The sequence below is a fragment of the Copadichromis virginalis genome, linkage group LG11 (assembly GCF_057382275.1).
Source record: "Copadichromis virginalis isolate Kocher_CV1m ecotype Utaka linkage group LG11, C_Virginalis_male_GT1.1, whole genome shotgun sequence".
NCBI classification, from domain to species: domain Eukaryota; kingdom Metazoa; phylum Chordata; class Actinopteri; order Cichliformes; family Cichlidae; genus Copadichromis; species Copadichromis virginalis.
The window spans coordinates 37,797,073-37,856,786 of NC_140628.1; the positions used below are offsets into that span (position 1 = coordinate 37,797,073).

Sequence of the window (59,714 nt, forward strand, 5' to 3'; positions counted from 1 at the left end):
CTTCTATGCTGCTTAAGTACTTTCTATTTAAACATTCACACAAATTGATTCTCTGATGGATGCAACTTGCCCAAGAAAATTTAGCATGCGGACTGTGAAAGCCAGAGATTGAACCACCAACTTTCTGATAAGTAAGCGACCTGCTCTGCCTCCTGAGCTACAGCCATCACCACCGTCAGAGCTGTCTGAACGGTGAGTCTGGAGGTGTGGGAGCAGCAGCTTCTGGTCCAGTTTATTCTTCCTCAGGACTTGGAAGTGCAGCCGCTCCTGGGCTGTTCCAAAACAGGGAGGAGACAAAGTAGACTGAGTCATCAACTGAGATGTTATTATAATGTGTTTGGTCAGTGAATAAATCTTTAGCTTTGAAATCAGCACAAATGAGTTTCAGTGTTATAAACTACATTTAAAGTAGCCTACACAGATACATAAGAAGACACACGTGCGATAAAACACATACAGTTAAAACCAGATATTTACATACAAAAAGACACGAATACCTTTTTTTCTCTTTTTCGTCAAACATCAAATCAGAGTAAACTTTTTGGTTTTAGATCAATAAATATTAACATATTTTTTGTATTTGTGAAACACTTTCATCAAAGTCAGAAGTATACATACACTAAGTTTATTGTGTCTTTAAACAAAAAGAAACCTTCATACGATTTTATGCTGAGCCTAAGAAGCTTCTTATAGGTTAATTGAGTCCATTTGAGTTAATTGGTGGCACACCTGTGAATGCTAATAAAGGCACACCCCAAACACAGAGACTCTTTCTACACTCCACATTAGTTGGTGGCGGTAATGCACCAATTTGTTGTTTGCCAACTGCCAATAAACAATATGAAGAAGGAGGAGGAGGAGGGGGGCCTCTTTCTTTGACATCATGAGAAAATCAAAAGAAATCAATGAAGGCATCAGGAAAAGAATTGTGGACCTACACAAGTGTGGCTCATCCTTAGGTGCAATTTCCAGATGCCTGAAGGTCCCACATTCAGACAACAATATGCAAGTATAAAAAACATGGGGATGTGCAACCATCATGCCGCTCAGGAAGGAGACAGATCCCCAGAGAGGAATGTTTTTTGGTGTAAAATGTGTAAATCAACCAACAAGGACAACAGCATAAGATCTTGTGAAGATTCTGGTAAGACAGTGTGACTATTCACAGTAAAAATGAGTCCTGTAGCACCATGACCTCACAGGGTACTCTGGAGGAGAAAGCCATTACTTTAAAACCTCAATAAGCTGGACTACAGTTTACAACTGCACATGGGGACAAAAATCTCTATTTCTGGAGACATGTCGTGTGGTCTGACGAAACAACTGAACTGTTGGGCCATGATAAACTGTATATTTGGAGGAAAAAGGTGGAAGCTTTGAAGCCTCAGAACACCATCCCAACTGTGAAGTATGGGGGTAACAGCATCATGTTGTGGGGCTGTTTTACCGCAGGAGGGACTGATGCACTTCACAAAATAGATGACATCATGAGAAAAGAAAATTATGTGGATATATTGAAGCAGCATCTGAAGGCATCAGCCAGGAAATTGAAGCTTGGGCCCAAATGGCTCTTCCAAATGATCAATGACCCAAGCATTCCTCCAAATTATTTACAAAGTGGCTTAAATACAACAAAGTCAAGGTATTGGAGTGATCTCAATCACAAAGGCCTGATCTCAATCTGATAGAAAACATGTGGGTGGCACTAAAAGGTGAGTGGGAGCAAAAAGGCCTGCAAGCCTGACCCAGGTACACCAGTTCTGTCAAGAGGACTGGTCCGTGATGCCCATCAACTACTGTAGAAAGCTGGTGGAAGGATACCTGAAACATTTGGCCCAAGTGAAACAGTGTCGGGGCAATTCTACCAAATACTAAGGAAGTGTATGTATGCTTCTGACTTTAATAAAAGCCATAAAAATACGTAACAGTTCTCTCTTTACTCTGACATTTCACAAATAGCCTACAAAAAATATGTTAATATTTATTGATCTAAAAGAAAGGTTTACTCTGATTTGATGTTTAATGGTAAGAATTTTTTGTTGTTTTTAAAGTGTAATATCTGGTTTTAACTGTGTCAGTATTTATCTTTATTTTTATTCTTTTCTAACTTTTTTAATATTGTCATCATACATTGTGGAATGGCAAAGAAAATAACCCCATATTTCACAAGAATAAACACATTTTTACCAACAAACATAATTGAGTTTAAGGCACTTTTCTCAACTTAAATTTTAATCATTAGCACAACAATGAAATTATCAATCGATTCAATTTAGTATAATGTCTTCCTTTCAAGAAGCACTTAGGAAGACAAAGTCTTAATTAGTATAAATCATCAATACATCAAGTTAGTTGTAGGTCATAAAGGAACATGATTCCTGGTGACTGATAGAACAAAGACATTTAGGCTACAGCCTGTGCAGTGACTTCCTCCAGCAGTGGTTTGGTCAACTCTGAGTCATCAGTGCTCTACAAGAAGAAGAAAGAAATGGGAAAGTACGTGAAATGTGCTGACGATTACACAAAACTGAATGAACTGTGCTTTTGTGCTTCGTGCGGGGAGTTTTAGTCTGCGCTTCTGTAACCACTCTTTTCTTTTCGGGTAAATTATGAGCCTCAACACTGTCAGACTTTGCATCAACAAAAGTTCAAAAGCATCCTTCTTTCTGTTATACTGAGCCACGGTGCAGTCCCTCAGTTCATTCCCTGTCTGAACTGGCTGTTTTAGCCTCTTATCATTAAAGACAAATTTAATTTGATTTAATTGAATCTGATTGACTGAATTGAACTCAGTTAAGTTAAATTCAATTGAATGCCTGTTATAAGCAGACGATTTGAACAGCATGTGGGTGGGTCCAGTGTTCTTAGACTAAGCTGTTTTCCTGGGACAACTTAGGTCACTAAGGGTATCCTCTCCATGACATTACAAATAGCCAAGAGTTGAAAAATAAACTGTATGAAACAAAAGGTTTAGAGCCGTTTGCAGACCTATTGACCAACAGGGATTACTTTAACAACAGCAAACATTATATGAATCTCTGTTTGAAATTATGAGATTTGTTTTAAAACCATGTCTAATATGAACATGGGGACATGGAGACAGACACTATCTCTACTTTTAAGATTAGACTTAAAACTTTCCTTTTTGCTAAAGCATATAGTTAGGGCTGGACCAGGTGACCCTGAATCCTCCCTTAGTTATGCTGCAATAGACGTAGGCTGCCGTGGGATTCCCATGATGCATTGAGTTTTTCCTTTCCAGTCACCTTTCTCACTCACTATGTGTTAACAGACCTCTCTGCATTGAATCATATCTGTTATTAACCTCTGTCTCTCTTCCACAGCATGTCTTTATCCTGTCTTCCTTCTCTCACCCCAACCAGCAGATGGCCGCCCCTCCCTGAGCCTGGTTCTGTCGGAGGTTTCTTCCTGTTAAAAGGGAGTTTTTCCTTCCCACTGTCGCCAAAGTGCTTGCTCATAGGGGGTCATATGATTGTTGGGTTTTTCTCTGTATCTATGAAGCGCTTCGAGGCGACTTTTGTTGTGATTTGGCGCTACATAAATAAAGTTGAATTGAATTGAATTGAACATCCACCATCAGAGTTGGATGTATATAACACAAAGGGGAAACACAACATTTTCAAGAAAAAAAAAGAGAGAGAGATTTAAATTGACGATTTGAGAAGAAAAGAAAAAAAAGAAAAGAAAAGAAAACCTTTATGTTACCAGACAAATGTTTGGACACCACTACTCATTACATGAAGACAGAATCAAAACTATGACACATTCTTAAAAGTAATCTTTTAAGAACTCATATAAAACTACTGTCTACTCAACATTTACAGATTAATTAAGATGTTTGTCAGACTGTGTTAGTTCATACTATATATCTTGTACCTCATTTTTTCCCTTGTCCTTCCTCCTCAGAGATTTGATCCCCAGGATGGAAGAGCCGATGGTGATGCAGAGCTCGAGGACTGACAGGACAATCAGGACAACACTGATGCTTCTCAAGAGCATCTGGTGAGACAAACATCAATGCTGCATTTCAAAACAACAATGTCACCTCAAAAACTTCTGAAAATAGTTTATCTTTGTATCGATTTAATGAAGAATTTGTTCTTCATGATTTAAATTGTCTTCTTAGATGTCATATTTACACGTTTTTTGTTTGCTTATTTGGTCCAACCAAATAGTTCATTTGGTTATTAAGTTCAAATTCATCTTCTTTGCTATAACGAATGACTCCCTGCTTGTTTTGTCCAACCAACAGTTGGAAAAAAAACCTTTTAACTGTTGGCCTTTTTCAAACTTACCTTCACCACTGCTTGGCCCTCTAAGCATCTTTCCTTAATGATCATCTCCTCAGGAGATGGAACAACTGCGGTTGTTGTACGCATCCGGTACCAGTATGGATTGTAGTCATTATCACACTGCGATCCCCACCACAGGTATATGTTTGCTAAATGGATGCTGTAGAGCACAATGGCTGTGATTGCAAAAGCAACCCCGGCAACATTTAGAGTCACAGTGAGGATGAGCTGAAATAGGAAACATATCACTTGATGTACAACCAAAAAAAATATCTCTAAATATAACCTACATACAATACAACTTTACCTTTTCACATTCTGTCACAACAAAACTGACTTTGCAATTTTTCGGCAGCTACAACTGTGTTAGTCTTGTAAGAAATGTTTCAGGCCCATTCTCAGCTGGTGTACATCCCCACTACTTGTTTTGCCGTCAGTCTGGATCCCTGATATTGAAGATTCCACAGGTCCCTCATCCTTTTTATGTAACCCCTTCCACTAGGATTACTTGCATAGTACCTTTCCAACAGCACAGTCCAATCATAATCTGCAGAGTCTGTGAAAAAGGAAGGACAGTATTGGTGATAAACATCTGTGGTGCAGTGATGCTGTACAGTGGACCACTTTGCCTTTTTGCTTTTCTAAATAAACACCTGAAGCGATTACATCCATGAGGAGTGACAGCAATATGAAAAAAAATCACTAATTATTTCATCAGCAGAAATGATTAACTCAAAGTTTAGGTTTAGAGTTCTGAAAAAAATCTAATACGTATATTAATGTATTAGTAATTATATGGAAACTATCTGTTCTATCTTTGATCTATCTTCTATCTTTGAATGTTGTAGCTCACCCCCAGCACTGTCTGAGAAGTTCTGTTGAGGCTCCTCAGGCGCTGAGACACAGTGCAGCACACTGGGCTGTAGCAAAGGTTCTTGAGGATCTGGCACAGAGGAGGCCAAGAGCTATCAGGGTCAGAGGTCAAGGTGAATACAGTGACCCCATCAGCCTTGGACACAGTGACAGACATCCTGTCTGTAGACTGAAAGACAGAACAGAATGCATGAAATTAAAATGAAATTCTGGACCCAATCATCCTTTCACATCGAGGGTTAGGTTCATCTAACTAACAGTCTAAGCTAAGCCAACACCACAGTCTTTTGACTGTGAGAGGAAGCCAGAGAGAGAACTCACACAGACAAGGAACATGCAAACTTCACACAGAAAAGCTGCTGTCATATATACACATGCATTAACAAACCAAGCTACTAAGTAATTAATATGATCTTATTCCTGCATTTCTGTATTTATTCCTCATTTCTCCATTTTTCCATCCAGAATTATCCAGTGTGTAGTTACTTCCACATTGTTTCAACAATTCAAATAAATGCAACCTTTGTTGTTTAGGTTACATTTGCTCACCCAGATGTTGACTTCATAGGTCTCAACAGTGTTGGTCAAGCTACTTGAAAAAAGTAATCAGTAGCGCATCTGCGCTGCTATGTGTTTTTGGGGTCTTCTTTTGCGGCTCATTCAGTGAATTTTGGTCAGAATGTGGTGAAACTTGGTGTTTGGAGTCAGTAATAGCTCTGGAAGCTAACCAGCCTGTCTTTAGCCGGTTACATGAAGTTTGAAGAAGTTCTTGTTCCATTTGGTTTGTTTAGCGGTCTTCTGCGCATCTACATAACTGCTTGTTTAACCATGGCTTGTTTTCAGTGTGTTTGGTGGTTGTAGAAATGGTTTATGTGACATTTTAGCTGAGATTCAGAGGGCTTTTTTTTTCCACTGTAAAAAGAAGTTTTCTTCCCACGCAGTGAACAGCGGACGCTAACGTTTTCGTCATTCTTTACAGAATCAAATATATACAATAGTAATAGAACATATAAATACAAATAGTACAAATAAATAGCTGAAGACAGAAAAGGAGACAAAATATGGAGATTTGAACAGATGTGTACAAAAGAGCTACAGCTTATTATGCTGGCTTAATATGTAAGTGCATTCCAAAAAATATGAAAGTTCATTTGTCATGTAATTTATTTGTCATACCCAAGGTTCATGTACATTTAAAATAAACTTTTCACCTTTACCTTTTATTTTCTCACATATCTTTCTGCAAATCACTTTAGCATAAGCGTAGAATATTCATCATAAAATGGACATCATGGTACTAAATCGCTTAATCTGTAGTTACATAATGAATATCTCATATTTAATTAGGCTGTATAAACTGAATCATTTGAAAGTACCTCTCTGAGAAGAAGAAAAACGTAAACAAATCCTCTTGAGAAAAAAATCAGTCTGAATATTGGCTGCGAAGTCGGGAAACAAGCCTTTAGAGGAAGCACGAAGTACAAACAAACCTCTTAGCAAAAGTGCCTCCTCCCATTCAGAGCATACAAAGACCTTTACCCTTTGCTTAACACAGAGTAAACACTGATTAAAAGTGAGCATAAAAAGTCAGGGCAGGATGTTAGCTGGAGAAAAGTGTGTGGCAATATTGTTTAGAAATAAACAATATCTGTTTATTTAGATATTGTTTAGAAATAAATCTGTCCAACACAAATGAAATTCATGCTTCCAAATGTTTATTAAATCGTTTCATATTCACATGTTGCTTGTTTATTAGTCAGTTAATAGTTCTTTCTGTATTCATTTATCCTCCAGTAGGAGGATGTCATTGGATCCATGGGCCCACTTTTATATCAGCAACAGAGAACGGAAACAACTTTGTGTGAAAGTGATCTTTATCATTTATGTTATGTACAGACAGGTTTTGTAATCTCCATTTTATTATTTTACGCCTCTGAATTGAGTATGTGGAAGAGGAGTCACATGACCCATAAAACGCCCCTTTTTATGTGACCGTGAACGGATCCTGGAGCAGAGGGTCGCGCTTCCAACCAGCCCTTTTTCCCTATAGTGAGCCAGCTGAGCCAAAGAAAGCCGGCTGTGTTGAGCTTGGTTCGTAGTGTACCCTTTAGGTCTGGCTCTCGGTATTCTGCCCAGCGCCACGCTCCAGTCTGAGCTACATGTCAGTAACCAAGGATAGGGCAGATTAAATTCCATATAACCACTTTATTTTTTCACTTGAGGATTTCGATTCCTTGAAATTGTTCCAGAGATTATTCAATTTCGCTGCAGAAGTGCCTCCTCCCACTTGGCAGCTACATGTAGGAGGAATGTTTGGAGTTGGACTTGTCTAAATGTGGTCCACAGTCCATGTGAAAGTGGGAGGTTGATTGATTGATTGAGGGAAATTGTTTTAAGGGGCAGGAAATCAGAAGATTTAACCTGAATATTGTGCACAATATGCTTCAGAAGAGTTTAAACATAATTTTGTTTTGGACGATAGTTTTATAAACTGAAACGAATTCATTAAAAGTTTTTGAATGTGATATAGAGGGTTTTTTATTTTATTTTAGGGCAGTTCCACACAGATCCGTGTCTTCTACCCGTTCCTACCTTCTTTTTGGTTCTGATTTCTAAATTCCCCTGATCACACTTAAGATGAGTGAAAGGATGAATATCCGTGCTGCTTGGTGGAGAAATTGTGCAAAAGCATCAAATCCAAACTTCAGTTTTCTTCCTTCTTAACCACTTATCCAGTATACTTACAAACAATAACGCCATGTAACAGCTATAGATGGCATCATTTTTGTTCTACATGTTCCAAAATTAAATTATTTTTAATAAACAAACAAAAAAAACCCTCACTGGTAGCAATAAAGAAGAACACCAACAATGGTGGAAAACTGACTGTGTCAGAATCAGTAAATGCAAGGTTTGAAAAATACAAGCACACAGCAGGAATGCAGTCTTTAAGCAGCACTTCAAGAAGAAAACTTTGTATAACTCAGTGATGTTAAAGGACAGAGGCAACACATTTAGGCTATAAGCTGTGCAGTGACTTTCTCCAGCAGGTCTTTGTAGCGCTGTCGATCATCAGTACTCTGAAAGTGAAAAACAGCATGGGTAAAGTGCATGAAAAGGTGCTGACACATTCAAACCATGAACAACAGCAGTGACCACTGCTCTAACTACTGCGACTACTGCACAGACTGACTAAGTGTGGTGTTTTAAACTGAGCAGACAGTGAGCAGGACAGTCACAGCTGATGCATAGAATCAGAGATCCACCTAATCATTCCTGCTTTTTCCATTTCACAATTTTTGCTGTTAACTATTTAAATATTAAAATAATTATGTGAGTGAAATTTAAATGGTTTCTATCCACTGAATATGAACCTCTCACTATCTCAGTTGACTGACATTGTATGTTTCCATGAATCTTCTAATGAGTTTGAACTTTAAACACAGCATGTAACTTTTAATAAAAAAAGTCCTAAACTAAACCTAAACTCAGACTGGTTGCTTGCTGTGCAGTTTGGAAAACAGAAACCAGGAACTAAATGCAGACCTGTTACAATTAGTTCTTCCTCATATTTGGCAGAAGTGAGAATGTGGTTTGGTCTCCATCTGATTCACGATTACGAAATCTGAATAAACACACAACGCACAACAGCTGAACCTTTCATGTTTTATTCAACATGCCAAGAAATACAATACAATACAACTTTATTTGTATAGCACATTTAAAACCAGAGATACACCAAAGTGCTTCACAAAATCCATTAAAACAGTAGCAAAATACAAAAGCAGATACGCTAGCAAGTGGGAGGCATTGATTAACCAAGTATACAAGTATGCAGATAAGCAAGTAAGACTTAAAAATAAAACTGATAAAACAATATAAGCAAAACAGAGGAAAATGGGGAGGGCAAGGAAGTACACTTAAAGGGCATGCTTTAGGAAGCTGGGAAGGCTAAACTAAAAAGGTGGGATTTCAATCGAGCCTTGAAGGTCTGGATTGAGTCAGATGCGTGAATAGCATGAAGGAGGTTGTTCCAGAGGTTAGGTGCGACTGAAGCGAAAGCATTTACAGCACAGGCTGGGAAAAGTAAATTCTTGAGTTTCTTAACATTTCAAACCTCATTTAAAAGTAAAAACCTCCACCTGACATTCCCTGTTTACACATTAAAAAAGAAAGAAAAGAAAAGAGTTACCAGTTTGTATTTTGACTGAATAAACTTCAGGTTATTGCACAGCGTCTGAGCTCAGGACTCTGACTTATAACAATAATTTTGTTGTTTATCAATCACTTTTTACCAACCCGGTGCTGGGATCTAACTAAATATAAGATATATGTCACTACATTAACACACAGTCATAATTTGTATATTATCAGTTAGCTGTTAGTAAGAATGTGTGTAAATCGCAGACATTTCCAATCACAGAGCCAAGATGTTTATGCCACAGGCTGTGCAGTGACTTCCTCCAGCAGAGGTTTGTGGAGCTCTGGGTCATCAGTGCTCTAAAAGAGAAAAAAATATTTGTGAAGTGTCGACTCCCTCCAATCAAACAACCATGACTGCGCACACTTTGATGACAATTTCATGCAGGAATACAAAATGGAATCAATGTTTAATGAAATATTTAATGTAAGTCAGCATTAAAAATAAAGTGCAATTACAATTTATTTTATTGTTATTAAAACAAACTGTGGTAAGCTGTTGTTGTCCACACTAACAGAAAGTTGGGCACAGCTGTTCAAACTTCCTCTGGTCTATTTTTTTATTAGTCCCAACAGCTCTTCTTCCTCATGGCTCTCTCTCTCTCTCTCTGCAGCAGTTCCACCATGAAGCTCTGATTCACACAGTCTCTCCCTAAAATCTGCAGCCTGAACTCTGGACTTGCTGTCCTGGGCCGGTCCACGTGGGAGCCAGTTTCTACAAAGAGTTTGAAGTTCCACAAATATTCTGGACTGACTGAGCTTCATGTCTTAAAGTCATGATGGGCTGTTGTTTTGTTTTATGTTGTCATCCTGCTCTCTGTCTGTACATCAGATATAAACTTTAACTGACTCACTCAAACTGGTAGAGAGCATGAGAACACTGCACAGACTCACTGTTACCTGGTTTCACTGATATTCAGACAAAACAAACAGAATTCCTGCAAGAACACTTCATGTGTTCAGCCAACATCTTCTACTATTTAACATGTTTATCAGAATGTGTTTGAACCTTTTTGTTGTCCATTATCTACCTTGTTTTGTCCTTTTTCTTTGTTCCTCAGAGCCTTGATTCCCAGGACAGCAGAGCTTATCACAACACAGAGCTCCAGAACAGACAAGGTGATCATCACAGCACTGATGCTTCTCAGGAGCATCTGATGGGACACAAACAACAGCGTTTCATCTACAGTCTCAAAATGTTATATACTGCAGTATATAAGATAGTATCATATAGTGTATATGTGCCATTTTTCTTTCCGCTTTCCCTAACTTACCACCAGCACTGCTCGGCCCTCGTAGCATTTCTCCTGAAGGAGTTTTTCCTCCAAAGATGGAGACCTTATTGTTTCCCTGCCATACCCGTAACCATTGTAACCATTGTAGCCATTGTAGCCATTGTAGTATTCATAACAGTTCCACCAAGAACGAATGTTTCCTAAATTAATGCTGTACAGTGCAATGGCTGTAATGGCAAAAGCAACTCCAGCCAGATTCAGAATCACAGTAAGGATGACCTGAAAAACAAAAATGACCAGTTAATGTACAAGAAAATATCCAAACCATAAATGACACTTAGTGCATTCTTAGACTAAAGTATCATAGCCTCTGTGAGTACGCATGTTTTCATAGTCATGCCTGGATTCTTCATTAATCTAAACGCTGGTTTCTGTCTAGTTGCTGCTTTAGGATATGATGGTTGTTATTTTCATGTTAAGTTTGGGGTTTCTGTTTTTGGTTTGTTAATGTTATTCTTCACTTCAGATTAATGAAGTATCTGATTCTGATGATTCTTCAGATTTGGAATCTCTGTCGTAGATGTCATGGTCCGGAATCTGGTGAGTCCATGCTTATGTTTTGTGTTTATCAATTTTTAGTTTTCTGATTTTTTGTTATTTTCTTCCAGTGTTTAGGTGTTCACTGTGCTCCCTTGTGTTCATGTCTTTTTACTTTGACGGTCCCTTGTCTCATGTCTGTGTCCCTAGCATTGTCTCCCCTTAGGCTACATCCACACTAGCCCGGATAGATTTGAAAATGGCGTTTTCATCTGAAAACTCTCTGCGTCCACACTAGCGCTTTCAGTCATTTTCACAGAATTGTGCGTCCACATTGAAACGGCCCAAAACGCTTACGCTCCAGTCCTGCGCAAAAGCGAGTGAGAATTAAAGAACTTAAATAAAAGCTATCTGGAGCACGTACAAACTGATGTTAATCTTTTTTTAGGGCTGTCAAAATTTATACAGCAATCAAAACAACTGCTGTATAATGCACTCCGCTATCTTTGTTTAATTGGTCACATGACTGCATCACATGACTAAAATGCATCATCGTTTTAGAAAGTCTGCGTTTTCAAACATCCACACTGCAATGGGACAGCTCTGTTTGGAAATATATGCGATTTCGAGAGCGCTTTCAAAACGCTTTGGTGCAGTTGTGGATAGTTGTGGACTTTGCTGTTATTCTTTGTGATTTTTTTTTTCTAATGTTTTTTGATTGTTTTGTTTTTTTGTCTGGCAGCTGACACAGTCTCTCAGAGGATGGGATTTTTCATTTTAAGGGGGGTGACAGGAGGAGAGAAGCTGCAGAGACACATACTAAAACTGCAACTCTGCTTCCTGGTCCCAAGTCTAGATAATCACATTTGTGGAGGAGGGTTCATTAATTTGGCCAGATTTCTAAAAATTTGAGCTTCTTCAACGTGAATTATAATTTTACGGAAGTTACGTTTAAACTTAGGCAGCAGTTTTTTAACCTTAGCCAGCTAATCTGCCTCTTTTTCATTTTCCTCTTCCTTTATTCTTCTTGACATAATGAAATATAGAAACAGAACGAGTTCTGGATCACATCCCCTATTCAGTGTAATGTTCAGGAAATCTATTGTGACTGTTGTCTTCATGCATGCTCAATCATCCAGGCAAGGAAATCCCAGAAAGCTGGTTCAGTGGGAGAAACGTTTGGTCACTCATCCATCCTCTTCAGTCTCATTTGCATACTTACTGAAACTAGCACCACTGATGAACAATGGGCTGTGAGGTCAGTTTCTTGACCATTAGTATGCAAATTGTCACGACCGCTGATCTACAACTACTGATCAAAGACCATTGATCAGTGGCCATGAGTACCATTGAATATGAAAAGTTGCAGGTTAGCCTTCTTAGACTGTAAGATTTCCATCAGTAACGAGAGACATTTAAATGTTGATGTGTACCGTAAAACCACGCATACAGATCAGTATTTAAGGTTTGACTCTCACCATCCAGTGGAGCACAATCTGGGTATCACCAGTGCGCTACAACACAGAATGAACACCATCCCCACAGACAAAGTGGTCAGGGAAGCAGAAGAACATCACATCAAGAAGGCCCTGAGTTAATGTGGTTATCCCAGCTGGATGTTTGTCAAAGCTGGGAAGGCTCCTAAAGAAAGCTCCAACTGATCCAGGAGAGAAGGACAAGTGCTGCCTAAGTGAAAACCCTTTGTGATCCTGTATGTGTCATGAGCATCGGAACAATTAAGACTCATTTTTTCTAAACACCGTGTCTCTGTGGCTTTTAAAACCCTGAACATGTGCCATCCGGCGCAACACAGAAGAGCTACCTCATCCGGTCAGGACTAATCACACCTACAGGCCAGTGGACAATCTTTCCATGATGAGGATGTAACATCCTGATTGTTGTTTGTAATATAAACTGTTTCAAGATGCAGTGCGAAAAGTTGGAGGTGGGGTCAGGAGTGGGAAATAATTTTTATCAAAGTATTTTATTTGCTAAAAATAATTTAGCAATTATATGTAGACTAGAGGGGTGTTAAGTCCTCCTTCAGCAAACTTCCCTCCAGTATTTATGCAAGTGTGTGTATGCTGTAGGACATACTGTACATGTTTAGTATATTTATCATGAATGCAAATAAGAATAAGACATGACAACAAAAAGTCCTTTAGAGATCATATGAAAATGTTTTACAGCTGAAATACTCACCAAACATGGACTTGGATACTTCTCAGACAAAACGCACACAGTGCCGAACATGATGAACTAGACAAAAGACAAAATAAATAAATACATAAATAAAGTTCACGTCCATCTTTTTACTGAGTGCAACAGAGAAAACAGAGGGGTCTTTATGGACATTTTATCCCCTCTTCTTGCAGGATATGTTGTAAATAAAACTTTTCATCATGAGAGAGCAATTGTTTGTTTGTGTGAACTGCTATTTTGAACTATAGCTAATTTTTAATGTAACCTAGCAAAACTATGAATCTGTGTTTGTAAATGTGCACTGGTGTCATCACACTTAAAAAGATCTTGGACAAAACTTGGCAATTAAGCTTTCTGTCACATATTTAACTGTGGAAAGATATGTTTGACCCCCAAAATGATCTTCTCGTAAAGATTACTCAGTTGATTCCTATTCCATTACTGTGACAGGTTTGGTTTACATGGCTCTTTTTTGGCATTTCATTTCTCATCTTGTGTATCCAGTATGACCTGATGTGAAATGGAAAAACAAATCTGGTCATCTTTTTTTCGTAACCAAATCTCACTAACAAGGGAGCAACACAGGTGACCAATTTATGACAAACAGACAACCACACACTCTCATTTCCACTCCTAAGGACAATTTAGAATTACAAGTTAACATGAAACACATCTTTGGGCTGTGGAGGAAACCGGATCACCCAGAAATAACTCGCACACAACTGACACCCAGTCCAGAACCTTGTTGCTATCAGGCAACAATAACAACCACTGTGCTGCTTATTAGACAATGTGTATATATATCTATCTATATATATATATATATATATATATATATATATATATATATATATATATATATATCTCTATATATATATATATATATATATATATATATATATATATATATATCTATATATATATATATATATATATATATATATATATATATATATATATATATATATATATATATATATATATATATATATATATATATATATATATATATATATATAGATTATAGATATATATATCTATATATATCTATATCTCCATCATTATTTACTTACCAATGCACCCAACCAAAATGGAAAGCCTAAGTAGTTTAAGTAAAGGGAGTTCCAAGTGCTATAGAGTATAAGTCCCAATCCAATGTTGAGAAGCCCGATCATTATCTGCAGCGTCTGTGAAAAATGAAGTACAGTATGAACAGTGAACATTGTGCACTTTAAGAAAAAACTACAAATTAAAAAATAGGCATAATATAAAATGTGATGTGTAGATGGTTGTAGCTCACCCCCAGCACTGTCTGAGAAGCTCTGTTGAGACTTCTCAGGTGCTGAGACACAGTGCAGCACACTGGGCTGTAGCAAAGGTTCTTGAGGATCTGGCACAGAGGAGGCCAAGGACTTTGGGGGTCAGTGGTCAGAGTGAGTACAGTGACCCCATCAGCCTTGGACACAGTCACTGACATCCTGTCTTGAGATCCTGGAGACTGAGAGACAAGAAAAAACTGAAATAAGAATCAGATTAAAGTCTTAGCAGCAAAAACAATTTGATCCACACACCTCACTTCCCTTCACTTTCCACCAAAGGAGCTTTAAACAGAATTTTAAAAGTAATTTGTTAATTTAATTAAACCGACTTGATGCTGGGACGCTGTAACATCACTGCACGCTCTCAAGTTGGCTTTAACAGGTGACACGGGTTCTTCATATGGATAACACTGTGCTGATACTAGTTTACAAGAATGTTTTACATGGAAAGGCAACCTCCAGGTGCTGAAAATGGAATCCCGCAGTGATGTACCCAGTCCCTTTACTGTGTCGGCTACAACAGCAGGTCACTGTATGTTGTATGTTTTATTGTAATATGTATTTATTTAGATTGTAAGCCCAACAAGGGACAATTGTTGAAAATTAGCAGTAGCTATAAACCTATGTGCAGTACATCAGTCTCATGTCTTGCACTTGAACTATGTTAAACTGCACTGTCCCTTTTAAATAAATAAATTCAAATTCAAACTTGTCATAAACTTCTATGTTAAAATTTTCACTTCACAGCAGAAAAAAGTTTGTCGTGTGCTACAAAAATGACTTTGGTCTCTATAGATCATTTCTGGCATAATAATAATAACAATTATATTCATAATAAAAGTGTGATGGTCTGTAGTAGGGTGACTCCATGTTTCGGTTTTTGTTTATTCAATGTTCTGGGTTTTTCATGATTTGTTTTTTTGTATTTTCTGTTCCTTAGTTTTTCTTTAGCACTGCTGTGATTTCCTTTAGGTTTTGTCTCTGTGCCTCCCTTGTGTTCCTTCTGTTGTGTCTTATTTTCCTGGTTCGATGTTTGTGTTATTTCCTGTTTTACTTTGACAGTCCCATGTCCAATGTCAGTGTGTCTAATTTTCTTCCCCTTGTCTTGTTATGTCTAATTAATCCCAGCTGTGTTTCCCTCCTACATCCCATTCCCTCATTATTCCCTTGTATATTTAAACCCTGTGTGTTCCTTTGCCTTTTGTCCTGTTGTACCTCCTCATGTGTGTAAGTCTCCCTGTGTTTCTGGTTTGGAGTTTTAGTTCTAGTTTTCTAGAACTAAAACTAGAGTCCTGTGTTTGCATCCCCTTCCTGCCTGCCTCTGCCTCACATGACAAAAAGTTGTCATTATAAATTTTTTAATCTTTCATTTCTGCTGAATTGTTTCTACTTCCTCCCTCAGTTGTTACATGAAAAATCTCTTTCTCAATAATCGTTGCCACATTTATATCAACAAAGCTAAATAAAAGAAACCTTTTCTATTTAATGCAACACATTTCAAAAACTCCAGAAATGTAGTTAAATCCACAGTTTTAGCAGATAAATGTGCAGCACATAGTGATGTCAGCACCATGCCCCAGCTTTATTTACTGCATGCTCTTGTTCAAGGAACAAGGAAGTCATGTTTTTGTGTTGTTTTCCACCCATAACCTGAAACCCCTGTACCAATCAATAAATATATGTACTATATTTTATATTTATTATTAGACTTCTTACTGTATAAGTTGTATTTTTGTCTTCCAGAAATCATAAAATCAGTTTCAACTTGATGTGTTTTCTGATGTTGTTAAAACTTACAACATGGAGATAAATGAACAACGATTAGATTAAACCACATTTTTTACATAAATACACAACTCTTAATTAGTCTGAATTACAAGCTGAATCAAACATGAAAGACTTACCTGTTAGTGAAGAACAAAAACTTAAACACCTCCGTTTGAAAAGCAAACAAGTCTGATCAAGTAAGCGGTACACTGGAAAGAGGAAACCAAGAGCTGGCCAAACCTGTTACCAATAGCACCTCCTCTTTATGCTCTCGGTTGTGAGAAAGGTGAGCATAAAAAATATGATGTATAAGGTAACACCTGCAGAAAAGGTAGCAGTGACATGAGAGGAGCCACAAGTTTATGTTCAGTTCATGTCAAGAGTTAAAGAAATATTTTCAGCAAACATGGCAAACTTGAACTTCAAACATTCATCAAATAAACTTGATCAGCAACTTTATAATAAAGATTTTTATTACAATTAATTAATTGGGACGTATGTCTGTGAAGGTTCTCAGTCATCCAGGTCATCGTAGTCAAAGGAGCTTGCAAAGAAAAGCGTCTGGACTTCTTTAATTAAGTTGCTTGAAAGCAACTTAAAGAAGTCCAGACGCTTTTCTTTGCAAGCTCCTTTGACAATTAATTGGGACAATCAGTCAAACATAATTAAAAGAATCACCTGTTAACAAACTTGGTGCGTTTGCTGCACAGTTTGGAAAAAGTAAACAGGAAAGAAATACAACAGCACTCTCTGGTGGTCACAGCAACACTCTTACTACACCTTTATTGTACAATTACAAGAAAAAGGTTATGAGCCGTGTCCACTTCTCCACAGGCAACCAGTGATGAATAACAGCGTTCTGCTTCTGTAATAAAACTGTTAGGGGCACACAACCATTTTGAGAACCGCAGGACGCATCTCCCTTCGAGAAGTAATTGTGTAACAGAATAAAGTGTGAAATGGTGTACTGAGCAGGGTTTTGTCTTCCATCGGATGCCTATGAGAAATCAAAAGAACTCAGTGAAGTGTTGATATTCAACACTAATTACTATTTCTATCGTTACAATGTCGTTACCGTTACCAACAAGAAAATGCGGGGCGGTCGCGTTACAATTTTTCAACAACGGTTGAAGCTGTCTTCAGCTTACTGCACCTTACATCAGTTGCACAGACTTAGCTCTCTATGTAAGTAATCTGGGCGCTACAGCTTTAAGCAGCTGCGCGCGCTCCCGCAGACAGCAATCACTTTCTACCAGATGATCACTTTTTGGCACAACACCTGGAGCTCAGGGGGGGCAAAACAATTGCACGAGTGCTGCTGTTTGACTGAGGAAGAATAAAGTAGTCGTGGTAAGCCAATCACATGACCACTTCAAAATGACAAAGCAACAAGGTGATATATACCAGTTTTTAAATGGTGTTGATAGGCCACGTAAACCCAGAGTCATGATAAACAATATATACGCAGCGTTTTTTCCTGAATAGTTTCGTCACATTTACTGTCTAAAGACAGCGCTAGCAAGCACTCTCTGCTTATGAGCAAAAAATCAAAACAAAACAAAACAAAAAACAGCCCTTTTGTATTGGTGGAAAAATAATAATAATACATTTTATTTGAACGCACCTTTCAGAACACTCAAGGACACTGTACACGGTAGAATAATAACAGCAACATAAAAGCAAGCAGTTTACACAATTGATTGATTGATTGAATCTTTATTTTGAACATGTTGAAAAAGTATAAAAAAAAATAGAATTAAAAGAGACAAATGAACAAAGCAAACAAAAGGAAAACGAGCAACCACAACTCCAAATAACGTCCATGTTCAAAAAGGAGCAGGAAGAAGCATAAGCTTATTTAATCCCACCCCTTTTCCACTATCTAGTATCAATAGACTGCAGAAATACCTCCTTGTAATTACATTATATGTTATGTGTAATTTTTTTTTTTTTTTTTTTTTAATATATACACATATATGTTTCTATCTATCCATACCTACGTATATACACACATACGCACATATACACATTTTCAATAACCCCATTAACACCTGAAGGATACACAACCTACAATTTTATATATATTTAATATATATATATATATATATATATATATATATATATATATATATATATATATATACACATACATACACACACATACACACATATATATATACATATATATATATATATATATACCCATACCAACAAACCCGTGCATGCGCACACACATGAAAATGTTAGACAAGAACACCCTATCAAATCTCTACCTTTTCCCTGTACCCTGTAAAAACCATATCCTTAAACCGCTTTTTAAACTGCGCCATGCTTGGACATTGCTTCATATCTTTACTTAGTCTGTTCCACAGCTTCACTCCACACACAGAGATGCAAAAACTTTTTAATGTTGTACGGATACGAGGATGTTTTAAATTTAATTCCCCCCTCAAATTGTATCCCCGTTCCCTTTTAGAAAACATTTTTAGAATATTGTCAGGAAGCAGGTTATTTATTGCTTTATATATAATTTGTGCTGTGAGAAAATGAACCAGATCTGTGAATTTTAGAATTTTTGATTTTAAGAATAGTGGATTTGTATGATCTCTGTAACCAGTTTTATGGATTATCCTTATGGCCCTTTTTTGTAATATAAAGATTGATGATAGCGAACATTTGTAAGTATTGCCCCAAACCTCTGCACAGTAATTCAAATACGGTGCAATCAGGGAACAATAGAGAATGTGGAGTGATTTGTGGTCCAGAATGTGTTTTACTTTACTCAAGATTGAGACACTTCTTGAAATTTTGTTATGTATATGATTTATATGAGACTTCCAGTTTAATTTATCATCTATAATCACACCAAGAAACTTATGTTCAAGTACTCTTTCAATTTCCACACCATCTACATGAATCTGCACTTGTGCATTTCTAAGGGAATTCCCAAATAAGATAATTTTAGTTTTACTTAGATTTAGCGATAGTTTGTTCCTGTTAAACCATTTTTTAATTTTGCACATTTCTGAAGTAATTGTATCCAGCAGCTCCTTTAGATTCCCCCCAGAACAAAAAATATTTGTGTCATCTGCAAATAATACTAATTTTAATATATCAGATGCCTTACAAATATCATTTATATAAATAATAAATAATTTTGGACCCAGTACAGAGCCTTGTGGAACACCACAAGCAATGTCCAAGCATGATGAGGAATGGACACCCAGCTTCACAAATTGTTTCCAGTCACTTAAATAATTTTTCACCCATTGCAGTACAACCCCCCTAATCCCATACCGTTCCAGTTTATTAATTAATATGTCATGATTGATTGTGTCGAATGCTTTCTTGAGATCCAGAAATACTCCAGCTGCATACTGTTTCTGATCTATAGCATTCGTAATCTCCTCAATTGATTCGATTAATGCCAGAGATGTTGATCTTTTTGATCTGAATCCATATTGACTGTCAGAGAGTAATTTATATTTATCTAAGAATTTGTCTAATCGTTTATTAAACAGGTTTTCTAGGATTTTGGAGAATTGTGGTAGTAAAGAAACAGGCCTGTAATTTGTGAAGTGGCGTCTATCCCCGGTTTTATACAGCGGCACAACTTTAGCTATTTTCATTTTGTTTGGCACTTTTCCCGTCTGAAATGATAAGTTGCAAATATATGTTAGAGGTCCTACAATTCCTTCAATGACCTTCTTGACGATTTTCATGTCAATATCATTACAATCAGTGGATGTTTTATATTTACACATGTGTACAATGTCAATTATTTCTTTTTCCTCCACTGATGTGAGGAACATTGAGTTAGGGTTCCTATCAATCAGGTTTTCACTACATTCTACTGATGGCAGTGACTCAGGAATTTGTTCTGCCAGTTTTGGTCCAATATTTACAAAATAATGATTAAAGCTGTTGACCTTATCAGCAGTGTTTTCCATAATATTGCCATTATCGATAAAGTATTGTGGATAACTTTGTTGTCCAGAATTATTTTTAATGATACCGTTTAAAACATCCCATATTCCTTTCATATTATGTTTATTGTTGTTCAATATTTTACTATAATACTCCTTTCTACATACACGTATAATATTGGTCAACTTATTTTTGTATTTTTTATATTTATTTTCAGCTTCTTTTGTTCTTTGTTTTAGGTATTCCCTATAGAGTGTATTTTTCTTTTTACATGCATTTTGTAAACCCTTAGTGAGCCATGGTCTATCTGAATATTTGTGCTTTCTGTTGTATTTTATTGTTGGACAGTTTTTATCGTACAACTCCATGAATATTCTTAAAAATATGCCATATGCAATATCAATATCAGCTTCTTTGTACACCTTGTCCCAGTCCTGATTTAATAGATCGTTCTTAAATGCAGTCATAGTTTCTTCTGTCCTTACACGTCTGTATCTCAGTTGTTCTTCATGCTGATTTTTCTTATAATTAGTGTCATAAACTGCAAAAACTGGTAGGTGATCACTGATGTCATTAATTAATATTCCGCTCACAATGTTGTTTTCCATATTGTTAGTGAAAATATTGTCAAGTAAGGTGGCACAATGTGGTGTAATTCTGCTAGGCCTGGTTATTTTAGGATGTAAACTCAAACTGTACATAGTGTTTAGGAATTCGTCGGTCATTTTATGCTTTTTTGGATTCAACAGGTCAATATTAAAATCACCACAGATAAACATAACTTTTTGATTTGTTTTAGAGAATATTTCCTCTATGAAGTCATTAAATACTTGAATACTAGAGCCAGGTGTTCTATATATACAGCTAATTATTACATTTTTTTCTTTTTCCTTATAAATTTCAATTGTTATACATTCTAGTAAATTATCAATTACAGTTGTCATACTTTCTACCACCTTGTAGTTTAGGTTTTTATCCACATACACAGCTACTCCCCCTCCACTCTTGTTCCTTCTATTTACAAAATTCACATCATATCCCTCCAGTCCAAAGTCCGTTCCTTTCTCCGCATTGATCCATGTTTCAGAAATGGCAATAATTCCAAATGGATTTGTCAACTCATTTAGATATTCCTTTATATTGTTGAAGTTGGCATACAGACTTCTGCTATTAAAATGGATTATTGAGAATTTATTTTCCGTGTTGATGGTGTGCTTAAACTGTTCAGCAGTTACAGCTGATGTTGTAGAAGAAATTATTTTCCGGGTCTATATCCTTTTCTAAGTCTAGAACATTATGGTCTGTGTATCGAAATGTTCTCAGTTCCAGATTATCATAAAGAGAATTCCAATGAGTCATGTTGATATTGTTGCCGGATGCAGATGAAGTTCTTTTGGACTGTGCCATGTGTTGTGTTGTGTGTCACATCACATGTGTATTCATACCTCCAGAGTAAGTTGACCTCAGTATTTGTCCAGCTCTTCCATATTTCTGATGACCAACACTTAGGCTTGTTCCGGTGTTCCATTGAGTTTAATGAATACTTTGCAGTTGGTGGTCCATGTATTTTCAATTTTTCCCTGTTTCTTCAAGTAACGTGCTTTCCTGGCAATGTCCGCATTTCTTTTTATCAGATGTTCGTTCATGAAGACAATCATAAAAGCATAAGACATAAATCAAATTGAAAATAGCCGAGTGGAGAAGCTATGTTTGATAAGCTATTTTGAACAAATGAGTTTTGAGTTATGACTTAAAGAGAGAGAAGGAAGAGATATTTCTTAAATCAGGAGGAAGGGAATCCCAGAGTCGAGGAGCAGAGTAGCTGAAAGCCCTGCTACCCATGGTGGCAAGACGGGGGGAGGGGACAGAGAGAGAAAGGGAAGAAGAAGATCTAAGACACCGAGATGGGGCGGTGATCTGAACCAGATCAGAGAGATATGGAGGAGAGAGATGATGAATAGCCTTAAATTTGTGCAAGAGTATTTTGAAATTGATGCGATATTTGACCAGGAGCCAATGAAGCTGCTGCAGGACAGGAGTGATGTGGTGGACAGAAGGGGTCCTGGTGATAATACGGGCAGCAGAGTCCTGGACACGTTGGAGCTTGTGGGTGGATTTTTGAGTAAGACCAAAAAGAAGTGAATTACAATAATCAATCCGGGAAGTAACAAGGCTATGGACAAGAATGGCAGCGACATGTGGGGTGAGAAAAGGACGGAGATGATTAATGTTGTGCTACTCAAAATATTTGAATTCTAATTTTGCTGAAAATTTCATGTCATCTTGGTCTGATTCAATAATTCAGAGACAAGTTAAAAATATAATTAATAGGAATAAAAACAAAAAAACCCATATAAAACATTGCACGGCCATGCTGTGCTAATTATATATTTAAAAAAATAAATGTAGAGGTAGGAATTGCAATTAATATAAATCTCAAAGTATTCACAACATTCCTGACCAGAAATAGGCCTCTGCACCTGGGGTGAGGGTGTGGCCATGAAAACAATGTGACATGCCATTGGATGTTGGGACACATAATAACATGAAGCTAAGCATTGGCCAATGGATGTGAACTAACAACCACAAGGTCGCGGGTATGGCTGCACTGTGGGAAAAAATCCTAATATGAAAGTATTTTATTGTTCATTTTACAGTTTTGTTCTGTTCTTCTAGAATATCATTAAAGTTACGTAAATAGACTGTGATTCCACATTTCAAATGTAAATTAACGTTAAATCACTGTAATGTAATAAAACATAATTTTCATGATTATTAAATGTATCTGTCTGTACATATGCATATTTAGATTGTTAAAATACATTCACAAATGTATCATGATTTCACAAATATCTGTCCGTTATTTGAAAGATTGAACTGTTGAATTCAAATGTAATGCTATGGAAAAGTATATAACACGATTCCTATAAGCTTGTGTTACTTCACATAAGTATTATTATCATTGCTGTTTAGGGCGATCGTGGTTCAAGAGTAGGCAGTTCGCTTGTGATCAGAAGATTGCCGGTTCGAGCCCCGGCTCGGACACTCTCTGTATTGTGTCCGTGGTCAAGACTCTTCACCTGCTGCCTACTGGTGATGGCCAGAGGGGCGATATGGCAGCCTCGCCTCGCCGGAGAGTGGCGGGTCATTCCCCTCATCCCCAGACTCTGCTTCCTCCTCGGAAGACGTGTCAGTGGGATTAAGGAGGTCCTCGAAGTATTCCTTCCACCGCCTGACAATTTTCTCAGTCAACGTCAGCAGCGCTCCGCCAGCACTATACCTCCTCTCAATTTTAAATGCATGTAGACATTGAGGGTTCTGAGGAGGGCTCGTGCTACACCTGCTGCTCTCTGGCAGGAAGCACCATGCCCTCCCGTGTTTTAAATGCACTTTAGAACAACACGCAGCACACTACACATGAGCGGGAGGAGGGAGGTATGGGGTCTTCACACACTCCCGTTCTCTGTTAGCCATCGGGGCGGAGGGGCTGGGAGGAGATATTGGCTGTCCGACTGGGGTCTGGGATGTCTGCTTGCCTCCACCCGAAAGGAGAGGGCAACATCTCCTGGGTCTATGTGTGGTTTCACCCTCGGGGGGTGAGTTTACCTGGACATGGGGTATAGAGTATGTTTGGGGAGTATGATTGTGTGTACAGTGTCCATTAGTGTCTGCCTTTACATTGGGTGAGTGCTGAGTATTTGTATATGCGTCCATGGGGGGGAGGGGGGGGGGAATGCATGTTTGTGTCTGTGTCTATATGTCAGGTCGGGTCTTAGACTCCACGTCTGGGAACATCTCAGGCCCTCCAGAGTATGGAAGCCTATCTCCTCACACTACACTCCCTGCTGGTTGCTGATGCCCTCAGGTGTCGGTTGGTGGTTTTTGGGCTGGGCACTCAGGTATGTACCAGTTCACTCCTGGTGGCTCCTTGGAGGGGCCGGGCTTGGTCAGGTCTCCTCCGGGGGATGGAGGGCCCTCAGGCCTCTGGGCCTACGGTTTGGTTCACTTGGGCACAGCTGGCGGGAACGCCACTGCAGCCCCCTCTGGTTTCTGCTCCATGGCTGCTGGTTGGCCTCTTGTCTGGGGCTCTACTCAGTTATTCCCAGGAGGGTGGCAAGGATGCCCCTCCGATGGTCCTCCTTGGGCTCTTGGGGCCTCTGGATGTCTCGGGCCTGATCTCCTCAATGCCTGCTTCATGACCTGGGGGACGGGGCTATGGCTCCCCATACCCCCTAGAAGATGATTATATGGAGAAACCATTTGAATAATAACACGCTCATCCATACAGGTGTGCACACAGGTGTACACACGGGTGTTCACTGTTCATAGACACAAACCACACCTTTCTTGTGTTATGGAAATTTTAACAATAACCTTCAACACACCCAGTGAGCTTGAGTTGAAGTGGGTTTAATAAACACATTGCAATGTGGAGAGAGCATCCCAGTGAAACACCAGGACCATCTCTGAATTGTGGCCATCGCCCTTACATCTTATATACAGAGACACAGACAAAGAACATTCCACAAACTCTTACACGCTGGCCCCTCTCACGGGGGGACTATGACCTTGTTTTTTGCTTGGCCGTCACCTAAGGATTTACATCCTTTTTTTTTTCTCTTTGTTTTTTTGCCTGTCCCGTTTGGCTCTTTTTCCATCAGAATTATTGTCTAAAGACGAGGGAAGATGCCCAACGGATTTACTTTACCACATTGACCATCCCAGCCTTACCGTAATGGTCTATTTGATTCACCTTTTATTGTTTTTCTTCCAAATGCAATGAGAATGTGTTTTGGTCTCGATCTGATTCACGATTACAGGCAAACAATCTGAATTTTAAAAAAAAAACGCACAACAGCTGAACTTTTCATGTTTTATTGAACATACCAAGAAATCCTTTACAGCACAGGCTGAGAAAAGTAAAAATTTGAGTTTCTTAAAATTTCAAACCTCATTTAAAAGTAACAACCTCCACCTGACATTCCCTGTTTAAACACTTCTGTAAAAAAAGAAAGAAAAGAAAAGACTTGTAACAATTATTTTTTACATACGCAGGTGCTGGGATCTAACTAAACATAAGATATACATCACTACATCAAAACACAGTAATAATTCGTATATTATCAGTAAGTTATTAGTAAGAATGTGTGTAAATCGCTGATATTTCGTGAACAGAGTCAGGCTGTTAATGCCACAGGCTGTACAGTGACTTCCTCCAGCATAGGTTTGTAGAGCTCTGGGTCGTCAGTGCTCTAAAAGAGAAAAATAATATTTGTGAAGTGTAAACTCCCTCCAGTCACAAACACGACTGTGCACACTTTGATGACATTTTCATGCAGGAATACACAAAGGAATCAACATTTAAGGTGACATTAAAAATAAAGTGCAATTACAATTTATTTTATTGTTATTAAAACAATAGCTCCGGAGTCAGCCGACAGGTATCGACAGGCGAAGCGGAATGCGGATCGGGCAGTGGCTGAAGCAAAAACTCGGGTGTTGGAGGAGTTCGGAGAGGCCATGGAAAAAGACTTTCGGACTGCCTCGAAGAGATTCTGGCAAACCGTCAGGCGTCTCAGGAGGGGAAAGCGGTGCTCTCTACCTGCACTGTGTATAGTGCTGGCAGAGCGCTGCTGACGTCGACTGAGAAAATTGTCAGGCGGTGGAAGGAATACTTCGAGGACCTCTTTAATCCCACTGACACAGCTTCCGAGGAGGGAGCAGAGTCTGGGGATGAGGGGAATGACCCGCCACTCTCCGGGGGCGAGGTCACTGAGGCAGTTAAACAGCTCCTTGGTGGCAGAGCCCCTGGTGTTGATGAGGTCCGCCCCGAGTTCCTGAAGGCTCTGGACGTTGTAGGGCTGTCCTGGTTGACACGCCTCTACAATGTTGTGTGGAGATCAGGGGCAGTACCCCTGGACTGGCAGACCGGGGTGATGGTCCCCATCTTTAAGAAGGGAGACCGGAGAGTGTGTTCCAACTACAGGGGGATCACGCTCCTCAGCCTCCCTGGGAAAGTCTATGCCAGGGTGCTGGAAAGGAGAGTTCGTCCGCTAGTCGAACCTCAGATACAGGAGGAACAATGCGGTTTTCGTCCTGGTCGCGGAACACTGGACCAGCTCTTTATCCTCTCGAGGATACTTGAGGGTGCATGGGAGTTTGCCCAACCAGTCTACATGTGTTTTGTGGACTTGGAGAAGGCATTCGACCATGTCCCTCGGGGTGTCCTGTGGGAGGTGTTGCGGGAGTATGGGGTGTCTGGCCCATTGTTACGGGCCATTCGATCCCTATACAACCGTTGCAAGAGCTTGGTTCGCATTGCCGGCAATAAGTCGGACTCGTTCCCGGTGGGTGATGGGCTCCGCCAGGGCTGCCCTTTGTAAACAGTTCTGTTCATAATTTTTATGGACAGGATTTCTAGGCGCAGCCAAGTGGCGGAGGGCTTTCACTCATCTCTGATTTTTGCGGATGATGTGGTTCTGTTGGCTTCATCGGGTGAGGGCCTCCAGCTTGCACTGGAACGCTTCGCAGCCAAGTGTGAAGCAGCGGGAATGAGGAGCAGCACCTCCAAATCTGAGGCTATGGTTCTCAGCCGGGAAAGGGTGGAGTGCCCACTCCAGGTCGGGGATGAGTTCCTGCCCCAAATGGAGGAGTTCAAGTATCTCGGGGTCTTGTTCGCGAGTGATGGGAGAAGGGAGCCGGAGATCGACAGACGGATTGGGGCTGCGGCTGCAGTGATGCGGATGCTGCACCGGTCCGTCGTGGTGAAGAGGGAGCTGAGTGTAAAAGCGAAGCTCTCAATTTACCAGTCGATCTACGTCCCTACCCTCACCTATGGCCACGAGCTGTGGGCAGTGACCGAAAGAACGAGATCGCGGATACAAGCGGCAGAAATGAGCTTCCTCCGAAGGGTGGCTGGTCTCTCCCTTAGAGATAGGGTGAGACGTTCGGCCATCCAGGAGGGGCTCAGAGTAGAGCCGCTGCTGCTCCACATCGAAAGGAGCCAGCTGAGGTGGTTCGGGCATCTGACAAGGATGCCTCCTGGGTGCCTCCTGGGTGAGGTGTTTCAGGCATGTCTAGGGTTGCCAACTCCCTGAAAAATAAATAAGGGACACCTCGTGGCCAGGGCCGGGCGACCCAGTTGTCTTCACCCTTCCCAGTGTGGTGAATTTTCTAGCTCTTTTTTTGTGTGTGAAATTATTTTTTTAACCATTTGACTTGAATTTGATTTAAGTAGATGTTTATTCTTTGTGATATGAACACATGTGAAACAAATGATCATTTAGCCATTTATTTTTAGCTCAAAATGACAACATTAACACAATAAAACAGGTCTCCTTCTTAAACAGAAGCCTGTCATGCTTAACTTTTGAGAATATAAGTAAATCTTTCTTTAAAAGAACTCTGTCCTGCTTAACTTAAAATAATAGAAAACAATAGAAAGAAAAACATTCTTGTAACAGTGCACATTTAGTGCATTTAGTACAATTGGCTTCAGTTGAGGTATTATTTCAGCTTTTCTAATGCTAATCAGCTGCTCCTGTTTGTAAACCCGCTTGTTCCCATGATTGCGCATCTTAACTCATCATCATTATTCATCTATGTATTACTTTTATGTATTAGTCATCTATTTGTTGTAATCATCTATCCTTGCAGTTGTTTATTACACAAAATAAATTATATTATCACACTTCTGGCCACATAGCGCTGATATTCACTGCACATGCCCATATTAACTTTTTCCAGCCAGGTGTTTTCCTTTTCCCATTCTTCCCTTTCTCTGAGGGGAACAAACATTGCTGCTCTAATGCTGGGCTTACACTGTGCGGTTTTAGGCCCATTTTGAGCCGATTTTTGAGTGATCTTCATCGTGCGTCGTGTAGTATACGTGGGGTAACGAGAAGCGATTAACACCTCACGACCAGCTCCCGATCATCAATCGCTCGTGAGGGTCTCATCACAGCCGCTCACACTGCTCGCGCGCAAACACGTAAACGTTGGTGTAAAAGATGGAGCAGCACGGCTGTTGTCAGAGTATTTTTGCTTTTAAAGGTTTTATTATTCATATAATAATCAGCTAAGAGTGTTTATATTTCTGTTCTGTACTCAACCAGCTGCATATTTTAATTGCTGGCTCCCTACTTTATAACGGAAACTGCTTGCCTTCACATTATCAGTCTTTGCCTTCACATTGTCACTGTTTGCCTTCACACTAGCAGGAAACCGCCACCCACGAGTAAGAAACAACCTTGTAGAGAACACGAAGTTTTTTGATAAACCACACCTGTTTTCTTGACAAGATAAGGATGATATTTCCTTTTTTGTATGCTTCATGATGTGTATAAATAAAGCCAGACTGCACCAAGGAGGTGTGTGAGTCTCTCCCTGAGTCTCTCACCCGTGCACGTTTAAAACTGCTCTAAGTGTCTGAGTGATATTTCATTGCATCTGAGTACTTTGATAATAGAATATCTTTAACATTTAATTGGTCCTTCGAGCCGGAGTGGACATTGATATTTTTTTCAATGCTCCAATAGGAGACCTTCGTCAAGTCCTGACGTCGTGAGAAGCCCACGCTGTCGACTCCTCTCCAGGCAGAGGATAAAGTCCAGAGACGTGACGTTCGGGTTCTGGCCAGCGTTCTTATAAGAGGTCCACGACTTCAGGGGTTGATGAAGGAAACCAAAGCAACCACACAATAACTCAGGTGAATATTTAGCACTCACTCACATCTTGCGCAAAACGACTGAGGCAACCTGTGGTCTGTACATTAAATAGTTTCCCGTCAATGTATGACAGATTAATTAAGTAACATTCTCGTCTGAAAAAGGACTGGTAGAGGTTACAGCTCGCCTGAAAGAGGGCTTGGAGCAAGTTTAATGTCAAAATACGACAGGATAGTAACATTCTCGTCTGAAAAAGGACTCGTAGAGGTTACGAAGCAGCTCGCCTGAAAGAGGGCTTGGAGCAATGTAGAAAGACACAGTGTTGCCCAGAATAAAAAACTCATTACGCGTATAATCTGTTGTTTTACTGTTTTGTTGGTGGAGTAAGTTGATTTTACAGCACATTAAGGAGGCTGAACTACTCCACCGAATTGTTTACCGTTGGTTGCTCGAGTTCTGGTGGAACGGGAAAAGGTTGTGTTTCATCACATAAAATTGACACCGCTTTCAAGGCTAGCTTGAAAGTAGAAGGCCGTGTCAATAGCCTCTCCCATTCCTCGTGCCAGAGAAAGCACCACGGGTGTGTATGTGTGTGTGTAAACGTAAATATATCTATGAGCTAATAAAAATAATAAGAAAGAAAAATGGGTAATAAATCAACAAAACTCACTGCTGACGAGCAGTGGCTAGAGAAAAATGTCCAGGCGCCGGACAAACTGCAGTGACTGATAAAACCCTTATTAAGTGAAAACTAGAGATCAAAGTAGTTTAAAAAGGTTGGAAACAGACCTCAACGAATAGATATAAATATAAGAAGTACAAAAATAAAATAAATAAAGACAAAATTACATTAGAACTTATTTTTAATGTATTGAAACTAATAATAGGAAGGATAACAACCTGTAAACTTATATTAACAATGAAACATAGTTGGCAAGACGTTCATGCCCAGAATGTATAAAATAAATAAAAGGAAATAATTCACACGAAAACCTTTTAAATAAAATAGAGAGATGCATAAGGTACATTAAGGCTGTGTCATTGGTCAGCCAAGGAAAGTGTGTGAAAAGGTAAATGTCTCCAGCTTGGGAAAAGGTGAAGCTGCAGATCACCCGAAGCCCTTGATGGACACAAAATAAAATATAAAATATATAATAATAAATTGCTTGGTTAGACATGCAACAGAAAGAATGAAAGTGACCGAAGGTTGGATCTGAGATGAGGCAAACAGAAGACCAGTCTAAAAAGTAGGCACAAACCTGTTCAGAGAAGAAGCAAATTTGTACAGATTGGATGAATTCTAAGTTATCTGTTTGCTGAGTAAGATGATCCCAACTATTAAATTGGCTCAGTAGTAGTATAGTAATATACACTTTTATATACACTGATAAAATGTTGTAATATACTGTTGTTATTATATGGAAAGAAAAAGATGATAATAATAAGAAGTAACCTAGTCAGTATGATGTGAGATGGACAATTGTTATGAAGTAGTCTGCATCAAGCTTAAGGTTTGCTCAAACTCAGTATAATGACATAGGAGATGAAGAAAATAAAGGAAATATCTAAACTACTTAGGTGCATAGAGGCACTTGACATGCTTGAAAACCTGGATAAAATATTACTGAGATATAGAGCACATCTATAGTAACAACTAATAAGCCAAACCCTGTAGACAACAGCTAAAGTTACAGGATTGTGAAGCTGAATTAAATATGTGGACACCGCTAAGTTGATGAGCATGTTACACATTTTCTTTTATTTTTTATTTATTTGTTTTTAGAGCAGAAGCTGCATAAAAGCCAACACATGCAGCTGTCTGTGAGCTCAGTTTTCCCTCACATGTCTGCTCTGTTTCAGTAGCAGCATTTTTCTTTTTGGGTCCTGACTCATGTATGTTTTCGGTTTTGTTTGATTATTTTATTTTGTTGATTTGGAAACAAATTCGTGACAATACTTGTTTAAAATATGTAAGATGTGTGAGATGTGTGAATTCTTTGAAAAACTAGAAATTATCTAAAAATGCCTCAAGTGAGAATGTAATGTTCCATCTATAAAAAAAAAAAAAAAAAAAAAAAAAAAAAAATCTTGCTGGAAGTGATCACCTTGCCAAAACAATTGGCACTGTGCACATGTGGAGCACATCAAAAAGACAATTATATTGTCACAAAAGGAAATAATTTTGCAGAACAAGCAGCAAAACAGGCTGCAAACAATCGGCAGAGCTACTAGAAACCAACTACTGCCTACAAATACCACTTGATGTACTAAAAACCGAACAACAAGCTGCAACAATCACTGAACAAAACAAGTGGCTGAAATGTGGAGTAAACTGAAAGATGACTTAATGGTCTGTGATGGAAAACCTATATTAACAGAGTCATTACACAGGACAGCGGTTGTAGTGACACATGAGGTAAACACCTGTGTCAACAGGAGGGAGATATAGTATAGATAAACAATGCAATACACACTATAAATTTTGAAACTTTAGCGAATAATTTGTAAGAACATGCCTATTCTGTCAAAAAACAAAAAACAAAAAAAAACAACACAACTCACAAGGAAACTTAAGACCTAAGAGAGGCTAGTTTTCCATACAATCCACATGGATTTTATTGAACTTAACGAATGCCAAGCATCAAGATATGCTCTAGTAATTATAGATGTATTTTCAAAATGGCCAGAAATCTATCCAGTAAAAAGAGCAGATGCAATATCAGTGGCAAAGTGTTTATGCAATCACTTCATCCCCACATATGGCATTCCCAGTCTGATAAGGTCAGACAATGGAACACATTTTGTTAATGACATCATCAGCAAAGTCTCTGAAGCTCTAGGATTTAGCATCAAACATCACTGTGCATATCACCCACAAAGCGCAGGATTAGTGGAAAGAACTAACGGCACAATAAAACAGAGATTAAGAAAATGCATGGAAGAAACAGGAAGACCATGGCCTGAATGTCTAGGCCTAGTAAAGATGTGGATGAGAATAACACAAGGTTCTCAGAAACTTACACCTTTTGAAATCATCCACGGGAGAGCGTTTCCATTGCCAATTACCAGTGAACCTATTAATAAATCAATAAGGGAAACTACCCTAGCAGAATGGATGACTAAACTGTTTGAAAATAAAGAGATTGTGTTAAACAACCAACTGCCGAGTGATTTCTCTCCAGTGTCTTGCAGGTTACAACCAGGTGATTGGATCCTGATCAAAGTACTCCAGAGAAAGAATTGGAGTTCACCAAGGTGGGAGGGCCCATACCAAGTCCTACTTACCACACCCACCGCCTGCAAAATAGCAGAAAGACCATCTTGGATCCACCACAGCCACTGTAAAAAAGTGAGTGACAATCCAGACGCTTAGACGCCGGCTCCCCTGGCTTCTAGGTGATCTATTGGTGAAGGGAAGGGCTGATTGGGTATATCCCGCCCTTTTTTACTTCTCGCCAATAGTCTACTCACCAGAAGTCTAGGTGTGCCTGGTCATCATGAAGACACTTGTCCTCCTAGTGGCCAGCATTGCGCTCCTAGTGAGCCTACTAACACTCACCCAGATGAGAGGAAATAAACAACACCACCTGCAAAAAAGATGGACACATGATAATTCGCATCTACGTGACCTGAACCAAGACCATAACCACCCATGGATGAACAACGCGTGGTATAGATATGTGTATGATAGAACACGCACCGACAACAGCACGGAATGCTATGTATGTTCACATATGCCAACAACAGCCGTACACGCAACAATATATGGAAAGGCACCTGAACTTGACGAAGCGATGTGTGTGTTCAACAAAGCAACAACTGGCAATTGCACACGCAGAGATTTGATGGCAACAGGACTGACCCTAAAAGGTCAAAGCACAAAGAAAGAAGACCTAATTCCATGGTGTAGTGACACAGACGTCAAACGTGTCACGAAACCACTTTCACAACGACGTATCCTAATTGAACAGACAACCCCTTGTGCCTACAATCTGACGAACTGGAACTACACCTGCAACGAAAAACATTGGGTAAACGTCAAAGCCAACAACACAAAAAACAAATCATTCGCCATAGTTTTGCCGCCGGACATACAGCACCCAATGTGTTTCAACTTCTCCGATGGAAACAGGAAACTTGGACGAAACCGCAACTGCACACAGACACTTGACCTGACCCAATCCAAAGGAATACACACCTTCAAAAATGGAACTTTCTGGGTCTAGGGAGCCGCTTGGGCCTGCGGGCCTAAAACCTACTTCATGCTCCCACCGAACTCCACCGGTCTGTGTGCACCAGTACTAATTTCAGACCACACCTTCAAGATCACAGCAGAGACACACACGTCAAGAGCAAAACGTGAAGTTGCTGAAGTCACTGAAGTAATGCCACATGACTCAGTCTATGGATCAGATGTGCCCAAGAACTTCAAACTATGGACTGATGGTCAGAAAGTCCTCCACTCCTTGTTCCCTTGGGTAGGAGTTGGGAAAAACATGCTGAGGATCGAGACACTTGACTATCGATTTGGACTGTTTCTAAATGCTTCAATGAAAATCAACAAAGCGCAAAATGAAGAAATCGACGCAATACGCATTGTAGTGATGCAACACAGAGTCGCACTAGACATGATTCTAGCTGAAAAAGGAGGTTTGTGTGTATTGTTTGACACTACATGTTGTACATACATCCCAGACAACATACACTCACAAAACATGACCGACGCTTTGAACACCTTGAGAAAGATTAAAGATGCTGAACAACAAGACTATGTCACAAGCACTGATGATTGGTTGACATGGTTACTAGGTGGTTCATGGAAGTCCCTTCTGATTAAAGGACTTGTTGGAATAGCATTTTTGCTTTTACTGTTATGTGTTTTCACAACATGTGTAGTACCCTGTCTGAAGAAAATGGTATCAAACATGGTGACAACTTCTATCAATGCTTATGTGATGACGTCTCAAATGGAAGAAATTTTGAAAGATGATCCATACAGTAATGTTTAGTTTAATTGAACACAGGACTGTTTTATGACGTTCAAACCGAAAATGTTTAGACAAGAGGTTATGAACTGACAAAAATAACAGTACTGTCATGTGAGAAATCTAAACAACAGGAGGGAATGTCAGAGTATTTTTGCTTTTAAAGGTTTTATTATTCATATAATAATCAGCTAAGAGTGTTTATATTTCTGTTCTGTACTCAACCAGCTGCATATTTTAATTGCTGGCTCCCTACTTTATAACGGAAACTGCTTGCCTTCACATTATCAGTCTTTGCCTTCACATTGTCACTGTTTGCCTTCACACTAGCAGGAAACCGCCACCCACGAGTAAGAAACAACCTTGTAGAGAACACGAAGTTTTTTGATAAACCACACCTGTTTTCTTGACAAGATAAGGATGATATTTCCTTTTTTGTATGCTTCATGATGTGTATAAATAAAGCCAGACTGCACCAAGGAGGTGTGTGAGTCTCTCCCTGAGTCTCTCACCCGTGCACGTTTAAAACTGCTCTAAGTGTCTGAGTGATATTTCATTGCATCTGAGTACTTTGATAATAGAATATCTTTAACAGCTGTGCAGCCTGTGATCTGGACACAAGCGATGGAGGCACAACTTGTAGAACTTTTCAAAGCTCATCTGAGCCTTTTCGATGTGGCATCACAAAATTATCACGACCACAACAACCGTGAAAATAGTTGGATTTACATTGCTGCTCAGTCACAGCTGCCCGATCAATGTTTTTCATTACCAATTTAGCAAAGTTGATGGTGGTGGTGGTGTGTCTGTGTGAGTGTAATGCTGGGCTCACACTGTGCGATTTTTGGCCCATTTTGAACCGATTTTTGAGTCGTGCGACCGATTTGGCGATCGGCCCGATTTTGGCCTTCATCGTGCATCGTGTAGTATACGTGGGGTAACGAGAAGCGATTAACACCTCACGACCAGCTCCCGATCATCAATCGCTTGGTCGTGAGGGTGTCACCGCAGTTTGTCACACTGCGCACGCGCAAACACAAATGTCAGCGAAAAAGACGGAGCAGCACGGCAGTGCAGCGTGTGATCTGGACACAAGCGATGGAGGCACAACTTGTAGAACTTTGGAAAGCTCATCCGAGCCTTTTCGATGTGGCCTCACAAAATTATCACGACCACAACAACCATGAAAATAGTTGGATTTACATTGCTGCTCAACCACAGCTGCCTGATCAATGTTTTTCATTAGCAATTTAGCAAAGTTGATGGTGGTGGTGTGTCTGTGTGAGTGAAAGACAGAGAGAGAGAGCGACAGATTTTCTGTTATAACCTTCATGTTATGGAGGCACAGTGTGAGCACTCAGGTCGCATCAGAGCATCGGGCCGTATAGTGTGAGACCTGCATCGTGACCTACCAACTTTTAACCCCTGCGAGTCAATTGTGCAGTTTGAGCAGGAGCTGAATAACGCGACTGAAAAAATCGCACAGTGTCTGCCCAGCTTTAGGTGTACTGTCATCCGAGACTTGCACCGCAGTGTCGGCGTTTGTTTCCCTGTTGGCCATGCTTCTTGTTGTGGTCATCTGTTGTCTTCCGGTATTTTCTCCGTAAGCGACCTTTCCTCGACCAATGAGATGAGCGGTAATCTGAATCGTCATACTCGAATTGTCATAAGTGTGCTGTCAGCTCATTGGTCACAAAGCAGGAGAGGGGCTGGGAATTATGTTTTCAAACAAAGCGTTAATTCCATTAACATTTATAGACTACTTTTGATTCTCACTGTATTACGGGACAAAGTGCGTCCCTTATTAGCTCAATACGGGACGTGTACTTTTGTTTCGAAATACGGGACGATTCCGTTTTTTAAGGGACGGTTGGCAACCCTAGGCATGTCCCACCGGGAGGAGGCCCCGGGGCAGACCCAGGAAATGCTGGATAGATTATATCTCTCAGCTGGCCTTGTAACGCCTTGGTGTTCCCCCGGATAAGCTGGAGGAGGTGGCTGGGTGGAGGAGGTGGCTGGGGAGAGGGAGATCTGGGTCTCTCTGCTTAGGCTGCAGCCCCCGCGACACGGCCTCGGATAAAGCGGATGAAGATGAATGGATGGATGGATCTTATTAAAACAAATTTTGATAAGCTGTTGTTTTTCAAACTAACATAAAGTTGGGCACAGCTGTTCAAACTTCCTCTGGTCTATCTTTTTATTAGTCCCAACAGTTCTTCTTCCTCAAGGATCTCTCTCTCTCTCTGCAGCAGTTCCACCACCAAGCTCTGATTCACACAGTCTCTCCCTAAAATCTGCAGCCTGAACTCTGGACTTGCTGTCCTGGGCCGGTCCATGTGGGAGCCAGACGTGGGACTGACTGAGCTTCATGCCTTAAAGTCATGATGGGCTGTTGTTTTGTTTTATGTTGTCATCCTGCTCTCTGTCTGTACATCAGATATAAACTTTAACTGACTCACTCAAACTGGTAGAGAGCATGAGAACACTGCACAGACTCACTGTTACCTGGTTTCACTGATATTCAGACAAAACAAACAGAATTCCTGCAAGAACACTTCATGTGTTCAGCCAACATCTTCTACTATTTAACATGTTTATCAGAATGTGCTTGAACCATTGTGTTGTCCATTATCTACCTTGTTTTGTCCTTTTTCTTTGTTACTCAGAGCCTCGATTCCCAGGACAGCAGAGCTTATCACAACACAGAACTCCAGAACAGACAAGGTGATCATCACAGCACTGATGCTTCTCAGGAGCATCTGATGGGACACAAACAACAGTGTTTCATCTAAAGTCTCAAAATGTTATATACTGCAGTATATAAGATAGTATCATATAGTGTATATGTGCGATTTTTCTTTCTGCTTTCCCTAACTTACCACCAGCACTGCTTGGCCCTCCAAGCATTTCTCCTGAAGGAGTTTTTCGTCTAAAGATGGAGGCCTTATTGTTTTCCTTCCATACCCGTAATCATTGTAGCCATTGTAACCATTGTAGCCATTGTAGCCATTGTAGCAATCATAGTTCCAACGAAAGCCAATGTCTCCTAAATAAACGCCGTACAGTGCACTGCCTGTCATGGCAAAAGCACCTCCAGCCAGATTCAGAATCACAGTAAGGATGACCTGAAAAACAAAAATGACCAGTTAATGTACAAGAAAATATCCAAACCATAAATGACACTTAGTGCATTCTTAGACTAAAGTATCATAGCCTCTGTGAGTACACATGTTTACGTAGTCATGTCTGGATTCCTCATTAATCTAAATGTTGGTTTCTGTCTAGTTGCTGCTTTAGGATATGATGGTTGTGAATTTGGGTTTAGGGTTTCTGTTTTTGGTTTGTTAATGTTATTCTTCACTTCAGATTAATGAAGTATCTGATTCTGATGATTCTTCAGATTTGGAATCTCTGTCGTAGATGTCATGGTCCGGAATCTGGTGACTCCATGTTTATGTTTTGTGTTTATCAATTTTTAGTTTTCTGATTTTTTTGTTATTTTCTTCCAGTGTTTAGGTGTTCACTGTGCTCCCTTGTGTTCATGTCTTTTTACTTTGACGGTCCCTTGTCTCATGTCTGTGTCCCTAGCATTGTCTCCCCTTAGGCTACATCCACACTAGCCCGGATAGATTTGAAAATGGCGTTTTCATCTGAAAACTCTCTGCGTCCACACTAGCGCTTTCAGTCATTTTCACAGAATTGTGCGTCCACATTGAAACGGCCCAAAACGCTTACGCTCCAGTCCTGCGCAAAAGCGAGTGAATTTGCGCAAATTAAAGAATTTGAATAAAAGCTATCTGGAGCACGTACAAACTGATGTTAATCTTTTTTTAGGGCTGTCAAAATTGAGACAAATCAAAACAGCTGCTGAATAATGCACTCCGCTATCTTTGTTTAATTGGTCACATGACTGCATCACATGACTAAAATGCATCATCGTTTTAGAAAGTCTGCGTTTTCAAACATCCACACTGCAATGGGACAGCTCTGTTTGGAAATATATGCGATTTCGAGAGCGCTTTCAAAACGCTTTGGTGCAGTTGTGGATAGTTGTGGACTTTGCTGTTATTCTTTGTGATTTTTTTAAAATGTTTTTGGATTGTTTGTTCTTTTTTTTTGTCTGGCAGCTGACACAGTCTCTCAGAGGATGGGATTTTTCTTTTTAAGGGGGGTGACAGGAGGAGAGAAGCTGCAGAGACACATAATAAAACTGCAACTCTGCTTCCTGGTCCCAAGTCTAGATAATCAGATTTGTGGAGGGGGGTTCACTAATTTGGCCAGATTTCTAAAAAATGAGAGCTTCTTCGACGTGAATTATAATTTTACGGAAGTTACGTTTAAACTTAGGCAGCAGTTTTTTAACCTTAGCCAGCTAATCTGCCTCTTTTTCATTTTCCTCTTCCTTTATTCTTCTTGACATAATGAAATATAGAAACAGAACGAGTTCTGGATCACATCCCCTATTCAGTGTAATGTTCAGGAAATCTATTGTGACTGTTGTCTTCATGAATGCTCAATCATCCAGGTAAGGAAATCCCAGAAAGCTGGTTCAGTGGGAGAAACGTTTGGTCACTCATCCATCCTCTTCAGTCTCATTTGCATACTTACTGAAACTAGCACCACTGATGAACAATGGGCTGTGAGGTCAGTTTCTTGACCATTAGTATGCAAATTGTCACGACCTCTGATCTACAACTACTGATCAAAGACCATTGATCAGTGGCCATGAGTACCATTGAATATGAAAAGTTGCAGGTTAGCCTTCTTAGACTGTAAGATTTCCATCAGTAACGAGAGACATTTAAATATTGATGTGTACCGTAAAACCACGCATACAGATCAGTATTTAAGGTTTGACTCTCACCATCCAGTGGAGCACAATCTGGGTGTTACCAGTGCGCTACAACACAGAATGAACACCATCCCCACAGACAAAGTGGTCAGGGAAGCAGAAGAACATCACCTCAAGAAGGCCCTGAGTTAATGTGGTTATCCCAGCTGGACATTTGTGTTACGGCCTCTGGCCTTCCTCTATGGAAATCAAAGTGCTCCAGGACTCACGGGGGATTGGCTGGCCCGGACCTATGCTCGCCCCAACTTCATGCAGATCAGAGCGTGTCAGACCACTCACACCATTGGCTGCTGCAGGAGCCTTGAGTACGACAGACCAATGACACAGCTGCTTGCAATTATGACACAGCTGCCTGCAATTACCTGAGAATATAAAAGGCTGAGGATGCTTCATTCGAAGAGGGACTTGTTGACTCGAACAGACTGTGAAGATTGTCTCGCCTTTTGCCTTTTGCCTCCTGCCTCCATTTGAGCCTTTGTTTTGAGTTGCCTCCAGTGAGATGTTTAGATGAATAGTGTTCTACTGGTGCTAGTAGTGTTACTTGCAAAAAGAGCAACAAGCCTATTTTGTAGAACATGATGTTCTACTGCTTCAATGGTCTCCACCAGGTGCAGATTGTCGTGCCCTCTGTGTACCGACAGAAAATCCTGGCCCTTGCCAATGAAAGCCAGTGGTCGGGACACTTGGGCATCACGAAAACATACCAGCTACTATTAAAACATTTCTTTTGGCCTGGTATGAAGCATGATGTTTCTAAATTTTGCAACAGTTGCCATGTATGTCAGATTGCAGGTAAACCTAATCAGGTCATACCCCCGGCTCCGTTGTGTCCCATTCCTGTAGTGGATCAGCCATTTGACCATGTCATAGTAGACTGTGTGGGTCCACTACCTAGAGCAAAATCAGGAAAGCAATACCTTCTCACGATCGTGTGTGCAGCTACCCGTTTCCCCGAGGCTGTCCCGTTACATAAGGTTACAGCAAAATCTGTTGTTAAGGCGTTGACAACATTCTTTTCAGTGTTTGGCTTGCCAAAGGTCATACAGACTGACCAGGGCTCAAACTTTCAATCTAAGTTGTTCAAACAAGTGGCTAGCACTCTAGGTGTCAAGCATGTCGTGTCCTCTGCTTATCATCCTGAATCGCAAGGTGCATTAGAGCGGTGGCACCAGACCTTAAAGACGATGCTACGCCAATACTGCCTGAAGTCTGAAAAGAGCTGGGATGAGGGTGTTCCATTTGTGTTATTTGCTGCCCGTGACGCTGTGCAGGAGTCACTTGGTTTTAGTCCTTCTGAACTGGTATTTGGCCATAGGCCACGGGGACCCCTCAAAGCTCTGAAAGAGGCATTTTTGAGCCCACATGGAGTTTTCGAAGTAAATGTCAGCAGTTATGTAAAGCACTTCCGTGAGCGTTTGAATCAAGCCAACGCTCTGGCTAAACAGCACCTTGCCGTTTCACAGGGAAAGATGAAACGCCATTATGATAAGGCTTCTGTTAAAAGAACCTTTCAGGTGGGTGACCAAGTTCTTGTGCTCTTGCCTGTTCCAGGCTCAGCCTTGTCTGCTAGGTATAGCGGCCCCTTTAAAGTTTGTGAATGGAGAGGGGAGACAGATTATGTAATTTGCACTCCCGACCGCAGACGCAAAACACGCGTCTGTCACATAAACATGTTGAAACTGTACCATCCTCGGTCAACACCAGAGCCTGCTGGGTTCTGTGCTCCTATTGTAGCCTCAAGCCACCTAGAGGAAGGAGGGGTGGACGAGGTTGATGGTTTAAACATAAGTTATCCCACCTGTTCTAGACCCCGTCTGTCTAACTCAGAAATGCTGAATGCATTGCCGAGTTGGCTTGAGCATCTGTCTTCGGAGCAGCAAGAAGACATAACTGCCTTGATTAGGGAATACACCTGTTTATTCGGGGATGTGCCAACTTGCACTACGGTGCAAGAGCATGACATTGATGTCCAGGGAGCTAAACCTATTAAGCAGCATCCTTATCGAGCCAGCCCCCATAAGCGCTTGCTCATGAAACAGGAGGCTGACTATCTGCTGCAACATGGCTTAGCGAAGCCCAGTCAAAGCCCCTGGAGCTCGCCTTGTATAGTGGAATCTAAGCCAGATGGCTCGCCCCGCTTTATTACAGACTTCCGGAAGGTGAACTCTGTGACTGTGGCTAACTCACATCCTCTCCCAAGAGTTGAGGATTGTGTGGACAGTATTGTGACTGCTCAGTATGTCACGAAATTAGATCTTCTTAAAGGTTACTGGCAGGTCCCTTTAACTGAACGTGCCTCTAACATCTCTACCTTTGTTACACCTGATGATTTTCTACAATACACAGTCATGGCTTTCGGCATGTTTAACGCTCCTGCCACCTTCCAGAGGCTAGTAAATAAAGTCCTCCATGGCCTGTCCAACTGCAGTGCCTACCTAGATGATCTAGTAGTTTACACTGAAACATGGCAAGATCATTTGGAAACGTTACACCAGGTATTTCACCGTTTGGCTCAAGCTACTCTAACTCTCAACTTAGCTAAGTGTGAGTTTGCCAAAGCTACAGTGACGTACTTAGGCGTGAGTTGCGTAGGTTTCTGGGGATGGTGGGCTACTACAGAAACTTTTGTAAAAATTTCTCCACTGTAGTGAAGCCATTGACTGACCTACTCAGCCCAAAGGTTGAGTTTATATGGTCAAGTGAATGTCAAGATGCTTTTGAGAGTGCAAAAGCCCTCCTCTGCCACACCCCTGTGTTAGCTGCACCTGATTTGACGCGACCATTCAAACTTGAGGTTGATGCCAGTGCTGTTGGGGCTGGGGCAGTGCTGTTGCAAGAAGACTTGCAGGGATTAAACCACCCCGTTTGTTACTTTTCCCGCAAGTTCAATAAAAAATCAGTTAAACTACTCCACCATTGAAAAGGAGACCCTGGCTTTGTTGTTGGCTCTTCAGCACTTTCACGTATACCTGGGATCCAGTATGTTACCTCTTGTTGTGTACACCGACCACAACCCACTCGTGTTCCTTGCTCGCATGTTTAATCATAACCAGCGCCTTATGCGCTGGGCTCTGTTGTTGCAGGAATACAACTTAAGTATTCACCATAAAAGGGGGTCTGAAAATGTTTTAGCTGATGGTCTGTCCCGCTTGTAAACATGTTTTACTGTGTTTGTTCTTTGTTGTTGTTCACACTCTGTAATGTCTGCTTCTGCCCAACATAGTTGGTATTTTAAGGGGAGGGGTGTTACGGCCTCTGGCCTCAGGTGGCCCCGCCTTCCTCTATGGAAATCAAAGTGCTCCAGGACTCACGGGGGATTGGCTGGCCCGGACCTATGCTCGCCCCAACTTCATGCAGATCAGAGCGTGTCAGACCACTCACACCATTGGCTGCTGCAGGAGCCTTGAGTACGACAGACCAATGACACAGCTGCTTGCAATTATGACACAGCTGCCTGCAATTACCTGAGAATATAAAAGGCTGAGGATTCTTCATTCGAAGAGGGACTTGTTGACTCGAACAGGCTGTGTAGATTGTCCCTCCTTTTGCCTTCATTTGAGCCTTTGTTTTGAGTTGCCTCCCGTGAGATGTTTAGATGAATAGTGTTCTACTGGTGTTAGTAGTGTTACTTGAGTTGTTTGTTATGTTTGTCTAAAATCCCTCTATTGCCTAGTGAGCTGTTTCACTAACAGGTCAAAGGAGCTTGCAAAGAAAAGCGTCTGGACTTCTTTAAGTTACTTGAAGACGTTTCACCTCTCATCCGAGAAGCTTCTTCAGTTCTAAGGTCAAATGGTGGAGAGTCCCAGATATAAACCTAGTGGGAGTGACCCCCACAGAGGGACAAAAGGACCCCCTGATGATCCTCTAATCACCTGAGCCAAGGTGTGAAACTGGGTGTGGGTCCCAATCAGCCAGAGTTTCGGGTGTGTTCATTGTGAAACCTGGCCCCACCTTGTCATGCGAATTCCTGAGGTCAGATGGCCCAGGATGTGAGTGGGCGTTAAGGCGTCTGGGAAGGGATCTCAAAACTGGATTATAGATGGCAGAGAGTTGGTGTCGTAAACCCCGCCTCTGTTCAAAGATGGTCGCTCACAGTGGACATAGATGCTTCTTTCACTCCTCTTTCAAACCATCTGTCCTCTCTGTCCAAAATGTGAACATTGGCATCCTCGAAAGAGTGTCCTTTATCCTTAAGATGCAGATGGACTGCTGAGTCTTGTCCTGTGGAGGTGGCTCTTCTGTGTTGTGCCATGCGCTTGTGAAGTGGCTGTTTGGTCTCTCCAATGTAGAGGTCTGAGCATTCCTCGCTGCACTGTACAGCATACACCACATTGTTAAGTTTGTGTTTTGGCGTTTTGTCTTTCGGGTGAACCAGTTTCTGTCTGAGTGTGTTGCTGGGTCTGAAATACACTGGGATGTCATGCTTGGAGAAAACTCTCCTGAGTTTTTCTGATACACCGGCTACATAGGGGATGACAATGTTGTTGCGTCTGTCCTTCTTATCCTCCTTCGCTGGTGTCTGGTCTTCTTTTCTGTGCCTCTCACTAACGGTTTTCAGTTGTGTTAATAAACCTCGTGTGTTTCTTTTTATCTAACCTCCTGGTCTCTGGGCTCATTTATGTTACATCCGCTGTCGCCTAGCAGAGCCGGGTCATAACAATTTGTCAAAGCTGGGAAGGCTCCTAAAGAAAGCTCCAACTGATCCAGGAGGGAAGGACAAGTGCTGCCTAAGTGAAAACCCTTTGTGTTCCTGTATGTGTCATGAGCATCGGAACAATTAAGACTCATTTTTTCTAAACACCGCGTCTCTGTGGCTTTTAAAACCCTGAACATGCTCCGCCAAAAATTGGGGAATCAGGGAAACCAAACAACCTTTGGAGAAATGGATGGCACCACACAGAAGAGCTACCTCATCAGGCCAGGACTCTGCAGTCTATTCACACCTACAGGCCAGTGGACAATCTTTCCATGATGAGGATGTAACATCCTGATTGTTGTTTGTAATATAAACTGTTTCAAGATGCAGTGCGAAAAGTTGGAGGTGGGGTCAGGAGTGGGAAATCATTTTTATCAAAGTATTTTATTTGCTAAAAATAATTTAGCAATTATATGTAGACTAGAGGGGTGTTAAGCCCTCTCTCCGCAAACTTCCCTCCAGTATTTATGTAAGTGTGTGTATGCTGTAGGACATACTGTACATGTTTAATATATTTATCATGAATGCAAATAAGAATAAGACATGACAACAAAAAGTCCTTTAGAGATCATATGAAAATGTTTTACAGCTGAAATACTCACCAAACATTGACTTGGATACTTCTCAGACAAAACGCACACAGTGCCGAACATGATGAACTAGACAAAAGACAAAATAAATAAATACATAAATAAAGTTCACATCCATCTTTTTACTGAGTGCAACAGAGAAAACAGAGGGGTCTTTATGGACATTTTATCCCCTCAGGATATGTTGTAAATAAACTTTTCGCCATGAGAGAACAATTGTACAGTTTAAGGAGGTTGGAAAGACTATATAATTTGTTTGTTTACAAAAACAAATTGTATGGTTTGTTTGTGTAAACTGGTATTTTGAACTATAACCAATTTTTATGTAACCTAGCAAAACTATGGTAAATGACCTGTATTTGTATAGTGCCTTACTAGTCCCTGAGGACCCTAAAGCGCTTTACACAACCAGTCATCCACCCATTCACACACTGGTGATGGCAGCTACATTGTAGCCACAGCCACCCTGGGGCGCACTGACAGAGGCGAGGCTGCCGGACACTGGCGCCACCGGGCCCTCTGACCACCACCCGTAGACAACGGGTGAAGTGTCTTGCCCAAGGACACAACGACCGAGACTGTCCAAGCCGGGGCTCGAACCGGCAACCTTCCGATTACAAGGCGAACTCCCAACTCTTGAGCCACTATGAACTGGTGCGTGTAAATGTGCACTGGTGTCATCACACTTAGATAGATCTTGGACAAAACTTGGCAATTAAGCTTTCTGTCACATATTTAGGAAAGATATGTTTGACCCCCAAAATGATCTTCTCGTAAAGATTACTCAGTTGATTCCTATTCCATTACTGTGACAGGTTTGGTTTACATGGCTCTTTGTTGGCATTTCATTTCTCATCTTGTGTATCCAGTATGACCTGATGTGAAATGGAAAAACAAATCTGGTCATCTTTTTTTCGTAACCAAATCTCACTAACAAGGGAGCAACACAGGTGACCAATTTATGACAAACAGACAACCACACACTCTCATTTCCACTCCTAAGGACAATTTAGAATTACAAGTTAACATGAAACACATCTTTGGGCTGTGGAGGAAACCGGATCACCCAGAAATAACTCGCACACAACTGACACCCAGTCCAGAACCTTGTTGCTATCAGGCAACAATAACAACCACTGTGCTGCTTATTAGACAATGTATGTATGCACATATATATATACGGTTCAATATCGTTGCACCCCTAATATATATATATATATATATATATATATTAGGGGTGCAACGATATTCGTATCGATATTGAACCGCTCGATACAGTGCTTTCGGTTCGGTACGCATATGTATCGAACAATACAAAATTTGTAATTTATTTTATCAACTTTCCTTCTGACGATGCTGTCTGTGTTGAGCGCTCAGTGAATCTGCGTTCGACTACTCCGCCTAGGGTCGACAGTGCAGCCTAGGCGGAGTAGTCGAACGCAGATTCACTGAGCGCTCAACACAGACAGCATCGTCAGAAGGAAGAGCGCAGGGCAAGCTAGCGAGACAGAAGTTAAGCTCTCCTTACAACATGGACCTCCCCCACCCTCATTCAGATCTGGCGTTTGGAATTATTTTGGTTTTCATGTGACGTATGACCCTGAAGGTAAGCGAGTCATGGACTAAAGTAAAACAGTATGTTGGATGTGCCATGCAATGCTGAATTACATGGGTGAGAACTAGTGTGTTAGCGCAGTTAGCTCGTTAACGTGTTGGCCGTCTAGCCCCATGCACAGGGCGATCGGCGGTAGCTCGTTAACGGAGATTTGCCGTGTTGTGGCGTTAAGGTCATTTCAACGAGATTAACCTGACAGCACTAGTGGGAACACAACGAATATGACTGCACATTTACGCCGACATCATCCTAGTGCAAAGACAAGTGGAAGCAGAAAAAAAACAAGCAAGCATGCTACTAACTTTAGCCGAGTCATTTAGACAGCTGTTTAATATGCTGCTGAGAATATAGCCCAGAAGAAGCGGATAGTATAGCTTTTATTTTGGAAAGAGACATTTCTCTGTAATAAACTCTCTTTTCCAAAGATGAGTGATTCCTCAATCAGATACAGGGCTTGCAATATCGCTAGCCCGACGTCCCGGAGCTAGCGATTTTTTCAGTCGGGCTACCAAAATCTTTCTCTTCCCTGCCCGTCGGGCTATTGTAGGAAAAATATATGTCAATGCTTTTGCATTCTTTCGGAAATGTAGCTGGGTAATTATGTCATTGGCATCGGTGAGCCACTGTCAATATGTGACATATTGAAATCGCGTTTGAATTTGCGCTTGTTTTTTTGCTTTCACTTTGCAATGGCGCGAACTGTGTATAGAGAGCGACAGCACTGATCTGTGAGTGATGATAATTTGTGCACCAATTCCTCTGACATCGTCTTATTAATTGTTAGCTTACTATGCAAACATGACAAGTGAAATCTCCCGCAGCTTACACATGTGAGAGGTTGATCGCGCAGAGAATCGCTGAGCTTATGTGAGTGCGTGTGTAAAAGCAGCAGGATATATATTTGACTATGACCTGGATGACTGAGAACCTTCACAGACAGATATATATTTTAGTTCTGCTGAGCCAAATAAGACCGGTCAGGGTGAAGAAGTGACAGCCAAAGAAAAGCTTACCACAAAACGGAGAAGTTATGACAAATCAGACTATAAGGAAAAAAGAAAGTGCAGCTTTATGGTTTCATGGACAAAAGAATTTCTGTGGCTGCAATATGATGAGCTAAATAAACAGGGCTGCACATAAGTGGTCCGCAGGTGCGCATTCGCTGTCAAAATAAAAAACACGCACAAGGGTTAGGGTTAAATTTAAAAACTGTACTTTTGAGTTAAAATATATATTTATAATTTTAATAAATGACAAATTAAAAAGGCATGAACATTTTTTTTGTATCGAAAAAATATCGAACCGTGACACCAAAGTATCGAACCGAACCGAACCGTGAATTTTGTGTATCGTTGCACCCCTAATATGTATATATATATATATATGTATATATATATATATATATATATATATATATATATATATATACATATATACATTCATTCCATCATTATTTCCTTACCAATGCACCCAACCAAAATGGAAAGTCTAAGTAGTGTATGTAAGGGGAGGTCCAATCGTTATAGAGTATAAGTCCAAATCCAATGTTGAGCAGCCCGATCATTATCTGCAGCGTCTGTGAAAAATGAAGTACAGTATGAACAGTGAACATTGTGCACTTTAAGAAAAAACTACAAATTAAAAAATAGGCATAATATAAAATGTGATGTGTAGATGGTTGTAGCTCACCCCCAGCACTGTCTGAGAAGCTCTGTTGAGACTTCTCAGGCGCTGAGACACAGTGCAGCACACTGGAATGTAGCAAAGGTTCTTGAAGATCTGACACAGAGGAGGCCAAGGACTTTGGGGGTCAGTGGTCAGAGTGAGTACAGTGACCCCATCAGCCTTGGACACAGTCACTGACATCCTGTCTTGAGATCCTGGAGACTGAGAGACAAGAAAAAACTGAAATAAGAATCAGATTAAAGTCTTAGTGGAAAAACAATTAAACCCACACACCTCACTTCCCTTCACTTTCCACCAAAGGAGCTTTAAAAAGAATTTTAAAAGTAATCTTTTAATTAATTAAACCGACTTGATGCTGGGACACTGTCACATCACTGCACGCTCTCAAGTTGGCTTTAACAGGTGACACGGGTTCTTCATATGGATAACACTGTGCTGATACTAGTTTACAAGAATGTTTTACATGGAAAGGCAACCTCCAGGTGCTGAAAATGGAATCCCGCAGTGATGTACCCAGTCCCTTTACTGTGTCGGCTACAACAGCAGGTCACGTGTCATAAACTTCTATGTTAAAATTTTCACTTCACAGCAGAAAAAAGTTTGTCGTGTGCTACAAAAATGACTTTGGTCTCTATAGATAATTTCTGGCATAATAATAATAACAATTATATTCATAATAAAAGTGTGATGGTCTGTAGTAGGGTGACTCCATGTTTCGGTTTTTGTTTATTCAATGTTCTGGGTTTTTCATGATTTGTTTTTTTGTATTTTCTGTTCCTTAGTTTTTCTTTAGCACTGCTGTGATTTCCTTTAGGTTTTGTCTCTGTGCCTCCCTTGTGTTCCTTCTGTTGTGTCTTATTTTCCTGGTTCGATGTTTGTGTTATTTCCTGTTTTACTTTGACAGTCCCATGTCCAATGTCAGTGTGTCTAATTTTTCTTCCCCTTGTCTTGTTATGTCTAATTAATCCCAGCTGTGTTTCCCTCCTACATCCCATTCCCTCATTATTCCCTTGTATATTTAAACCCTGTGTGTTCCTTTGCCTTTTGTCCTGTTGTACCTCCTCATGTGTGTAAGTCTCCCTGTGTTTCTGGTTTGGAGTTTTAGTTCTAGTTTTCTAGAACTAAAACTAGAGTCCTGTGTTTGCATCCCCTTCCTGCCTGCCTCTGCCTCACATGACAAAAAGTTGTCATTATAAATTTTTTAATCTTTCATTTCTGCTGAATTGTTTCTACTTCCTCCCTCAGTTGTTACATGAAAAATCTCTTTCTCAATAATCGTTGCCACATTTATATCAACAAAGCTAAATAAAAGAAACCTTTTCTATTTAATGCAACACATTTCAAAAACTCCAGAAATGTAGTTAAATCCACAGTTTTAGCAGATAAATGTGCAGCACATAGTGATGTCAGCACCATGCCCCAGCTTTATTTACTGCACGCTCTTGTTCAAGGAACAAGGAAGTCATGTTTTTGTGTTGTTTTCCACCCATAACCTGAAACCCCTGTACCAATCAATAAATATATGTACTATATTTTATATTTATTATTAGACTTCTTACTGTATAAGTTGTATTTTTGTCTTCCAGAAATCATAAAATCAGTTTCAACTTGATGTGTTTTCTGATGTTGTTAAAACTTACAACATGGAGATAAATGAACAACGATTAGATTAAACCACATTTTTTACATAAATACACAACTCTCAATTAGTCTGAATTACAAGCTGAATCAAACATGAAAGACTTACCTGTTAGTGAAGAACAAAAACTTAAACACCTCCGTTTGAAAAGCAAACAAGTCTGATCAAGTAAGCGGTACACTGGAAAGAGGAAACCAAGAGCTGGCCAAACCTGTTACCAATAGCACCTCCTCTTTATGCTCTCGGTTGTGAGAAAGGTGAGCATAAAAAATATGATGTATAAGGTAACACCTGCAGAAAAGGTAGCAGTGACATGAGAGGAGCCACAAGTTTATGTTCAGTTCATGTCAAGAGTTAAAGAAATATTTTCAGCAAACATGGCAAACTTAAACTTCAAACATTCATCAAATAAACTTGATCAGCAACTTTATAATAAATATTTTTGTTATATTCCCTCTATGGTGTCAGTACACTATTAGGGCTTATACAGAGTCAGACTGATACACACAGTAGCTTGTTTACATGTTGACTTCTTCTCTTTATTAACATAACACAGAAGTTACACACACACATAACTGGGCGTGGTGCCCCCTACTGTTAATAGCTTGTACAGCATACCATAAATCTTGGTTCATACATAATATCTCAAACCCAAAATACAGGCAGTTGACTGGTGATGAGCGTGACGTTTATTTACAGAAGTGGCAGTGACAGAACAGGCAGTGAGGAATGACAGATGACTGGAGAAACCTAAACTGGGAGAACTAAATGACAAACCTGAGAGCAAAAGAAACAGGGTGCGGGGCAGAGAGACACAGACAGAGGAACTGAACACAGATGAACCAGCAACAGGCAGGAGAACACACAGGGCTTAAATACACACAGCAGTAATCAGGGGACGAGAGACAGGAGGGCAACACACCTGTGAGAAATCAGAGCTGACGGGACAGGGGAAACGTAAAGTGAACACACTCACATGAGACGGGGACCTTCAGAATAAAACCGAAACTCAGACACCGAGAACCAGACAAGACACTGAACTAAACAGACAGATTCACAAACAGACAGTGTGACACCATAGACAGACAGAACACAGAAGTGGGACCAGGGCAGGCACAGCACACAAACCTAACAAATGGCAAATTATAAAAGAATATATACTCAGAATAAACAAAAGCATAAAGAAACACAAAACACTGAGTCTGCAGACTCAGGACCATGACAATGTGACCGTGGCACATGACGTTTCCACACTCCTTGTGCTCCCACATTCACCTTGTATGACACTGGCCCAGTCTTCTCCAGTACGACACCGTGCGTCCACTTGTCCTCTCCCTTCCTATAGTCACACACTAGGACAGGCTCGCCAACAGTGAACCATCTGTCCCTGGAGTGTTGCTGTCGACGCACTGCTCCGACCACACTGGGCTTCAGAAAATCCAGCCGAGAGCGCAGCTTGCGTCCAATGAACAAGATAGCTGGCGTTTCTCTAGTCATTGCATGGGGAGTGTTGCGATATGTCAAGAGGAACGCATCAAGGTGCTGCTGCACAGGTGCTGTACCCCTGGAAGCTTTCAATGCATGCTTGAATGTCTGCACAAAACGCTCAGCAAAACCATTAGTGGCAGGATGGTATGGCACGGAGTGGATGTGTTTGACTCCATTAGCTTTCAGGAACACCCTGAATTCCTCAAAACAGAACTGCGGTCCATTATCACTCACCAGGACGTGAGGGATGCCATGGCGACTAAAGAGACCCTGTAGCACTTGTATGGTTTTACCAGCTGTGGTGCCATCCATAATATGCACCTCAGGCCACTTGGAATATGCGTCTACCACCACCAGGTACATGTGACCTTCGAATGGACCCGCAAAATCCACATGGATCCGTTCCCACGGACAGGAAGGCTACAGCCAAGGGTGCAAAGGCAGAGGTGGGACCAAGTCATTGTTTTGCAAGTCTCAAGTAAGTCTCAAGTCTTTATCCTCAAGTCTCAAGTCAAGTCTCAAGTAATGTCAGGCAAGTCAGAGTCGAGTCTCAAGTCACTGGTGTAAAAGTTCGAGTCAAGTCACAAGTCTGAAACTTTGAATTTCAAGTCCTTTCGAGTCTTTAAAAAAAAAAACAACGAAAAAAAGCATGTTGCAGTTATGCTAAATGTAAATATTAGACCATGTAATTTTAAAATCTGTGTTTTTCTCAACACATGACAAAATAGTGAACTTAGAAAATATACACAAATTGTGAAATTGCACCTCTTTAAAATGCAGCTCAATTAAACTTAGCTCCAAGAATAATTTTCACCGACAGTTCTGAGATAAGCTGCATGTTATTCTTGGATGCGGTTGTAGGACCAGCTTTAAAATCGCATGACAAAAATATCATACACATTAAAAAAAACTGTATCACCAACGTAGCCTGGACAACATTTGCTAGTTAGATGAAGTCAGCTATCTCATCGTAGCATATTTATATGCATATTTATAATCATACGGTTCTTGGAGTGAGTGCACACACTCATGAAGTTTAGTAACTTCCGGTCACTGCAACAAGCCCAGGTACAGTTTACCGACAGATGGGTGCAGGACCTTGAAACGCACCGTGTCGAACGAAAGACCATCGTACGTATCATAAGTTTACCAGTCTCACAAATTGTCGTCATAAATACACATTCCTTAACCGTTTATTAATAGGACCTTTGAGCTCAATGGTAATTAATTAGTAGTGGAAATAATTTCTGGTAGCATCACAGAAATGTAGCAGTGACAATAATACTGTATGCTGTAATCGTACTGGGCAATTAGTGATACAAAAAACCTGTTTTATCCTGTGAATAAAAGCATATGTTTTTGTCAATGTACCATAATAACAGAAGCGAAACGCAATATTGTGTCAGGACAATTCACTATTTATGCACAATAAATAAAGGAGCATAGCGCGACAATTTCTGTTCAGCGCCAGACTTGCTTGTAACCTATATCACCAATTATGTTATGAAAATGACGTATTAACTACTAAAAAACACTGACCTTCGTGTAAATGCTTGGAGCAGACTAACCTGTGAGCTGGAGTGTTCTGGGACGTTATATTTGATCTTTGAATGGCTGCAATCCAGGCCATCCGTCGCATCTTTGTTACTTCGGAAACATGAACAATTTCTCTTCAACGACGTAATCCGATAACAACCGATCTCTTTACCCGTCGGCTTCCCGTGGCTGTCATGCGACCGGCTATTGCAGTTAATAATACAACAGCTTCTTGACATTTTTGTGTTTCTTTTTATTGCTGTATAACTGATTTTAATTGAAAGCCTGCGTGCGCTAGTACCGCTTGCCACGAGTTCCCAGAATCCTTTGCGGTTCTACCCGTGAATGACGTCACATTTTCAATCTCTATATAATATGCATGTTAAATTTTATATTTGGGGTAAAATATCAAGTCTTTTCAAGTAAACCGGTTCAAGTCCGATTCAAGTCCCAAGTCATTGGTGTAAAAGTCCAAGTCAAGTCACAAGTCTTAGAACATTTTTTCAAGTCAAGTCTAAAGTCATAAAATTAATGACTCGAGTCTGACTCGAGTCCAAGTCATGTGACTCGAGTCCACACCTCTGTGCAAAGGTGCTAACCCAGGCTCTTTTTGCACACGCTGACAAGAGTAGCAGGCTTTAGCTTGAAGCTCAATTTGTGACTCAATGCCAGGCCACCAAACATAGCTGCGAGCTAAGTTCTTCATCCTTACTATCCCTGGATGTGCTGTGTGGAGCTCTTCAGGACACGAGAGCGCAGCTTAGGTGGCACAACCACCCTTACGCCCCACATGAGGTATCCCTGCTGTATTGTGAGTTCTTGCAGCAGATAAGGTGACAGGTCTTGATCTGTGTCCTTTGCTGCTGGGAAACGTCCAGTTGTTACCATTTTCAGGACATGAGACAAAGTCACATCAGACACAGTGTCACATCTGATCTCTGTAACACTGACCGGTAATGTGTCCAGTTGAGATGCGTAGAATACCTCAACCGCTCCCGGTTTCTCTTTTTGTGCAAGGGGCAGAGGTAAACGTGACAGTCCGCCAGCATTGGCATGATGTGCACCCTTCCGGTACTGCAAGGTTCAAATTCAAATTCAAATTTTTATTTGTCACGTACACAGTCATACACAGTACGATATGCAGTGAAATGCTTAGACAACTGCTCGTGACCTAAAGAGAAAAAAAAAAAAAAGAAAAAAGGGCTATGAATAAGATAGGAAATAAATATGAAAAATTAAAGTGTAAATTTAACTAGGAAGGAATAAAATATAAAAAATTAAGGTTAAAAATGAAATAACTGTACAACACAAATTAGAATGAAGGGTAAATTTAACTGGGAAAGAATAAGATAAAATATATAAATTAAAGTTGAAAATAAAATAACTGTACAACAAAATACACAACACACAATATAGAACTATATAAGAATGTATGAGGAAATATAAATAAATAAATATATGCACACACACACACACACACACACAATAACAGCAGCTGTACAAGTATTAACTGGAAATGAGGAATATAGTGACCAGTGTTGTGCAATCCACATTATGTCTTGTGCAGTGCAAATATGCTTAAAGTGATTTAAGTGATAACAATGTCCAGAATGTCCAGTGTGTGTGTAAGAACTATATGTGTGGGTCAGTACTGTGTGGTGGTGTGATTGAGAGACCGTATCGCCTGCGGGAAGAAGCTCCTCCTCAGTCTCTCTGTGTTGGTCTTCAGGGAGCGGAATCGCTTTCCTGACCTCAACAGAGAGAACAGTCTGTTGTTGGGATGGCTGAGGTCCTTCACGATCTTCCTGGCCTTGGTCCAGCACCGCCTGCTGTAGATTGAGTGCAGGTCAGGGAGCTCGGAGCGGATGGTGCGCTCAGCTGACCGCACAACCCTCTGTAGAGCTCGTCTGTCCTGCATGGTGCTGTTCCCGAACCAGGTTAAGATGTTTCCCGCCAGGATGCTCTCTATGGTGCACGAGTAAAAGTTCCTGAGCACCTTGGAGGGCAGTTGGAAGTCTCTCAAGCGTCTGAGGTGGTAGAGACGCTGTCGGGCCTTTTTCACCACGGTGTTGATGTGACAGGACCATGACAGGTCCTGCGTGATGTGAACTCCGAGGTATTTGAAGCTGTCCACTCTCTCCACTGGGCACTCGTTGATGACAGGGGTCTGGTAGTTCCTCTCCGGCTTAGTGCTGAAGTCCACTATCAGCTCCTTTGTCTTACTGACGTTTAGAAGGAGGTTGTTCCTCTGGCACCAGTTCTCCAGATTCCTAATCTCCTTCAGGTAGGCCGTCTCGTTGTCATCAGAGATCAGGCCCACCACGACGGTGTCGTCAGCAAACTTGATGATGGTGGTGGAGCTGGTAGTGGCCATGCAGTCATATGTGTACAGAGAGTACAGCAGGGGGCTCAGAACACACCCCTGGGGGGCTCCAGTGCTGAGAGTGGTGGAGGCTAAGACATGTCCGCCCATCCTTACTGCCTGTGGTCTGCCAGTTAGGAAGTTGGAGATCCACTGACACATAGATGAGCTGAGTCCCAGATGCTCCAGCTTGGTGGTGAGTGTGGAGGGAATTATGGTGTTAAATGCAGAGCTGTAGTCTATGAAGAGCATTTTAACATAATTCCCCCTTCTAGTGTCCAAGTGAGTGAGTGATGTGTGGAGGAGATGAGAGATGGCATCGTCTGTGGAACGATTTGGACGGTAAGCAAACTGTAGTGGGTCCAGTGTGTCTGGTAGTGAAGAAATGATGAAGTCTCTGACCAGGCGTTCAAAGCACTTCATCACTACTGAGGTGAGGGCTACAGGGCGATAGTCATTGAGAGAAGCAGGGTGGGGTTTCTTCGGGACAGGAACAATGATGGACTCTTTGAAGCATGTGGGGATAACCGACTGAGATAAAGAGATGTTGAATATCTCAGTGAACACAGGAGCTAGCTGGTATGCGCAGTCTCTTAGGATACGACCTGGGATGCCGTCTGGTCCTGCTGCTTTCCTGGTGTTCACTCTCTTGAAGGCTCTCCTAACTTCATGCTCGGAGATGACGAGCACGTTTCCGGTGCTGGCAGTAAGGTGTAATTATGTGCTGACAGAAGGAGCACCCAACGCTGCATCCGCACAGCTGCCATTGACCTTGTGTGTACCTTTCACTGGACTCAGAATGGAGGTCAGTGGGCGATGATCAGTGAGCAAGGTGAACTTGTTACCATGGAGATACTGGAGAAACTTGCACACTCCAAAAACAATTGCCAACGCCTCCCTCTCGATCTGAGCATAGTTTCGTTCTGCTTTACTGAGAGTTCGTGAAGCATAAGAAATTGGCCGTTCGTGGCCATCTGGCTTGACATGTGAGAGCACGGCTCCAACTCCATATGGTGAAGTGTCACACGCCAAACAGAGGCAGTTAAGGATTGTAGTGGGTGAGTATTTCTTGTGAGGCCAGACGTTCTTTAGCTTTTTGGAAAGCTGACTCACAGGCTGATGTCCACTGCCATTTCTTCTCTTTACTGAGCAGCTAATTCAGCGGCTTCAGGACCGTAGCTAAATCAGGTATGAAACGTCCGTAATAGTTGAGCATTCCAGGAAAGGATGTTACTGGCTGACATCATCTGGTGCTGGAGCTTCCATAACAGCACGCACCTTTTCTGGTGATTTGTGTAACCCTGGCGCATCAATTATGTGGCCCAGGTATTCCACTGATTCCTGGAAAAACAGGCACTTCTCCTGTTTGAGATGCAGGCCATAGTCCTCCAGCCTGCTTAAAACTGCCTCAAGGGTTCTCAGGTGTGTCTGTTTGTCAGGACCACTGACGAGGATGTCATCCAGATAACAATGGGTGTATGGCAGGCCGAGAAGCACTTGATCCATAGCCTTCTGAAACAATGCAGGTGATGACGCTACTACAAAAGGTAAGCGATTGAAACAGAAAAGCCCCATTTGAGTCGAAATAGTCAACAGCTTCTTAGACTCCTCTTCTACCTCCATCTGTAGATAGGCATTTGCTAAGTCTTGCTTACTGAAATGCTGACCCCCTGCTAGAGAAGCAAACAGGTCCTCAATGCGTCGAAGTGGGTACTTATCCACACCGAGCTGCGAATTAAGAGTGACCTCGAAATCGCCACAGAGTCTCACTGAGCCATGCTTTTTGTTGACAGGGACCACGGGCGTAGCCCAATCACTATGCTCCACTGGTGTGATCACCCCAAGCTCAGTCAGGCGTTTCAGTTCTGCCTCCACCTGAGGGCGGAGGGCATAAGGCACGTTGCGTGGTGGACAGAATTTGGGGACACTATCAGGCCTACGAGTCAATCTGGCTTTAATTCCCTTCATTGTGCCCAGCTCCTTAGAGAAAAGGGCCGAGTGTTTCTTTAACACAGCCTCCAGATTGCCATATCCACTTTGCTCTCTGGCATGAACCATCTTTAAGTCTTTCCAGTTCAGCCTGAGTACTCTCAACCACTCCCTACCAAACAGTGGTGGAGCATCCACCTTTACCACGTACAAGGGTAGTGTTGCACACTGCTTATTCAGTTCAACTTGCACCTTGATGACCCCTTCTGGTGCCAGCTGTTCCCCAGTGTATGTTTTCAGCATGATGTCATTGGATTTCATGTCATTGGAGCGGCAACTGACTCAGCATACTTTTGTATTGTTCCCATGGGATCAAAGATACAGCAGCCCCTATATCCATCTCCATTTTCTTCCCGTTAACTACAGGAATTAGGGAGATACATGAATATTTCTCTTTTGGAGACAAAGAATACAGCTCAAACTCACTATCAGTGTCGGGTCTGGTTCCTTCACTTTCACTCTCCTCTGCAGCAACATGATGAACTCTCCTCTTTTTGTCTTTTCCTCTGTTTTTAACTGCATTGCCTTTCAGCTCAGGTTTTCCCTCTTTCGCTTTCCTGTTCCAATCTTGGCTGCTTCTGGCTCTACCTTTACACATGCATTTCGTGTGGCCCTTCCTCCCACACTGGTGACAGTCACGGTCTTTGTACCAGCAGTCATCATCAGTATGATTCATTTTCCCGCAGCGGTGGCATTTATGACCTTTTTGTGACAGCACCGCATTCAATGCTCAAAACGTTCAATATATGTTGCCCATTGCTCACCAACATCATCAAAGGGGTCAATCTGCCCAATCATTCCAGCCATGATGTATCCGCTGTCCACAGCCAACACTGTCGCTTCTGACTCGTCGGAGAAAAAGCAGCTAGCTGCATCCACAGCTCCGATGCTAATTCACCACGCGATCGTCCATTTTCCGTCCAAACTCAGCCACGCAGTCAAAACATGCTCAGTAGACGGCCAAGTCTTCCAGACGTCACAACTCGTCGCCAATTTATGTTATATTCCCTCTATGGTGTCAATACACTATTAGGGCTTATACAGAGTCAGACTGATACACACGGTAGCTTGTTTACATGTTGACTTCTTCTTATTATTATTAACATAACACAGAAGTTACACACACACACACATAACTGGGCGTGGTGCCCCCTACTGGCGATAGCTTGTACAGCACACCATTAATCTTGGTTCATACATAACAATTTTATAACAATTAATTAATTAGGACAATCAGTCAAACATAATTAAAAGAATCACCTGTTAACAAACTTGGTGCGTTTGCTGCACAGTTTGGAAAACGTAAACAGGAAAGAAATACAACAGCACTCTCTGGTTGTCACTGCGACACTCTTACACCTTTATTGTACAATTACAAGAACAAAGGTTATGAGCTGTGTCCACTTCTCCACAGGCAACTAGTGATGGGAATAACAGCGTTAGAAGTAACGGTGTTACTAATGCCGTTACTTTTTTCAGTAAGGAGAATACTGTAGACTCTCGCTCACGCTTGCCTGGGATAAAGTAGATAAGAGGGGACCATCTCTAGTGGAAAGTTACTGAGACACTGTTGTTTAGACTAGAATGAGAGAGCTTCTGTAATAAAACTGTTAGGGGTACACCACCATTTTGAGATCCGCGGCACCGTGTCATGCAGGACGCATCTCCCTTCTAGTAATTGTGTAAGAAAATAAAGTGTGAAATGGTGTACTGAGCAGGTCTTCCATTGGATGCCTTTAAGAAATCAAAAGAACTCAGTGAAGTGTTGATATTTAACAGTAACTAATTACTATCTCTATCGTTACAATGTCGTTACCGTTACCAACAAGAAAATGCGGGGCGGTCACGTTACTATTTTTCAGCAAACAGACGGTTAACCTGAGTAGCGAAAGACCGCGAGGGTTTGAAAACGATGTGCCGGGAGTTTGCTCTTCTCGTCGGCTCACATATTTGAAGTTTGAACAGCTACATTCTCGCCTGAAAATATGTTATAGGTTTATTTTGTGACCCAGAAAGAGTAATAAGAGTAATATTAAAACTAAGTAGCTGCAGTAATAGTAGCCATTGTTGGAAACTGGAATTGGCTGGGCCAATCTGGGATATGGTTTTTCATTTTTGTTGTCCGGGTGAAAAATCGGGAGAAATTCGGGAGAATGGTGACTCCGGGAGATTTTCGGAGGGGCACTGAAATTCGGGATTCCCCCAGAAAAATCGGGAGTGTTGGCATGTATGAGTGGAAGTCACTGAGTGACTGCTGTTCACTGGAGGAAATTTCTTCAACGCTGTTCTACACAATGTGGGTGCATATATTGTATAGGGCTATCTACTGCTACACATATCATGTACAGAATTATGCTGTGATATCTACACCAACATTTTCGCAACAGGTCCATTAAGGTCCTGTAAGTTGTGAGGTGTGGCTTCCATGAATTGGAATTATTTGGCCCGTAAATCCCACAGATGCTCGACTGGTTTGAGATCTGGAGAATTTGGAGGCCAAGCCAACATCTCAAAGTCATTTTTGTGTGGCAAACCATCCCTCAACCATTTCTGCTTTGTGGCAGGGTGCTTTATTCTGCTAAAAGTGGCCACAACCACCAGGGAGCACCGTTTCTATGAAAGAGTGTACATGGTCTGGGGCTTAGGTAAGTGGTCTGTGTCAAAGTATCATCAACATGGATGGCAAGGCCCAAAACATAACACTACACCCACAGCATTGCTTTCTTCCCATAGTGCATCCTGGTCCTACATGTTCCCCAGGTAAGCACACGCACCTGGCCATCCATGTGATGTAAAAGAAAATGTGAAGATTATCTGGTTCCACCTGATTAGTACTCTAAGCGACCGGCGTGAGTAATGGCCTTTTGTCAAACTCACTCAAATCCTATTTTTGCAGCTAAACACAAATTCAAATCCATTCTTGAGTTTTCCTCCATACTTAGAAACAATAACACCATGCAACAGCTAAAGATGGCATCAATTTTGTGCTACATGTTCCAATTTTAAATCATTTTTAATAAAAACCTCACAATATATGACACATATTTGTGACCTTCACGAATAATTAATATAAAACACTACCCACAAAAAACCTCACTGTAGCGATAAAGAAGAACACCAACAATGATGGAAAACTGACTGTGTCAGAATCAATTAATGCAAAACGTCAGAAACACAAGACACAGCAGGAATGCACTCTTCAAGCAGTGCGGTGGCAGATTCCTTTTCTCATGTATT

The 59,714-nt window shown here is 41.0% G+C and overlaps 2 protein-coding genes and 2 long non-coding RNA genes across 4 annotated transcripts; 1 reads left to right on the forward strand and 3 right to left on the reverse strand.

Annotated features, from left to right (window-relative positions):
• Window positions 1-2,076: 2,076 nt before the first annotated feature.
• On the reverse strand, window positions 2,077-5,219 carry LOC146699402 (uncharacterized). The gene is made up of 5 exons (XR_014922818.1): window positions 5,167-5,219; window positions 4,621-4,869; window positions 4,317-4,489; window positions 3,898-4,020; window positions 2,077-2,469 (listed from the first exon to the last, which is right to left on the reverse strand). It is a non-coding gene; the product is annotated as an uncharacterized LOC146699402 (long non-coding RNA).
• Window positions 5,220-8,838: 3,619 nt separating this feature from the next.
• Window positions 8,839-16,677, reverse strand: LOC146699403 (uncharacterized). The gene is made up of 7 exons (XM_085472314.1): window positions 16,584-16,677; window positions 14,661-14,858; window positions 14,434-14,547; window positions 13,361-13,417; window positions 10,661-10,900; window positions 10,418-10,540; window positions 8,839-9,686 (listed from the first exon to the last, which is right to left on the reverse strand). The coding sequence occupies exons 2-7, from the start codon at window positions 14,835-14,837 to the stop codon at window positions 9,621-9,623; spliced, it is 777 nt and encodes a 258-aa protein (XP_085328440.1). The 5' UTR covers window positions 14,838-14,858; window positions 16,584-16,677; the 3' UTR covers window positions 8,839-9,620.
• Window positions 16,678-25,232: 8,555 nt separating this feature from the next.
• LOC146699404 (uncharacterized) lies at window positions 25,233-49,309 on the reverse strand. Its single transcript, XM_085472318.1, has 7 exons — window positions 49,211-49,309; window positions 47,467-47,664; window positions 47,240-47,353; window positions 44,175-44,231; window positions 36,904-37,149; window positions 36,661-36,783; window positions 25,233-25,625 (listed from the first exon to the last, which is right to left on the reverse strand). The coding sequence occupies exons 2-7, from the start codon at window positions 47,641-47,643 to the stop codon at window positions 25,551-25,553; spliced, it is 792 nt and encodes a 263-aa protein (XP_085328444.1). The 5' UTR covers window positions 47,644-47,664; window positions 49,211-49,309; the 3' UTR covers window positions 25,233-25,550.
• On the forward strand, window positions 28,407-34,556 carry LOC146699405 (uncharacterized). Its single transcript, XR_014922819.1, has 2 exons — window positions 28,407-29,080; window positions 32,222-34,556. It is a non-coding gene; the product is annotated as an uncharacterized LOC146699405 (long non-coding RNA).
• Window positions 49,310-59,714: the final 10,405 nt, after the last annotated feature.

Bases quoted from the DNA above. Each gene is read 5' to 3' on its own strand.
- LOC146699403 (XM_085472314.1), bottom strand. From the start codon at position 14,837: ATGTCAGTGACTGTGTCCAAGGCTGATGGGGTCACTGTACTCACTCTG. The intron at 13,418-14,433 runs GTAAGTAAATAA...TCTTTTGTCTAG, and splicing joins CATTTTGGTTGGGTGCATTG to TTCATCATGTTCGGCACTGT. The intron at 9,687-10,417 runs GTAGATAATGGA...TTTCTCTTTTAG, and splicing joins AAGAAAAAGGACAAAACAAG to AGCACTGATGACCCAGAGCT.
- LOC146699404 (XM_085472318.1), bottom strand. From the start codon at position 47,643: ATGTCAGTGACTGTGTCCAAGGCTGATGGGGTCACTGTACTCACTCTG. The intron at 44,232-47,239 runs GTAAGGAAATAA...TCTTTTGTCTAG, and splicing joins CATTTTGGTTGGGTGCATTG to TTCATCATGTTCGGCACTGT. The intron at 25,626-36,660 runs GTAGATAATGGA...TTTCTCTTTTAG, and splicing joins AAGAAAAAGGACAAAACAAG to AGCACTGACGACCCAGAGCT.